Below are 72,089 nucleotides of genomic sequence, written 5' to 3' on the forward strand. Positions count from 1 at the left end.
CCTCATTTCCCATAGTATTTTCCTAAATTATATATAATATTTCATGATAATATTTTTTATTTACTTGCCAAACACCAAAAAATAAGCAAGAAAATTATTTAGTTTTCAGAAAAATATTTTTCTTCGTACCAAACATATCCTAAATAATTTACTCTTTTATTTGGTTGTCTCTATGCCCGGTGGTTAGACCATTTGTGTTGACTACCTTAGTTTGTAACATTTCCACAATTCTGGAAGATTTCCCGGGGGGGGGGAGTCAGAATAAGAAGAAAATAAATGTTTTCCATAATTGGGTTGCTTCAAGCATTACCAAACCACATATATTAATCACATATGATAGGGTCGAACTAATCCTTGCAAATTCCTTTGCTGAGCAATCACACCTATATGAACCACTTCCACTTCCCCCTAAAATTTGTTTTTGGATTCTTTCAAACGTCCATCTATGACTAAAAGTTATGTTAGATAAATGGTCAGAAATATCGACGACCCTTTATATACATTTAGCACCATTTTGCATTTACACACCTAATTTTTAGCACGGCCTATTAAACACATGAAATGTAAAATATGAAACTACAAAATCCTTACTACTGATATTATGACTGATCGCATGTTTCCCACCCGAAATTGAGTGCGTTAAATAGCTTTAGATTATCGTACAACAAAAGACCATTAGAAATTATGCACACCGAAAAAATTAATTTTCGATCATCTCTGATGAGCCTCTAGTGACCCTTTGCGCCTATTTTCTTTCGTTTTCCAAATTTATTTTGAAAATGAAAAAATGCGTGAGCAAAGATTAATTTTGAATCTAGAAAAATGCTGAGATATATATTTTGAATTAGGAAAGTGAGTGAGGAGAAGAAGTGCAACGTGTGTTTTCTTTTTCTCTTATGTCCTTTTTAGCGTTGGTGATATGTCTTGTATTTTCATTATCATTTCACCTGCATATGAACTCCATGTTTTTTTTTAGCTAGCTATTAATAAAGAGTTTAATAGCACAAACCTGCCAACTTTAGTTATTCAATAGGTCAGACTTTTAAGATAAGATATCTAAATATAAAAATGGTCTGAGGTTCAATTAAGAGGTTGCTCATGAATTTGGCTTACAGCTTGTTTGGATGATTGTTACATGTCGTTTCATAATATATCGTATTATATTGTATTGTTTGATGAATAAAATGTTTGGATAGATTGTATCATTTATCGTCGTTTGATGATGTCACGCACCAACAATATAAAAAATAAACTTGCAATATTACTAAGAAAAAGTATGATACAAGGTAGAATTATTATATAAAAAAGTAGGGTAAAAGATAAAATACGATTATTTAATAATAAGGAAAGGAAAGATGAGAGGAAAAAGCAAGGTAACGACGTCACCACACCAAATCCGTCGTTACATAATATGTCATTTTTCGTCGTTATGTAACGACGGATTTAACAATACGATACGATAAAATTAAAGTAACAACCAAAACAAACATTATATTTAAAGTAACAATACGATACAATATACAATAGGTAACAACCATCCAAACAAGCTGTTAGAAAAACTAATTCACTAAGTACTAGAAAACATCATAACACAGAGAAACCAAAGAAACCCATCATAAATTCGGGCATGGGTTCAACCTTTAAGATTTTTAGTATTGAAATTTCAAAAGTTTAATTAATCCGTTATATATTTAAACTTAAGGATTCATATTTACTAATTGTTACAATTTTATTATATATTTATATATGAAATTATGCTCCGCGTTAAAAGTATTGGGTTCAGAAAACCCACTAACGTTAAGCAGCATCCATGCCTGAATGGATTAAGTACGTCGTTCCCATACATGAATTGGATCCATACATATAAGAAATGGTGAGAATATGCATACAAGTAATTTTATTGGAACAATAAATATAACTAGTAGAATACTTAAATATTTCCTTTTGAAGAATCCAGATTTCAAATAAACAAATTCAAACTTGAAAATGATTTTCCTTATTCTAAAGAATGAGGGGCAAAGGATCGAGATGAAGTTGAGACTTAAAAGATCGAATGAAACAATATATAAACAAAAGAAAGAGAGGCAAAGAATCGAGATGAAGTTGAGACTTAAAAGATCGAATGAAACAATATATATAAACAAGGAAATTCCTTATAGGTACGTGCACTTCAATAAAAGAAAAAAAATATTTGTTCAACAATATCACTACTTAGGAACTTTATCTTTTATCTGACCTTTAATTAATTGTGGAAAATAAATAAGGCAGCTAAGTTGCGGTGGGGTGGAATACTTGTTTAGCAACGAGCGATTGATCTGCAATGAAATTATTAAGAAGTTTGCTCTTACTTCCGTATGTGCTTTTATGTACAACTTTTAACTAATTAAGACTTCACTGTGGACGACACGGACACATTGGGGCCTCTACATCATATAGTAGTATCATAGGCGGACTGAATTCGGTTGGTCATGAGAAAAAACAACTCGTTCGATAGTGGGGCGGGCTGGTTAGTGAGCTGGAATTCCAGGTTGGTAGTGGGCTAAAAAATTCCGGGTTTAAGTGGGCCCGTTCAGGTTCGAACCTATCCGGTTTGAACCCGTCCGATTTTTTTAAAAATGTATTATGTTTTCTTATTCGATATAATTGATACTTTAGTGTTTACAAACTTTAAAATTATAAAATAAGTATTTTAAGACATAAAATTAAACTTTTAAATTTTTAAGTTTAAACTTTACACTTTAAAGTGCTAAATTTGAAAATTGAAATTAAGTGGTAATATTTAATTATTTAATAAGACCAATGTGTAAGGATAAAACTTCAAAAGCTTTCATTTCATTAACTTGCAAGTTCTATTTTGAATTTTTTATTTTTGAACTTGCAAATTAAAAGTTTACTATTTTTGAACTTGCATGTTTTGTAAGTTCTTCCATGTCAACATGAGGTTCTTGGTTTTCGGCATTGCTTGAATCGGAACCATAAACCATTATATCTTCAATTTCTTGGTCCTCCAGTTCATCTACCTCTTCACGCCATTGATTTCTCCGCTCTGATCTTATCCAATCTCTAAACCACACTAGAACATTCAAACTGTTGCTACTCAATGAGTGACGGGTATCTCATAGCTGCTGCATTGCTTGGCTAAATGCACTCTCTGATGAAACTGTTGAAATCGACACATTTAGTATGTCCCGAGCCATGGTCGAAAGAACGTAAATTGATTTGAATTGTTCTTCCACCAAGCCAGCGGTAGAAATACCTTTGTGCGGGGCTCTGTTGCCTTTTGCAAGTAGAATTGGAGCTCATCAATATTTCTGCTACTGGATTGTTGATGATCCCTACTGTAGCCCAAATTAAATAATCTTCAACACCATCATTATCCTTAGTAGCATCGGATGCGGATGTAGAACTGAACTTGAAGAAATATTAGCATTTGCATCTACCGCAGAAAAAGTATCAACAATGTTAGCATAATAATTATATAAAGCTTGTAAATATTTATGTAGATCAGAAATGCAAGTGTCACTATCAGGGATTTAAGTTGGTCCAATATCCATATAGGCATATAAAGCAGTGATTAATTGGCGACAAGTAGTCATCTTGACAGAAGGATGCCGCACTAAATTTGATATCATACTTCAGTTGACATTTGATGACACCACACTTCACTAGATAATTGTAATTTTGTAGTGGCCACCATAAATAATTGATAAAACTTAAAATAATAATTAATTGAGAACATGAGAGCAACAAGCAATACAATAATCAAAACGGAATTGAGAGAGAATTAGAGTAGAAGAAGAGAGCAAGTTGTGAGAAGAGGAGGGCTATTTATAATATTTAAAAGGTTAAAAATATAATTTATCAATTATTAGGGGTGGGAGCTATTTTATTAAGGGGTAGGCCGAAATAGCCTTTTTTGCAAAAACAAATAGTTGTTGGCCGACGGTCATCTCAGTTTTTGACCGTTGGCAACAGTCAGATATTTTTTATAAAACAATTCCTAACAGCTACCGGGCTAGAACCCGGTTAAAACTAGTTAAAGGGTTACCGGGCTAGCAAGCTTCCGCGGCACCCGTAGCCTAAAAGTGCTCGACCCCGTCCAGAACAACCCCCTACCCTTATCAATCCGTCCCACCCCTTACCGGATCGGACTGACCAAGGCTGTACCGAATCGAATCGGGTTGTTCGGGTTGTTAGTGGACCGGCCCGTTTCGATTAACACCTTTAGTATCATAATATATGAAAGGGGGAAGAGATCTTCCTCTTTGAACCCATGGTCCCAACAAATCTGCTCCAATGTACAAATTAGACAAGTAAAGAAAAAAATTAGACAAGTAAAGAAAAAAATGTGGGGAATATAGCTGAAAAAAGGACCACAGCTATAAAACTTAACTTTTACATGATTTAACAAAACAAAAATTGTAAACTATTTAATGATGATTTGATACAAACGGAATGACAAAGGTGAGCCGGTGACCAACTTTTCAGATTTTATATAAGCAACAAAGTTGGCTCAAAATTAGAGTTAAGAAGGTTTTTCAGAACGTTCAGTTTTACATAAAATACCAAAAGGCTCAATCCAACCTGAATAATTATTTAGAATGCGCCAAGCCTATCCCAATTAAAAGATGAATCTCTTTCTATTAGATGTTGACATAATAGGCATAAAGGCTTAAACTAGATTTCTTTCGTCATTCTACTTTAAGATGCATAAAATTGAAGTTTAATTTTATAAGCAAAAACATAGACTGAAAAAGCAGTTTTTGGGTAACAATTGCAATTCAAAATAAATTCACACCTGTTTATGGATTCAACTCCAAACTGAATCATACAACAGCTTTTTAATTAAAAAAACTGTTGGAAAGTCGCCATTCACAATTCTTAGACTTCAATTTCAACCAAAAGTCCCAAATAACCGCATAGGGAAATAACCCTAAAAGGAAAAAACAAAAAGAAAAAATTTATTTAGTGGCAAACTCCTTGTTTGACCACTCTAAAGTCCAATCAAATTTACTTGGCCATTCATAATCATTTGCCTGTAATTTCTATTTTCTTCTACTCATTCTCATTTCCCTAACAATACGACACATTTTCCTTACCATTTACCACAATGCAGCATATTCTGCTCCCAATTTTGTACAATCCTAACCATGGCTTACCCAAAAGCCCCAACTCCAACCACTCCAAAAAAAAAAAAAATATTTAAGATTATTCTGAAAACCAAGTTAATGAAAATTAACCAGCCGGCGAAACAGGTCCAAACCGGCTCCGAAATCCACCAGCGATCACCGGGTCATTAACGCAGTGATGAAACGTGGAGCTTTTTCCATTTCCATCATTGCCCCTACATTCCTCGCAAGTAGCTTTCTTCTCCCTTGAAGTTTTCGTCATCATTGGGAAAGTATCTTGGATCCTCGGGAACGAATTCGGGTTCGGGTACGGGTTACTCATATGCATCAGATTCGGATCCAATTGGGCCAAACCCATGGCGTAATTATTATCCTTCTGAATCTTCAAACTCTGTAACTGATCATTCAGATTCTCCAACTCCGCCTGCGAAATTTGATCATAAAACGGCGACCCGAACCCGAGATTCATTTCTGACTGGTTTCTCCGGAGAAGAATTGGCGGAGTTGAAACCGGAAATTCATTCTCCGTCATAAAGCCGCCGAACTCCGCCCTCGCCTTCCGGCTTCGCGACTTCCTGGAACGCTTTAAAACCACGAGGAAGAAACAATCCTTCTCAAGAGCAATCAAACCGAAATTCGCCTTACCGGTGATGGGAATTCGCCGGCGGTCCTCGAACTTGGAGCTCTTCCGGTCGCACAAGTAAATAGAAATCTGGTTCGGAGAAATCCCGATCCTCTGGCTGAGCATCAACTGAAACGCCTTGAATTCAAGCATAGGGTAGACACGTATACTCCCAATATTCATCTCCCTCTCTCCGTCAAAAAACACCACCGGAAACTCCGGTCCAGCACCGCCTTCCACCATATTTACTCCGGCAGATGACGTCAGTTGCCGGTGAACCAAACACATTAAAAATGGGAAAAGGAGAGTTGTGGAAAGGAAGTAGACAGGGGTTTATATATTCAGGGAAGAGAGGTGGGGTTTAAGGGAGGGGTCGATTAGTAAATAAGATAAGGCGGTGGGGGATAATTGTGGGAATAAAGTATTGGTATAGAAGAAGACAGACTAGCTTCCAGATGCTTTTATGGGAGGAAGAAAGGGGATTGGTTAGAGGGGTGGGGTGGGGTAGGGGGTAGGGTTAATTGAGTGTGGTGGTGGTTGCTTGCAGATCAAGTAATAGAATGTGAAGTGTGTCAATACTCTTCCAACTGTTCTAACAAATATCCTTTTTTATGTTCTCTTCTTAAATGCCGATTTTTATCGCCACGCCATTTGTTTTATTTATTAGGTGATGATATGGTTCGTTTAATATTTTCTTTAAACGCCAATTTCGTGGAATAAATTTTCATATTCGATAATTTAAAAGCTTTAAAAAATCATAATTTTGAGGTACTTTCTCCGTCCATTTTAATTGATTTTTAATTTTTTTTTATGATTCATAATATTTAATTTTTTAAGATATTATAAAAGAATTAACTTATTTTTTCTGAAGTTGTCTTTGATTAAAGATTTTTGGAGTATCTGTTATATTTTTAATGAATAAATTAAACAGATAGTAAAGATTAATATAATTAATTTTATTGTTAATTAGTGTTAAACGATAAATTCTTTAATATGTGCTAAAATAACTAAAAAATTAATTAAAATAGAACGAACAGAGTATCAATTTTTATGTATTGTTCTTATTGTTAAAATGATCAACTTATAGCTTTCTGTGTAGTGCGTGAAGTAAACTAATACGTTTTAAATTAATTAAAGTAACGTTCTACAAGTAAAATAAGACTATTGAATTGAAATCTATTTATATAGAATATGAGAAGCAAATCAATGTGATGATGGCAAGTGTCATAATAAAAATTCAACAAGTGTCTAAATTTAGGATAAAATTAGTTAGGTCAGTTAATAATTAGTTACTCTTTTTGAATTTGAATAAAAATAATTAAATATCCATATATTTAAGGGAACTATTTTAAAAATAAAAAAAAATAACTTCAATGTAGAGATATATAAAATAATAAAATTCTGTCAAATTATTCATTTAGAAAAATAATACAATAGTATTTATATTATATATAAATAATAAATAAAAAAATTAAAATATTGTAGAACAAAAACTAATGTATAAAGAGGAGAATAGATAAGGTGATTCTATCCGCACTTTAAATTTATTTGATAAAACTAAGTAAATAAATAATACTCAAAAATATTATGATAAATTTGAATATCAAAATAATTATGAGAAAGTCATACATGCTAAAGTCAAGTTATATTCATTGTATTATATTAAACTGATAATTTATTAAAAATTTGTATGTCAATTTAATAATATTAAGTAATGGATAATTTAATTAGATAAGCAAGGAACAAAAAAATAAATAAAATATAAATTTGTGTAAAAATATAAAAATATATGACTTATTATTAGAATTATGATGAGAAAAATCGTACATATACACATAACTAAAATCATAATAAACAAATATTCATAAAGGAAGAATACTAAAAAAGGATAAAAGAATTTCACGCGATAGCGTAAAAATATATATAGTAATTAAATTTTTCATATAGAAAATTTTAGTTAATAAATAGAAATCATAATTTCATAATAAAAAATATAAACATATAAAGATACTGTTAGGATATTATACAAAAGATAAGTATTATATATATTTAACACAAATTAATAATAATTATAAATATTGATAGGTTTTTAATAAAAATAATAAAGGCTTATCTCTTTATACTTTTGATGAATTAAAATTATAATTTAGTAATAAAAATATTATATTATTTAAATTTTCAGTAAAATACAAAATGAAAAAACTAATCAAATATTACAGTAAAGAATAATGTACAAAAAGAGTAGGATAAAGATAATTTTATAATATATATTTTGAATTAATTAATAAATAACACTCAAGAAAATTATTGGTAAATTTAGACAATTGAAGAATTTTGAACAGTATAACATAAGTTAAAAAATAAAAATATTTTCAGAGTAAGAAAATATATATCTATATTATATTAAAAGAGAAGTAGTATCAAAATATTAAGCCAAGTGACAAGTTAATAAAAAGTCATATTAGTAAATGTATAGTCTAAGTACTTGCTAATTTAATAATAATAATAAAGAATATAAATAAGGATCAAACAATTAAGTTGATTACTATATAATATGTATCCTTTGATTTTGTATAAATTTTGTTATATTTCTATACACTATATTAAATAATAAAATAATAACTAATATTTATTAAAATAATATTATGATATATTAAATTATAATTTTATAAGATGAATATTGATGGCAGGTTAGAATTGCGTGTTTTAGTCGCCTATTTTCACTCTAATTCACTGTATTTTACTTGTGTTGAGCTATAATTTGTAGTATTTTGTACTTATTGCGTGTTTTATGCCTTGTAGGAGCGATCCCGAATTATGCAGATGTTGTGGAGCTAATTCTAGTAACTCGGGGGTCAACGGACGAGTAGTGCACTTAATGGGAGAAAAGAGTTGAGCAAGAGCGAATTTCAGATGCGCGGCCGCGCATGAGGGCGCGCAAGTGATACAGTACTCTGCCAGACATGCGCTCCATTCTGGGAACTTTACCCACGCCTATTTTGGTAAATTCGGAGGTAACTCTTTTTGACCTATATGAAGCCTAGCTCGTCTCAAAACAAGGCATCAGAGATTTTGGGAGCAACTTTTGGAGAGAAGAAGGCAAGGAAACAACAGAAGTTCTAATCACTTCATTCAATACGAAAGTTTGTTTGATTTTGTGAATCGTATGTCTTCTTGTTCTTCTAATACTCTTGTGATGAGTAAATCCGCCACTATGGAGTAATTTTTCTTAGGGTTACTGACGTATATTGTGATTTGACTATTATTTTGGGTTTTTACTCTCTGTTAATTGCCTGAATTTATTGAATGAGTTATTAATTGAATTGCAAGGCCAATTGTAGTTTTACTTTAATTAAAAGAGGAGTGTTGCTACAATTCGCATTGTGTCATATTATTTGGGTTGATTTTACGCTTCTCATAGGTAATCGAAAGAGCTTAATGTCACGACCCAGAATTCCCACCGTCGGGACCGTAACATTTCACTTGCTAGGCAAGCCGACGTTAGAGAATTATTAAGCCAATCCTAATTCAATTCAGTAAATAACAACAAATAAGCTAAAATAAAATAGAACGAGTGCAGAATAATATAAAACTTTATTAATTACTACCACCCGGATCTGGAATCACAATTCACGAACTTTTAGGATTTACTACAAGTAAAAGTCTGATTGAAATACAACTGTTTGAACGAAAGAAACAGTAAAAGAAAAGAACCGAAAAGATAGACGGGGACATCAAGGTCTGCGAACGTCAACAGATCTACCTTGAGTCTCCGATGAACCAGTCCGAGTTGCTACGCCTCTCGATCAGCTGGGACCAATACAAAAATCTGCACAGGAAGTGCAGAGTGTAGTATCAGTACAACTGACCCCATGTACTAGTAAGTGTCGAGCCTAACCTCGACGAAGTAGTGACAAGGTTATGACAAGACACCTACATAACAAACCTGTGTAATTTAACAGTATATGTACAAATAACAATTAAACATGTACTATTGGGAAGGGGGACATGCTGAGGAAAATACGAGATAAAGAACTACAGCAGAATGTAACTTGAACAGCCAATATACTATGAACCAATAAGAACAAGTAAACACAGTAAAGGAAAAAATGCACGGCATCACCCTTCGTGCTTTTACTCTCAACCTCACCATAAAATCAATAGAAATGGCACGACAACACCCTTCGTGCATTAACTCTCATAACATGGCACGACATCACCCTTCGTGCATTAACACTCACAATATGGCACGGCATCACCCTTCGTGCATTAACACTCACAATATAACACGACATCACCCTTCGTGCATTAACACTCTCCCTTACCATAATGCAATAAACAAATAACAACAGGGAGATAAAATAACAAGTACAAGCCTTACTTCAATATTTGGTTCCACAATATCAACTTCAACTTCAGAATTAATACTCAATTATCATCAGAAGATCCATAAACATGATAAGAATGATCAATTTAACAATACTAGTCTAAACATGGATAACATGAACAAAGGAAGCTATAATGGCAAGAAATCAAACCCCACCCCGCATGCTTTAACCCGACAACAATGCATAAGTACTCGTCACCTCACATATACGTTGTTCCCCAATATTTAAACATATAGCAAATAGACAAACAAGTCTTATTCCCTCAAGTCAAGGTTAACCATGATATTTACCTCGCTCCGAAGACCAAACTCAAAGCTCAACCACGGCTTTTCCTTTCAAACAAGCCTGCGAACCAATAAAATCTAGCAATTTACCAACCAAACGATTCAAATTAAGCCTTAGAAATTACCCATAATTGTAAAGAATTCAATTTAGGCAATTATTAAAAAAGTCAACAAAAGTCAACACCCGGGCCCGCTTGGTCCAAACCCGAAATTCGGACCAAAACCCAATTACACATTCATTCCGAGCCTGGTTATATGATTTGTTTTGGAATTCGACCTCAATTTGAGGTCTAAATTCCTAATTTACCAAATCCCTAATTTCTACCCAAAAACTCCCAATTTCCACCATGAAAACTTTATATTTTAGGTTGAAAACTTGTGAAATGTAGTGAAAGATTGAAAGAAAATAGGTTAGAATCACTTACCAACGAATTGGGGAAGAAGAAGTCTTGGAAAAAATGCCTCTAATGTTTTAGGTTTTGAAAATTTGAGAAATGAACCAAAAATCCCGTCTAAGTCATAGTTGTTCAGCTGCAGATGTTGCATTTGCGAACTGGGCGAAGCCCGCAAATGCGAATATTTCATCGCAAATGCGAGAAACATCACACCTCTGAATTCTTCGCAAATGCGAAGAATAGTTCGCAAATGCAAACTCAGGCTTGATCGCAAATGCGACCCAGTGATCGCAAATGCGAAGAATGGCTATGTCTGCTGCCTTCGCAAATGCGAATCAGTGTTCGCAAATGCGGACTGCCAGGATCGCAAATGCGATCAAAACTTCGCAATTGCGAAGGTCTTCCCCCAGCCCACTGCTCGCAAATGCGATGGTCTCTTCGCAAATACGAGGCTCGCATTTGCGAGCCACACCTCGCAAATGCAAAGTCTGCAGATCAGTTGCAGCAACTGTTATGTTTTCTAAGTTCAAAACACGCCGTAGCCTATCCGAAACTCACCCGAGCCCTCAGGGCTCCAAACCAAACATGCACACAAGTCCTAAAATATCATACGAACTTGCTCGCGCGATCAAATCACCAAAATAACACCTAGAACTACAAATTGAATACCAAATCAAATGTAATTTTCAAGAAAACTTTAAAACTTCTATTTTCACAACCGAACATCCGAATCACGTCAAAACTAACTTCGTTTCTCACCTAATTTTACAGGCAAGTCATAAATATAATAATGGACCTGTACTGAGTTTCGGAACCAAAATACGAACCCGGTATCAACAAGACCAAACATCAGTCAATTCTTAAAACCATTAAACTTTCAAACTTTTAATTTTTCATCAAAATTCCATATCTCGAGTTAGGGACCTCAGAATTCGATTTCGGACATACGCGCAGGTCCTAAATTACGATACGGACCTACCGAGACCGTCAAAAATACGAATCCGGGTCTGTTTGCTCAAAATGTTGACCGAAGTCAACTTAAATAAATTTCTAAGGCAAAATTCTTATTTTATCACTCTTCAACATATAAGCCTTCCGGAAGAACACCCGGACTGTGCACGCAAATCGAGTAAGGCTAAAATGAGGTTTTTGAGATCTCGAAACACAGAATTAGGCTAAAAAGAGAATTTAATCAAATTTAAGTAATCTCTCGGTTCCAATTTAAATAACACACTTTTTTTATTAGTCCATTAAAAAAAATGACACATTTCTATATTAAGAAATAATTTAACTTTAAATTTTTTATTTTATCAAATTTATAGCCATATAAATATTATGGCCCCATAAAATGTTTTAAGCTTTTAGGACCACATATTTCAAAAATCTTTTTTTTTTTTAAACTTTGTATCAAATCAAACTAAATTATTTAAAGTTGAAACGAAGAGAGTAACATTTTTTTTAGGAGACATGCAAAAAGCCAAACATGACAAGCAATTGGAAGTAGTATTTTCTTGGGAGAGTGTCTTATTCTTTTTTCTTTTTCCATAGTACGTTGTTGAGTTCTTTGCATTTTGCGCCCCTAATGTAAATACCATTTTTTTTTTTTTTACATCCTATCCTCTTATTTTTTTACAATTTGCCCCTTAATTTATTTATTTTCTTGCAGAACTAAATTAGAGCTTATTTTATTAGGAATTACATAGTAAATAAGAAAGAAAAGGAGAAAGGAGAGGAGTTGGAATGAAAGACCCCATTGAAGCGGCTAATCCCATGCATATTGTATGGACATCTGGTCGTACAAATTGCATAGTATCATAAATAGCCAACCCAGGTATTACCTAACCCAAGGAGAGTTTATAAACAAATACAGATCTTTGGTCTCATTCTCGATACTGTGATATACCATAAGACCAATAAGTTGATTCGAAATCTCGCTATCAACCTCTTGGCCTAAAAAAAGTAATCTTTCTCGACAAAGTCGATTGATTAGGGTAAAATTTGTATCCCTTAGGAACCGTACATGCGCCTTTTGATGCATACTATCACATATACATATCTTTCTTCCATAACGTAAACCAAGCATTCATTTTAGATTCATTCATATTCGAGAATCAAGCGTCGAAGCATCTAGAAGGGTTGGCTTATAGTTATTCAATTACATATACCTCCCCCTCCTAACCGGCCCTTTCTAAAATACTCAAAAAAAATTCCTTTTTTGTAAATTCTTTTGAACCTTACCTTTTCTTATTATTCCACCTAGATAAATCTAAATGGACAAATTGATTAGGCCGAATAATTCCATATTTCTAACCCTTTTAGTCGATGAAATCGTAAAACTATACGATTCCTCAGAAAAGGGCATAATAGTTACTTTTTTTTGTATAACAGGATTATTAGTTACTCGTTAGATTTCTTCGAGACATTTCCCACGAAGCGATTTATATGAATCATTAATTTTTCTTTCATGGAGTTTCTCCCTTATTCATATAATTCTGTATTTCAAAAAGAATATTTTAATTTTAAGTAAAATAACTGGCCCTAGTGCTATTTTTACCCAAGGCTTTGCTACGCCAGGTATTTTAACTGGAATATACCAATCTGTAATATTAGTACCTGCTCTTCAATCCGAGTGGTTAATAATGCACGTAAGTATGATGATATTGGGTTATGCAGCCCTTTTATGTGGATCATTATTATTAGTAACACTTCTAGTGATTACATTTCGAAAAAACAGATAACTTTTTTTATAAGAGCAATGATTTTTTAAACGAGTCATTTTTTTTGGGTGAAAATATTTTACAAAATACTTTTGTTTCTGCTAAAACTTATTACAGGTCCCAATTGATTCACCAATTGGATTATTGGAGTTATCGGGTTATTAATTTAGGATTTACTTTTTTAACCATAGAAATCCTTTCGGGAGCGGTATGGGCTAATGAAGTGTGGGGGTCGTATTGGAATTGAGACCCAAAAGAAACTTGGGCATTTATTACTTGGATCGTATTTGCTATTTATTTACAGGGCGCCTCTAAAGCTTTGGGCAGTGAGGCCGTTGCCTTAGGCCTCCAAAATTTGAAGGCCTCAAATTATTATTATTTTTTTTTATTTATTATTATTATTATTATTATTATTATTATTATTATTATTATTATTATTACTAAATACTATGTAATTTATATAAATAATTAGTATAAAGAAAAGTATTATAATATATTTTTTGTTACTTGATTGAGGTTATTTTACGCAATAAATTTATAAATTATGATGATTTTCTTTCCTCATTAAATAATATATTTGTTTCACTCTTCAATTTTAATTTTATCCTTTTTATATAGGAATTAAGTTATATATATCGACAACATAATGAATTTCTTTTATAATGTTCTCTGAAACTGCATGAACACAAAATCATTCATGCACCGGTTTTCTTTTAGTGTAATTTGATATATTATATCAGGTTATTTATAATTTATTGTAGATATTCACCAATAAGTGCTACTTAATAGAATGAACTACAATCATCGTTTAAATTGATCAGAAGGAGTAAATATTTTTGACACCGTCAATGCTCAAAACTTAAACTATTTATGTACGTTTATTTCTTTTTCTTGTTTGTGATGATAGTCAAATCAAAATTTTCACTTTGAGTTCTGGACGTAACCATACGATAGTCCATCACTTTATTCTTGTGCTCTTCTTCCTATTTTTTTGTTTGTTTGTTGAAATTCGTTTTTTTGGTCTTAAATGATTAATTTGTTATTTAAAAAGCAAAAATTATTGTTAGTGTAAATATTTTATAAAATAAGCCTCTCAATATGGTTTCATCTTAGGCGACGAGATCCATTGAGCCGCCCCTGTATATTTACATACTCACAAATAGAAATTTGGAGGGTGCAAATTCTGCAATTTTAGCGTATGAAGGAGAAGAAGAAGAAGAAGCGAAGGTAAAACAAAGAGAGAGGAACAACTACTACCGAGTTCATTGTACCATCAGCTTGCAAAATTTGATCACCATATCGATATGTATACTCGCTTTACAAGCCAAACTAAACATAAGAATGTTCCTTTAATGCGCGCAGATCAGATTTTTTATCCAAGGTTGATGAGTTGAGATCAATAGCAACAATGTATGTGCAAAGAAGTTTCTAATTTAAGTACTTGCTGAAAAATCTATAATTTGCTTCTTAAAATCTGCAAAAAATGTAAGCTAATGATTCCTGTACACAATGGGTTCTTCCAGAGAAAACATAGTTCACGTACTAACTATAAGAATATCTCGTGCTCTTCATAATTTTGTATAGCTTATTAAACAACAAAGACGACACTGTACAGAGAAGTGATTTCAAGGCCAAACAGCCTCTCTGCAGAGCTGTTCATATATATATATATATATATATATATATATATATATATATATATATATATAAAATACAAAGGGTAAGGGAAGTAGGTAATGTAGTACAATACAAATCGAACTCTTGAGTCCTACAAATATATGGACTAGGAGTCCTAATACGCCCCCTCAATCTGGACGTATTGAAATAACGGATAGATTGTCACGCAAAAGACAAAAACGGGATGAGGATAAACCTTTGTAAAGATATCAGCAAGTTGGGAGTGAGAAGGCACATATTGGACAATAAGATCCCCTTGAGCAACTTTATCACGAACATAATGAAAATCAACATCAATATGTTTAGAACGATCATGAAATACGGGGTTACGAGACATGTATGTTGAGCTGACATTGTTACACAATACTCGAATCAGTTCACGAAGATAAAGACCAAGCTCATGAAGAACATGACGAATCCAAGAAGTTTCAGCTACAGTATAGGCAATAGCCCTATACTCGGCCTCTTTAGACGATCTTGAAACTGTCGGTTGTTTCTTCGCACGCCAAGAGATAAGATTGGAACCCAAGAAAATTGCAAACCAAGTAGTAGAACGCCTGCTATCAGGGCATCCAGCCCAATTAGCATCCGAATAAGCAATCACCAATGAATTGGATGAAGAAGCACGCAAAAACAGTCCATACGAAATAGTACCCTGTAAGTACCTAAAAATACGCTTCACACACTGCAAATGAGTAGTACGAGGTTCATGCATAAACTGAGAAATAGCATTCACAACATAGGCAATATCAGGACGAGTCAAAGTCAAGTATTGAAGAGCACCCACCATGCTCCTATATTCACTAGGTTCTGAAAGTAACTCACCATCCATAAGAGAAATAGAAGTACGAGAAGCTAGAGGTGTGAGAACTGGCTTACAAGTATGCATGTGAAACTTAAGGAGCATGTCTGAAATATATTTCTGTTGAGATAAATGAAGACCACCAGATGAGCGAACAACTTGAACACCAAGAAAATAATGAAGATCGCCTAAGTCTTTCATGGCAAACTGAAGGGTAAGAAGACTAATGAACTGATCAAGGATAGATGAACAACTACCCGTTAGAATAATATCATCAACATAAAGCAGTAGGATAAGAATACCTGATGATGAACGACGAACAAACATAGAGGTATCAGATTTGCTACAAATAAAACCTTGAGAAAGAAGAAATGTACTAAAGCGATGAAACCATGCACGCGTGGCCTGTTTTAAACCATAAATGGCTTTGGTCAATTTGCAAACACGGTGAGGAATTTCAGGATGAATAAAACCAGGAGGTTGTTTCATAAATACTTCCTCGGTAAGAACACCATGTAAAAAAATATTTTTAACATCTAATTGACTAATAGGCCAAGAAAAAGAAACAACAAGAGAAAGTACAATACGAATAGTAGTAGCTCGAACAACATGACTAAAAGTCTCATGGTAATCAACACTAGGTTGCTGTGCTACAAGACGAGCTTTGTACCGCTCAATAGACCCATCCGAATTATATTTAATACGATAAACCCACTTACAACCGATCAAATTCATGTGAGGTTGAAAAGGAACAAGTACCCAAATTTTATTTGCCAAAAGCGCATTAAACTCATCTGCCATAGCTTGTTGCCACTTAGGATTTTTCACAGCTTGAGAGAAACAAGAGGGCTCAATATCACGAAGAGTAGCACTCAATGAAAATACCTTCTTAGGTTTAGAAATTTCAGATTTAAAACGAGTTTGCATTGTATGAAATGTAATGGTGGATATGGAAGCGGAAGAAGTAGTAGTGTGAGACAAGATAGGTAAAGATGAGGAAAGATCAGTAGAGTGTGACTCACTAGATGGATCAGTAAGTGATGCCGCAGTGATTGTGGTAGAACAAGGAGAAGGAGAAGGAGAAGGAGAATTTGAGGAATGAGGGTCAGAGGAAGCCACAAAAGAGTTATGCGGGACAGAAAGTTGTGTAGGTAATAAGGGTGATGTAACCACAAGAGGATATAGAGAGTGGGATGAGGAAGAGACATGTGAAGGACAAGACAAGGTAGCGTATGGGAACACTGACTCATGATATATAACATGACGACTAATATACACACGACCTGATTTAGGATCTAGACAACGATATCCTTTAGAGTTAGATGCATAACCAAGAAAGATACAGTGAACAGAAAGGGGTGTGAGCTTGTGAGGTGCTCGGGTAGAAAGGTTAGGGAAGCATTCACAACCAAAGACTCTAAGAAAATTATAGTCTGGAGGTCTATGAAAAAGCCTTTCAAAAGGAGAGAGTCCTTGCAAATTAGGCGTTGGCAATCTATTAATTGTATAAACAGCATAATAAGCAGCATCAACCCAAAATTGAGATGGTAAAGTAGCCTCTGCAAGAATGGTACGCACTATTTTAATAATGTATCTATGCTTCCGTTCAGCAACCCCATTTTATTGAGGAGAGTCCGAACACGACTTACGAAAGAGAATACCCGAGTTGGAAAAATGTGAGAGCATAGCTTTGTTATCAAATTCACCTCCTCCATCACTTTGAAAAGTCTTTATTTTAGAGTTAAATACGTTTTCTATTAGTTTTTGAAAAGCACAAAAATGTGTAAAAACTTCTGATTTACTCTTCATAGGGTATAACCATGTAAAACGAGAGAAATCAAAAATAAAAATAACATAATATTTAAATCCCAAGTTTGATAAAATTGGCGACTGCCAAACATGAGTGAAAAATATCTAATGGAAAACAACTACAGCGATCCACTAAACTAAATGGTAAACGTTGAGATTTTCCTAATCGACAAGGGACACAATCATTATTATAACAATTAATCAAACTAATGTAATTATTTTTTCTAAGACGATCTAAAGTATAAGCTCCATTGTGACCTAAACGACGATGCCAAATATCTCCAGACTGACGTAGAAAAATACATGCTTGAGGATGAGAAGACACTAATGAAGATGCTAGCGGATAAACATCACCCTTACTGGAAGTTTGCAGGAGAGTTTGACCCGAGGCTTTGTCCTTAACAGAAGCAGAACAATAATCAAAATTAACAGCACAATTGTTATCCTTACACAACTTCTTTACGGAAATTAAATTATGGTGAAGTCGAGGAACATGAAATATGGAGCACAAGTGTAATGAACGAGATACAAAGGGTAACTGAGTATATCCAATGTTTTTAATATTAAGCAAAGTGCCATTTCTGACCAACACACGATCAGAGCCAGTATAAGGTGATTTATGTAGAAAATTACCTTCAGATGGGGTCATATGAGCGGACGCAGCAGAGTCAAAGTACCAAGTAGCATCATTTGTTTCACCAAATGACATAGTAGCAAAAGACTTAGGAAGATCATTAGCAACAAAAGCATGATTAAATCGATTGGTACACTGTAATGCAGAGTGACCGGGAGACCCACAAATTTGACAAATGGTAGAAGAAGGATGTGCTCCTAAGACTTCTGCAGATGGTGATGTTGAACTAGTAGATTGTGAATGATAGGAAACATGGGAATTACTACCAATACCTGATGAAGACTGTCCATGAAAACCGTTGCGTGAAAAATTATTAGGTGAAGAAACTTGTTTTGATTGACCGCGACCACCAAAGAAGCCTCGACCTCTTCCTCCACGACCCCTTCCTCTAGATGAGTAAGACCGACCTCTGCCACGACCCCCTTGAGATATTGATTGATTACCAGAGACAAAAGAGGAGTTAGGAGATACATTCTGGGCAGCAAAGGCTTGATGGGAGACAACAAGGTCTAGTTCTTTGAGGCGTTGCAACCGTTGCTCATGAAGCAAGAGTTTGGTACGAAGTTCTTCAAGAGATAGTTGGCCTGAATAATGTGTAATGATGCCAACTAGTGTGTCATACTCTCTTCCCAACCCAATCTGTCCTATAGATGGGAAAGAAGGCAGACCAATCTGTCCTATAGATGAATCTAGTCGAATACTAGGAGCAACAGAGTGAAGGGGGAAAAAGTATTGTAATGGAGACAAAGGGGGAATTGAATCAGATGACGAAATATCCGATATTGATTGGGTAGTTGCAACAGTTGTTGTAGGAAAAGGAAGCGAGACATCTGAAGAAAGGGGAGTAAACGACTGGGAAGCCATAGTAGCGTGAAAGAGGTAAAAGAAAGTGGTAGGACAGTTGGATTGTACTGGACGTCTGATACCATGTACAGAGAAGTGATTTCAAGGCCAAACAGCCTCTCTGCAGAGCTGTTCATATATATATATATATATTGAATATAAAGGGTAAGGGAAGTAGGTAATGTAGTACAATACAAATCAAACTCTCGAGTCCTACAAGTATATGGACTAGGAGTCCTAATAGACACAGTTTCTTAAACAGGTTTACAAATTCGAATGGCAATATCTAAATTGGATAATTTTTTAGACTCTCCTTTAACAATGTAAGACAAATATAGAATGAACTGTACCTTCTTTTGTTCCTTTTCCTCTCAATCTAACAATTCTCCATCCCAGACGGGGAAACGAACTATGTGTCAACACTTAGTGATGATATTTGAACGTATATATATAGGCAAATCGTCAGATATTCTTATCCCTCCGCTCTCATTTTCTTTCTATCTTATTATGTAATTCCTATTTTATTCCTCATAAAATGAACTCTAATTTAGTTTAAGGGGCAAATCACAAAAAAATAAGAGGATAGGATGTAAATAAAAAAATAGTACATACATTAGGTGTGCAAAATGCAAAGAAGCCTACGATCTTCTCTTGTTTTAGTAGGAAAGAGAAGTTACTAATAAATGATTCTAAAAAGTCATTAATTACTGAATGATTGTATTCATTTATTAGGGGAATCCAGTCATTATTGATTGAGAAAATGACAGCATATTGTCATCTCCTGTACTCAATATAATCCAAATTTCTTTTTAATATTCCCTAAATCCTTTTGTTTACACTGTTGCCGAACTTTTTGAAACCCCCTCATCCTTGCTTTTCACTACCCACTTTATTTAGGATCTCTTAGGGGTTGCTTCAGTGGTGAGCACCCTCCACTTCCAATTAATAGGTTGTGAGTTCGAGTCACCCCAAGAGTAAGGTGGGGAGTTCTTGGACGGAGGGAGCCGAGAGTCTATCGGAAACAGCCTCTCTACCCAGAGTAGGGGTAAGGTCTGCGTATACACTACCCTCCCCAGACCCCACTAGTGAAATTATACTGGATTGTTGTTGTTGTTGTTACAGATAACTAAACAAAGTTAGTTAGCAACTTTTAGAATAAATAATTCTGATATGATGATGAAGTTAAATAAAGTAACTATTGTGGTTTCCTTGACTTACTCTTACTATCTATTACTAATAATCTTAGAAATAGGTATTTAAAAATGGCTAATAATCTATCCCAATTTGTGGTACCTGATGAATTACATTGTTCCAGATTCATTTAACATAAAAAGAATAATATCTGTCATAATCAAAAGTTTGTTGGAATCTCTATTCAAATTTCATCTTTATAAAAAGTCGATCAATTTAGATATCAGTGTACTGCTTTTTAACGTTTCTTGAGTTGCCGATATCAAACTTTTAGAAGAAACCAACGCTACCGAAAAAATGCAGCTACTTATATAACTTACAATCTGTTCCATCCATTGAATTAGCACTTGGATGATAAAACTTTCTAAATTACTCCCTCCGATTCATAATAAGTGACTTTTTTACCTTTTTATTTTGGTTCAAAATAAGTGTCCTTTTATATAATCAAGTTAACAATACATAAATTTTAGGGATTGTTACACAAATAACTCGTCAGATTTAATGTTTACTTTTTCTAACTGGTATTCATAGATTATACATTGATTATACATACTTATGCATATATTATACATAAATTGTTTCGCCGGCTATTTATAATTTAATTATAATTTACTCAAAGCACCTTTTTTAGGAATTAATATTTTTTTCAAGGGGCATGCCAAGATCAAAAACTCTAGTAACATTTCACTTCTATTCCAATTTCCAAGGCGGACAGGGAAGAGATTAGGAAATAGTGCCAGCCCCCCCCCCCCCCCCCCCCCAAAAAAAAACCCCATCCCCCAATTCGTATAGCAAACTTCTAAAATTATTAGGCTCTATTTGGGTCCCATTTCTAACTAATTAGAAGTTAAATTTTGTCCAATCGTATTATTAAAGAAACATGTGAATGTTTTCCATATTTAGGATTAGGAGAGTTTTCTCTTTTCATATTTTGTTAGGACTAGTTTTTTCATATTTGTTAGGACTACTTTATATATATATATATATATATATATATATATATATATATATATATATATATATATATATATATATTCTTGTTAATCAATAGAAGAAGGCAAGACTTTCTCTTTTACACTTAGTAAAAGACGCCACCGCACCGGCGGGAGCGGTGGTGACGAAACAAACTACGAAAGACCATCTCTCAGTACGATATAACGTCTAATGACAATCCTGAGATTTTAATAACATATGTGGATTTGAAGGGAGAAAACTATGATGAATGGTCAAGGTCTATGAGGACCGTCTTGAGGGCGAGGAAGAAATTTGGATTTATTGACGAAACAATCAGGAGACCGGATGAGAAGTCTCCAGATCTTGAAGATTGGTGCACCATCAACTCGTTGTTAGTTTCTTAGATTTAGAATGCTATTGAGCCTACTTTGCGTTCGTCTATACCACACATAGAAGTAGCTAAAAATTTATGGAGTAGTATTAAAGACTATTTCTCGGTCTCTAACGGTCCAAGATATAGTAGTTGAAGGCTGAATTTGCAGAGTGCAAACAAAAGTGCATGACCATAGTTAATTACTATGGAAAATTAATAAAACTTTAGGAAGACTCGCTAATTTTAATCAAACACCGACTTGCGCATGTGGTAAGTGCACATGCGATCTTGGTTCAATCTTGTAAAAGAAAAGGAAAGAGGAGAAGGTACACCTTTTTCTTATGGGATTAGACAAAATAATGTATGGAACAGCAAGGTCGAACTTGCTCGCTCAAGATCCGTTGCCAACTTTGAATCGAGTTTATTTGAAATTGGTACAAGATCGAACGTGTGAAGACGATGGCTCGAGGGATAGATGAACATAGCGATGTTATGGCTTTTGTTGTACAAGGGACACCCCCTATAGAGGTCAGAATGAAGTGAAGGACAAAAATATGTGTTCCTACTGAAAACGAACTGGATATGATTCAGAAAGTTGCTTCCAGCTTATTGGATATCCAGAATGGTTAGGAGACAGACCTCGTGGTGATGGTAAATCAAGTGGAAGCGGTAGAGAAAAATAACAACGTCAGAGGGGTGCAATGAATGGAGGTCACGGACGTGTCGCGGCGTATCGGGCGAATGTTGCACAGATCACGGGAGGTGGCATCTCCATAGCTGTGATGGGGCAGAAAAGGCTTTGCCTCCGAGGTTGAGCAATGTGCAGTGGCCGACGTTGATTGCTATGTTGAATAACCAACGGATAAGTTCGAATGAGAAGAGGACTAGTAAGAAAAATTATGTATCTCATATTATCGATACATGAGTGACGAATCATATGACAAGATGTTTAAAATTATTGTATAATGTGTGAAAAATTGCATGATGTCCTGTGAGTTTTCCTGATGGGAGTATTGTTGTAGCAACCAACGAGGGTTCAATAAACTTGAAGGAAATTTGGTCCTAAAAATATTTTTTATGTGCCCGGCTTAACATGCAATTTGATTTTTATATCTCAATTAATCGACTACTCAGATTATTTGGTCCTTTTCAATAAACTTTTATGTATTATACATGATCGCACCTCGAGGATGCTGATTGGAGCGGGTGAGAAAAATGATCGACTCTACTATTTCTAGAACAAATAGAGGGTATGTGCTTTAAAGGTTGGTGGTGTAGGCTTGCTAGATCTTTGGCACAGACGTTTGGGTCATCTCTCTTTACAAGTGACCAAATTAATTCATGTAGTAGATCTCAGAAAAAATAGTGATGTTTTGGATAAAATTTGTGAGGTATGTCATCGGGCTTAATAAACAAGAGACAAATTTTCTTTTCGTAATAATAGAGCTTCTAGCATTTTTGAGTTGATTAATTGTGATTCGTGGGAACCTTATCGAACAACTTCGTCTTATGGTGCATCATAGTTTTTGACCATTGCAGATGATTACTCGCGTGCTGTATGGATTTTTTAATTAATTAATAAGAAAGAAGTAGTGCAAACTGTGAAGAATTTCTTTGTTATGATAGACAGACAACTCAATAAGTGAGTTAAAACCTTTAGGAGCGATAATTGAACAGAGTTTACATGTATGAGAAATTATTTTTTTGAATGTGGGATTTTTTTTCAAACTTTGTATATAGGAACACACCAACAAAATGGGAGAGTGGAAAGGAAGCATCATCATATTTTTTTATGTACCCCGAGCCTTGCGATTTCAAGGTAACTTGCCAATTAATTTTTGGGAAAATGTGTATTGACTGCTTGTCACTTGATTAATCGAAATTCATCTTCAATATTGAATGGAAAGACATCTTATGATTATTATATGGTCGAGTACCTGAATATGGACATCTTCGAGTATTTGGCTCGCTATGTTATGCTCGAAGCTAAGGGAGGAAGGGTGATAAATTTTCGAGTAGAAGTCGTAGGTGTGTCTTCATGGATATCCCTATAGAAAGAAAGGTTGGAAGGTGTATGATTTAGAGATAAAAAATATCTTATTTCACGAGATGTTGGTTTCTATGAGACTGAATTCCCTTTTGCTTCATAAACATATAACACCAGCAGGGATGAAAATAAAGAAATGTATGTCGAGGAACTAGAGAGGATGAGGAGTCTGATGCGAGGGGAGGAAGTGAATCGATCGAAGCTTGTGAAGACGAGCTTGGAGTGGAAGATCACCACGAATCCGAGATAGAGGTAAATGTTCACCAGGAGATAGGGGCCTAAATTGAGGAAGATGAAATAATAGAGGAGGAGCAGTTGGGATACAGACACCGCCAAAAACACACATTGGTCCGATTACGTGATTATGTTACTAATGTTGTCCATAAATTGAGTTGATTTTATCCTTCATCCACTTCATAACATCACTCAGGTAGGCCTTATCCTTTAACACAATTTGTGAATTGTGATCAATTCTCTGTACAACAAAGGGCTTTCAGTACATGAACATGCTCATTTTTGAGGCTGGATAAGATGGCAAGTGGAAAGAAGCAATGAGAATAGAAATATAGGCACTAAAGAATAACAGAATATGGGTAATAGAGGATCTGCCTCCTAACAAAAAGGCTCTCGATTGCAGGTGGGTTTAAGAGATAAAGTACAACTCTAATGGAATAATTGAGCGATACAAGGCCAGACTAGTTATTCTTGGGAATCATCAAGTATAGGGATCGACTATAATGAAATATTTTCCCCAATGGCAAAGATGGTGGTCGTACGCACATTTTTTGCGATAGCAGTAGCAAAGAATTGGGAGTTACATCAAATGGATGCACATAATGCCTTCCTGTATGGAGATCTTCAGGAGGAGGTGTACATGAAATTGCCTCCTGGATTTCGAGTTACAAGTCCATGAAAAGTGTGAAGACTTCGAAAGTCCCTTTATGGGTTAAAGCAAGCGCCGAGCTGCTAGTTTGCTAAGTTGTCGGCTGCCTCAGAGGACTACAGGTTTAAGCATTCATACCCTGATTACTCTTTTTTCACTCTGAAAAGGGTGAAGTTCGAGTAAAAGTCCCTGTGTATGTTAATGATCTGATTATCTCTAAAAATGATCCTGAGGCTATCGAGTTCAAAATATATCTTGGCAAATGCTTTCATAGGAAGGATTTGGGTAGATTGAAATAATTTTGGGTGTGGAAGTCTCCAGAAATTCGGAAGGCATCTTCTTGAGGCAACGAAAATATGACTTGGATATTATCTTAGAGGTTGGGTTATTAGGTGCTAAGCCTGTGGGAATTCCTTTGGAATAGAATCATCAGCTAGCATTGGTAGGTGGATGAGCCCTTGATGACCCTAAGCGCTATCGTCGTTTGATAGGTCGACTTATTTATCCGTCCAGAATTGTCCTACAATATTCATATTTTATCTCAGTTCATGCAGCAAACCAAAATAAGAGCATTGGGATGTAGTTTTACGAGTTGTTCGCTACTTGAAAGGGAATCCAAGGTATTTTATTAAAAAGCAAATGTGATCTACGTTTCTATGGGTGGTGTGACTCTGATTGGGCTGGTTGTCCCTTGACTCGACGCTTGCTCACAAGTTTGTTTGTCTCGTTGGGTGACTTACCCATATCTTGGAATACTAAGAAGCAACATACCGTCTCTCGATATCTGTAGAGGCTGGATATCGTTCTCTGGTAATGACAATCTGTGAAGTAAAATGGTTGAAGGAAATTTTATCTTGTAATGACCCGATCGGTCGTTTTGGGTAATTGCGTCGCTTTTCTCCTTTTATTGCTTCACACATATGTGTTTATGCTTTTATGACATGCGGGGTTGATTAGATTCATTCCGGAAAGCTTTCGGGTTGATTTGGACCCTTGATTCCTGACTTAGAAGTTTAAATTTGAAAATGTTGATCAACCTTTGACTTTTGTAAAAACGACCCCGAAACTGTGTTTTTATGACTCCAATAGCTTCGTATCGTGATTTAGGACTTGAGCGTATACTCAAAATTTATTTTGGAAGTCCGTAGGTTGATTTGTTTTGATTTGCCAAAATTTGGCAATTTAAAGTTGAAAAGCTTGACCGTAGGTTGACTTTTAGCTATCGATCTCGGAATTTGAAATGCTCATTGTTTGAAGTTATTGTTCGTGTTATCTCTTTCCTTATTGGTTTTCATTACTTGAAGTAAGTGTTCATGTTATTCCTTTACTTGTTGATTTCCATTATTTAAGACTCATTGTTGAATATTATCTCTTTTATTGTGAGTTAGTCTTGTCTAATATTGTGGATATACGTTAGTTCTCTCATTGTTGAGTTATTTGGTGTTGAAATTGTGAAAGTCGTTGATACGTTGAGGCGATGTTGGTTATTGTTGAAACATCTATCTTAATGAGCATTTTTCATCCATTGTTATTGTTGATATTCTTGTATATGTTGTGGTGGAGCACGGGCTATTGTTGTGGAACATTGATATTATTATTGTTGGCAAGTTGTGATATATGGGCACTTGTGTGAATTGTCATTGTAATATGATATTGACGCGCATGCAGCGGTATAAGGCTTGGGGTTGATGTGCATGCGGCAATATAAGGCGGGACTTATGTGCGTGTTGCTTGTAGAGGAACTACGTGAAGCCATGCGGCATCATAAGGAGGGCTAAAGTGCGTGTAGCTATTTCGGAAAAACTGTTTTCAAAACTTATTTTCAAATATAAGGCTCACGCAGCGGTATAAGAAAAGATTGTGATTGAAATTGAGAAAAGTGAATACAAGATGGTACCTCGGTTGTGATTCTTGATTATACGAGGCGGTACCTCGGTTTTGATCTCATTATACACGAGGAAGTACCTCGATGTGATTCTTGCTATTCGTTTCATGTTGCAAGGTGTTTTGGTGAAAAATATATCTTGTTGTGTCATTCCTTATTTGTTCTAGCAGTTGTTGTCCGTACATGATCATTGTAGTACTTTAGTTGCTTCTTTTATATTATTTTCATTGTTGATTTTCGGTACTAGTTCTTGCTATTAGCTTTCCGTATTAGTTATTTATTCACTTTCCATTATATATCCGTATTACAATTTCATACTATCTATTTTATATCCTAGTAGGTGTCCTGACCTAGCCTCGTCACTACTCTACTGAGGTTAGGTTCGATACTTATTGGGTACCATTGTGGTGTACTCATACTACGCTTATGCACATCTTTTTGTACAGATCCAGGTATGTGTCACAACCCAAAATTCATTAAAGGTCATGATGACGCCTAACACCGCTGTCAGGCAAGCCAACCATAAATAAATTAACTTAATTACCCATTTTAGTATTTTTAAAATAAAAATTTGTTCAATTAAATAGTAGAGATAGAACTCATAGAGTAAGTGATAAATATTTTAGCAACTAAATTTCTAAACAACCCATAATCACTCCCAAAACCCGGCGTCACAAGTGCATGAGCATTTACTAGGGAGTTAAAATAAAATACAGCATCTGTCAGGAATACAAATTAGACAGGAAAAATATAAATAACTCCGAAGGAGACTCTGTTGGCTGCGGATCGTAATATAGAATGCAACTCACCTAATTCCCCACATTTTAACCACACCTCTGCGTCCATAAGGCTGCTAGACATATCTATACATGCACAATAAAAATGTGCAATAAGTGTAGCATGAGTACGAAAAACAACGTGTACCTAGTAAGTATCAATCATAACCTCGAAGAAGTAGTGACGAGAGATTGACTTTGACACTCACTAAGGGTCAATAATATTAAAATAGAGATAGTTAAATCAACATGATTTATAGCAATAACAATAATTTTGTTTAACCAGTAGAAATAATTAACTCTTTCGATTCCAATAAATTTTCAATTAGCTTCACAAGCTGTAATAAAATATTAAGGTATTGTGTAATTATTATTATTAGGCACGATTTCTGCCGAGATCGTACGGCCCGATCCAGAGTGTCGTGTACACTGTCGAGGGACGTGCAGCACGATCCATATATGCATCTATATTGCCGAGGCATTCGACCCTCTCCACAAGAAAGGAGGACATTTTCTTAGGTACCTCCGGAATGAGGATATATATATATATATATATATATATATATATATATATATATATATATATATATATATATATAAGACGATGTACAAATTCTTTTAATAATTAATTAATTTATATGAAAATTCAAGTATGTGAGATTTCAATCTTTTACTATCTTCCCTAGCTATTCACAATATAGTTCAAATACATTAATTAAATAAAGAATACAATTAACACACGTAATTCATGATTTATGTCCTAAACTACCCGGACTTTAGCATAAATAGTCATCTCGTGCGTACGTAGCCCCCACAATTAGCAACAATTATTAATTTAAATCACCTATGGGGTAATTCCCCCTTACAAGGTTAGACAAGAGACTTACCTTGTCTCAAAGCTCACTTCCCAATCACAAACGTCGCGTTAAAGTCTCAATTCAATGCCGAAAATTCCGAAACTATCCAAATACTATGAAAATAATTAATACATGCTCAATAATTCGAAATTGGGCTATTAAATTAATTACCCAACCCAAAATGGTAATATTCCTAAAATTCACCCCGGGCCCACGTCCCCGAATTTCGGAAATTTTCGTAGAAAAACGTTACCCATAATCTCAAGAATTCAAATATATAATTTTCATCCAATTCCATGTCCAATTTCGTGGTCAAAATCCAAAAGTACCAATTTTTAGGTTTTTCTTCAAAATCCCAAATTTCTACATATTTTCATGCCTAAATCCATGTATAAACCTTATATGTAACTCACAACTAGTAGAAATCACTTACCTCATGCTTGATGATGAAATCCCCTCTTCAAAAGCTCCAAACATCGCCCAAGCCGTGTGAAAAATGGATGAAATAAACTCAAACCCCGCTTTTAAAACATTATGCACAGCCAAGGTCCGCCCTTCTTCGCGATTGCGGGAGTGCCTTCGCGATCGCGAAGGCTAAGCACACTGCCTCCGCATTTTCCTCTACACGACCGCACACAAGCCCACGTGAATGCGACATTCTGTAACTCAACACTTCGCGATCGCACTCCTCCTTATGCGATCGCGATGAGCAAACACGTGGCATCAGACCATCCCTCATTCCTTCTTCGCGAATGCGTTACCGCAGCCGCGTTTGCATAGCAAAACTACCCACAGCACCGCGATCGCAGGTCCATCATCGTGAACGCATAGAACATTTCACAGTCTCCCCAAACAACTCTACGCGATCGCGGACTTCCACTCGCGATCGCGTATAAGGAAACCAACAACAGTCATGACATCAACTTCAGCAAATCCCCCAAGTCGAATTTCAATCCGTTAACCATCCAAATTCCACCCAAGGCCCTCGGGACCTCCATCAATCATACCAACCCGTCCCAAAACACATTACAAACTTAGTCGAGCCTTCACATCACATAAAACAATGCTAAAACCATGAATCGCACTCCAATTCAATCTTAATGAGCGTTAGAACTTCAAACTTCTATATTCGATGTCGAAACCTATCAAATCATGTCCGATTGACCTTAAATTTTTCACACAAGTCATGTTCGATATTACGGACCTACTCCAACTTCCAGAATCGGAATCCGACCCCGATATCAAAAAGTTCACTTCCGGTCAAACTTCTCAAAAATCTTCAAATTGCTAACTTTCGCCAAGTGACCCCAAAATGACATACGGACCTCCGAATCCACTTTTGGACGCGCTCCCAATACCAGAATCACCATACGGAGCTATTCCCAGACTCGGAATCCCAAACAGACATCAATAACACTGAAATGTACTTTAACGCAAATTTATGCAATTCTTCCAAAATGCTAACTTTCACAATAGGCGCCGAAATGCTCCCGGGTCATCCAAATCCCGATCCAGACATACGTCCAAGTCTAAAATCATCATACGAACCTATTGGAACCTTCAAATCCCGATTTCGAGGTTGTTTACTCAAAATTCCAACCTTAGTCAATTCCTCAAACTTAAGGCTTCTGAAATGAGAATTTTCTTTCCAAATCAACTCCGAACTTCCCGAATTTCAATTCCGACCACACGTATAAGTCATAATCCTGAAGTAAAGCTACTCAAGGCCTCGAACTACCGAATGACATGCCAGGACTCAAAACGACTGATCGGGTCGTTACATTCTCTCCCACTTAAACATACGTTCGTCCTCAAATGTGCTAAGGACTGTTCTAGAGTTGTCCAAAATCACTATTTAACACCTCGTGCACCTACCCGTGCCACCACCACTTAGTTGAGCACATTAGCTCGAGACACACTGAAGATCCTTCATGCTAACTTAGCTAACAAGCTTAAGAACCAAATTCCAACATTCAAAATTCTCCACGATACCAGATTCTAACACACGAACACCGTACCAATCACCATGCACTGTACCAAAACATGATTGTGCACTTGTGCTGAAATCACCTCATGCACCACTTAAGTCGGTTGCCCATAATAACATCCTCCGACCCCAATTGCTTTAAATTTCACGAATCTGTAGCGTATAATACACCCCATAACATATATAAGCCCTACACCAATACTCGTAATACTGCCACGACAAAAGAGATGCGTAGAAACTCTTAACCACTTGCCGAATTAACAAATCATGGAGTCTCTCCTCATGACAAGGACTATCACCTCATTCTGAACTGAATAGCGATATTTGTTTTTTTATATACCTTATATGAATTTGATTGAACTGAATTTAGGTCTAATAGTCTCGTCTCACCCAGTATAAGCTACACAAGAAATAAGACACCTCAAACATTGACCAAGATCTCGTATGACGCCAACAATGCGCAACAGGCAACAAACTCAAATGTGATACATAAGGAAAAATGAACTTTGGAAAGAACTATTCAACCCGCGTAATTAATGTAACAACTGAAAAGATGTCATGAACCTTTATCAGAAACTACAGGATAAAACACACATGAATAGATATAGGGAACTGTGCTCAACATCACACTATTGCGGTGTGCAACCCAATTCACACATAATTCCGTTGCGGCGTGCAACCCGATCCAAACAACATACCCGTGGCGGCGTGCCACCCGATCCACACATGACAATAAATAGGGAAGTACCCATCAAGCCAAAATGCTTATACCTACAAAATACACGAATGTCAACCACAAGTACACCAAGTGCACAATACCATCAGATAGCGCCATATGCTACAAAACTCAAACACGACTAAGGTGCAATAAATGACCTGCATCTCGAGAGCCATCCTGCTCATATAACACCGCAAACTATATAGGATTTCATTACGAGTGTGAATAATCAAACCGCCGCACAACCCACATGGCACAATAGAGACTACGCAAAATAACTAACGGCGAAAATAACATCCAATGCCCGATGTTTGCTTAGTAAGTAATATTATGACGAATGAATATATTCGACCTTACATAGAGCACACATTCACATTAGTCCCACCAACGGACCTCAAACCGATTATGATAATACCATATTGGGCTAATAACCTTTTAACGATTCACAATGGCCCTATTCACGGCACACATGAGCAGTTGTCCCAATCCGAAACAAACTCTCACATCAACTATTGTACCCAAAAATCTCCATACTTAGTTTTTAAATCTTTAATACTCAAGTGACCAACATATCACACTTATACAAATTTCCCCGTGGAATACACTCCCACAACCTTCCGCAACAAACAGCCAAATCTAAACATCAATGGCCATCAACTATGCTATTTCTACATAACTTGCCAGGCATTAACATTTTAATACCCTAACACTACTAACACAACATATACCATCCTCCGACTACCCGTCAATAGTGCCACCATACACTGGACATCTAAAATCCTCCCCCGCTCCTCCGAGCTTGTGATATTCTTATCAAAACCAAATCGCAACCTTGATCTTCAACTTCCAATTTCCATACCACTCACCGCACTTATCATGCCACTACGCGATAATACACATATTCACCATAACCCTTGAACTACTAGTAGAATTAAACACTTCACTGGCTAGAAACCTTCCACTTAGCATCATTTCATAAGGACCAATGCAACACGCAACCGAATTCCCAAATTGTAGAAAAACACAACCTCAAACCACGATCTAAACCGTCACAACTCTTCTAGAATCCATTTACCCAACAAAGCCATTTGAATAAACTACCTCCTAAATCAATCAGTTATTGGTGGCTGTCAAGCCTGCACGTATAACCACAAATTATATGTTATATCTTTACACACCGAATGAACCGACCATTGCCACAATTACACTAATTCAGTCATTACAACCGACCCAACTTCTTTAAATTTACCCTTGATATGCCTTAGAAATAACGTTAGCTCCATTCACAACATATCGAACTCAATACACACTCATCCCGAGTGACCCAGATCACAAGACTACATTATCTCAATACCCATGAATCACCTCATACCTTTATCCAGCGCATGATAGCATCTCCGTCTGGTATACACATTATGCAGAACCTCCCGTAATTCCGAAGCCATTTCTTCCTTTCCTCCATTACTGCACCGCTTACCCGATAATAACATAGAATACTCCAAGTCCCATTATAAATCCACTGCAGAACTCGATCCTTAACCATACCACTGTAACACCCCAAAATTGTTTTGAAGTGTTTTAAGACCATTAAGAAGATTGGCGGGTGCTAATTATATTAATTTGGGTATGAACAAGACTGGTATATTGAGTGATATCAATTGATGATGATAATATATGTATGAGCTGCATTAAGAATGGTTTATGATCTAAGAAGAGCCCTAAGGCTAAGTCAAGTTGAAAATTATATCATGGGATACAATTTCAAGTGAGTTTGCACAAGATCTAATTTCAAACGTGCATAACTATCAATATAGGAAGAGTTGTATAGTGTATAACCTATCAAATTAAGTCCCTTTGAATCTAGTTTCCAACGCATTAAATCGTTTGTCATTTGGATATGTATTCAACACGTTACGGCCATTTTACTGGACATGTGTCATATGCGCGGCCAGATGCGCGGCCAAATCCGCGGCTGCGCATATTTGAGAGTTTCTGCCTCAAATCCGCGGCCAATCCATGGCCAAATCCGTAGCCGCGGATGTGGGAACTCATTAAATAACCCCAAGTCCAGGAATAGAGAGGTGTTAAGTCATTTTGGCCAAAAATCTGATATTTTTTGAGTGAGAGAGTGTGTCCTAGAGTGAGAAGGTGTTCTTCAATAATTGTTCTTCAATTCTTGCTCAAATCTTTGGAGATTAACAAGGAAAAATTACTCGATCTTCATCCTAGAGGTAAGATTCTACACCCTAACCCTTAATTTCGAAATTTTCTTAAAATGGTTAATTAGCAAGACAATTCTTGGGTATGAGAGTTGTTTATTTTCTTGCATGTGTTATCAAAGAGTGTAGGAAGATTGTTGAGCTAAAAATGGTAAAGATTGGTTTGTGGGATGATGGAATCCTCCATTAAAGGACCTTGAAACCTTAATGCACACCTAGTATTTGATAAAATTCTTAAATGAGCTAAAACCATGTGCATCTTCCTAATTTTGGTTCAATTTGTTATATTTCTACAATAGATTAAAGTTGCTAAGAATTCCGAAATATTTTAGAGTTTAAGGAAGCTCGAGTGAGGTATGTTGGCTAAACTCTTCTTTAAGAATTGGAATTTCCATTATCCTTGTAAGCTCCAAGATGTTGATTACAAATCGAGTATTCCGATAAGTTTTGTGATAAAGATATATGTTCAATTCGTATTTCAAATGCTCTTATCATATTGCATTATAAATTGAGGATGTGTTCCAAACTATGGATTGTGTGTAACCATATGTTATAATTTCAAGTCGTGATTTATGTGAAAGTTATTATGTCAAGTTGTGTAGAGATTGTGATTTTGATACACCTCCATCCGCATATATTGGGGTGAGGCGGCATGACCGCTTTGTGTGGGGATTATGGTACAGAGATTGTGATTGTGATATACCTCCATCCGCATATATTGGGGTGAGGCGGCATGACCGCTTTGTGTGGGGATTATGGTACAGAGATTGTGATTGTGATACACCTCCACCCACATATATATTGGGGTGAGGCGGCATGACCGCTTTGTGTAGAGATTATGGTATTGTGGGACTGCACCTCCACCCGCATACATTGGGGTGAGGCTTTACGGCCGCTTTGTGTATAGTTTTGGTATTGTTGTGGCACCACCACCCACATATGTATATGGGGGTGAGTCAACATAGACGCTTTGTATTGGTATTGGTATCGTTGATGCATTTCCACCCGGATACATTGGGGTGAGGCGGTATAGCCACTTTGTGTAGGTTCTTGGTACTGTGGTTATACATCCACCCATATACATTGGGGTGAGGCGGCAGGGCCGCTTGGGTAGAGTTGTGGTATTGTACTTACACCTCCACCTGCATACATTGGGTGAGGCAGCGGGGCCGCTTAGGCGGCAGGGCCGCTTGGGTAGAGTTGTGGTATTGTACTTACACCTCCACCTGCATACATCGGGTGAGGCAGCGGGGCCGCTTTGTGTGAAGATGGTTACAGAGAATCTCATCTTAAATCCTATAAATGACATTGATAGATCTTAATAATCTTGCTTTGGTTTAAATGGTTAGCTATATCATGCTATTGTCTCCCCGATTCATCATATTCATATTGTATTTCTAAATTCTTAAATTTGTGTTTGTTTTTCATACTAGTACTATCCGACAGTACTAACGTCCCTTTTGTCAGGGGCGCTGCATCTTTAAATGGATGCAGGTAGTTCCACAACAGGAGGTATTGATCAGTGATAGCAGAACACCTTCTTCCCAGCTGACTTGGTGAGCCCCACTTCATTCTGGGGTCATGTATCTTTTGTCCTTTATGTATTCTGTTTGAGGTATAGCCGGGGCCTTGTTGCCGGCATTATCATTGTACTCTTGCTTATCTATAGAGGCTCCGTAGACATAGTGTGGGTTGTGTATTGGTGTTGGGAAAGTCAAAATATGTTATGTTGTAGTTGTATTATTTGTCCATTTGAGACTTTAATAATGATGAACTATTGGTAATGAATGGGTATTGTAGACATGAACACCTTTTTGTCCAGTTAATGAAAATATGTATTATCTCCATTCGTGGATGAATTTGGGTAGAATTAAATCTAATAGGTTTGCTCGGTCGGGTTCACTCGGTTGAGCGCCGGTCGCCCTCCTCGGTTTTGGGGCGTGACAAGCTTGGTATCAGAGCCTAAGGTATTAAAGTGTCCTAAGATATCTCGGAGCCGTGTCTAGTAAAGTCCTTATTATCGGTGTGTTGTCGACCACATCTATAATTAGGATTCTACATGGGAATTTAGGAATAATACCCTTCTCTCATGTTCTTAATCGTGCGATAAAGCTTGTTGTAGGATTGTTCCTCCTTTAACTCCTGCGTTCTAATTTTCAGTACATGGCACCTAAGAAGAAGGTAAGAACTGGCCAAAGAGCCAATATCACCCCAGGAGTGACAGTTGACTCTATAATTGATGATGCGGGTGAGCACCCGAGGAGTGAGAATATTCCTCCAGTTACTATACTGCCTAACTTTACTACAACTGATTAGACCGCACCTGTCCCTACACCTACAGAAGGTGCGACAGTTCCTCCAACTGGTATTCCAGTTCCAGCTCCATCTCTAGCTTCCGATTCTGGTGTATCTGATATTGATATTAGGGGAGCCATACAAATGTTGACACAGTTAGTGGCTTCTCAGGCCCAAAGATCGAGTTTTGGGCCTACTTCTTCCAGTCATCCAGGAGAATCTGCTAGTTCTAGGGTGAACAAGTTTCTTCAATTAGATCCTCTAGTGTTTACAGGTACTAATCCCGAGGAGGACCCCCAGGACTTCATTGATGATATGCACAAAACTCTCTGGGTTATGCATGCTATAGAGACAGAGGGAGTAGAATTGGCCTCCTACCGCCTGAAAGGGGTGGCCTACTCTTGGTTTGAGTTGTGGGAGGAACCCCGTGGGGAGGGAAGCCCTCCGGCAAGGTGGGGTGAGTTCACAGATGCCTTTATGGATCATTTCTTGCCTGCCGAAACTAAGGTAGCTCATGCCGCTGAGTTTGAAAGCTTGAAGCAGGGTAGTATGAATGTGTGGGAGTACCATATGGAGTTTGCGCACCTGTCCAAGTATGTTATTCACATGTTGCCCACTATGGAGGCTAGAGTGAGCCGGTTTGTACAGGGCCTTAGCCCCTTGGTTATCAATGAGGCCTCTACAGTTGCCTTAAATTACGATATGAACTATGGTAAGATGGTGGCATTTGCTCAAGCCACAGAGACCTGTAAATTGAAGAATAGAATAGAGCATCAGAGTAACAACAAGGCCCGGTCCGCAGGCAACTTTGGTGGTTCTTCCGGTGGTGGTAGGTCAGCATTCAGGGGAGCGTCATCAGGAGCTTCCCAATCATTCACCCAATCTTTGATGGGTGCACAGTCATCTGGACCCAGTCAGGGCAACAGGGGACCCCACCAGCAGGGTCGGCCCGACAGAAGGTTTCAACAGCGGAGGCTCCCATGCCCTAAGTGTGGGAGGATGCACTTTGGGTCATGTTTCATGGACCTACTAGTATGCTATGGGCATGGTTTGCGGGGTCACATTCAGAGAGATTGCCGCTCGTCCCGCAGAAATATGGGCAGAGGCACAGCACAACCAGCTAATTCTATAGCTACTACATCCACAACACCTCCAGCTCGAGGTACCCCAGCGCCTGCGGGGCGTGGTGCAGCTAGGGGTGGTGCACAGAATTCGGGAGGACCCAACAGATTTTATGCTATGCGGAGACGTCGAAAATCAGAGGCTTCTCCAGATGTTGTCACAGGTATATTGACTGTCCAATCTCAAGATGTATATGCTCTTATTGATCCCGGTTCCATTTTGTCATATGTCACACCTCATGTTGCTATGGAATTTGGGATAGAACCAGAACAGCTTTATGAGACGTTCTCTGTATCTACTCCGGTTGGTGAGTCTATTTTGGTCGCACGGGTTTATAGGGATTGTGTAGTCACATTGCGTGGTCGGGGCACCGTGGCCGATCTTATTGAATTGAGAATGGTCGATTTGGATGTGATAATGGGGATGGATTGGCTTTACTCTTGTTTTGCCAAGCTTGATTGCCGAACCAGATCTATTAGGTTTGAATTTCCAAATGAGCCAGTTATTGAGAGGAAGGGTGATGATGTAGTGCCAAAGGGTAGGTTTATTTCTTACCTTAAGGCCACGAAAATGATCAATAAGGGATGTATTTACCATTTGGTCGGAGTTACGGACTCCGATGCTAAGGCACCTACACTTGAGTTCGTGCCTGTTGTGAATGAATTTCCGGGAGTATTTCCGGATGAACTCCCTGGGATCCCACCAGATAGGGAGATTGATTTTGGGATTGATGTGATGCCAGACACGTATCCTATATCTATTCCACCCTACAGAATGGCACCGACAGAATTGAAAGAGCTAAAGGAGCAATTGAGAGATTTGTTAGAAAAGGTTTTTAACCGGCCAAGTGTGTCGCCTTAGGGTGCACCGGTCCTTTTTGTAAGAAAGAAAGATGGGTCACTACGTATGTGTATTGACTATCGGCAGCTTAATAAGTTAACAATAAAAATAAGTACCCACTGCCAAGGATAGATGACTTGTTTGACCAATTGCAAAGTGCTAAGTACTTCTCCAAAATTGATTTACGATCCGGGTATCACTAATTGAAGATCAGGGAGCGGGATATTTCGAAAACAACTTTTAGGACCCGGTATGGGCATTTTGAATTTCTGGTGATGTCTTTTGGGCTAACAAATGCCCCAGCAGCCTTCATGGATCTTATGAATTGAGTTTTTAAGCCATTCCTCGACTCCTTTGTGATAGTGTTCATTGACGATATTCTTGTATATTCACAAAGTCAAGAGGACTATGCCGATCATCTCAGGGTAGTTCTACAAACCCTGCATCAGCACCAGTTATATGTAAAGTTTTCAAAATGTGAATTTTGGCTTGAATCAGTCATATTCTTGGGTCATGTAGTTTCTAGTGAGGGAATTAAGGTTGATCCTCAGAAAATTTCAGCTGTGAAGAATTGGCCGAGGCCTACAACTCCAACAGAGATTCACAGTTTCTTAGGCTTAGCTGGGTATTACAGAAAGTTTGTGGAGGGGTTTTCTACTCTTGCCTCTCCATTGACTAAATTGACGCAGAAGGCAATTAAGTTCCAATGGTCAGATGCTTGTGAAAGGAGTTTCCAGCAAATGAAAGCAAGATTGACTACGATGCCGGTGTTGACTCTACCAGAGGGTATAGATGTATTTGTGGTATATTGTGATGCTTCAATAATCGGGCTTGGGTGTGTATTAATGCAACATGGGATGGTGATAGCTTATGCTTCTAGGCAACTAAATAATCATGAAAAGAACTATCCAACACATGATTTAAAACTTGCGGCAGTGGTATTTGCATTGAAACTTTGGCATCATTATTTATATGGGGTCCATGTGGATATATTCACGGACCAAAAGAGCCTTCAATATATTTTCAAATAGAAGGAATTGAATCTGAGGCAGAGAAGATGGCTTGAATTACTCAAGGATTATGACATTGATATTTTATACCATCCAGGGAAGGCTAATGTTGTGGCGGATGCTCTTAGCAGAAAATGTATGGGTAGCTTAGCACACTTGGAGGCATATCAAAGGCCATTGGCAAAAGAAGTTCACTGATTGGCTAGTTTGGGAGTTCGTCTTACGGACTCTAGTGAAGGAGGGGTAATTGTGCAAAATTGGGCTGAATCATCGCTTGTTGTGGAAGTCAAAGAGAAGCAATACAACGATCCATTGTTGGTGCAATTGAAAGAGGGGATTCATAAACATAAGACCACAACCTTTTCTCTTGCCATGGATGATAGTACACTAAGGTACCAAGGGCAACTATGCGTTCCAAATGTGGATGGTATCCGTGAAAGAATTTTAACTGAAGCTCACACTTCTAGGTATTTTGTGCACCCGGGTTCTACAAAAATGTATCATGATCTTAAGGAAGTCTATTGGTGGAATGATATGAAGTGGAATGTGGCGGACTTTGTAGCAAGATGTTCGAACTATCAGCAAGTGAAGACCGAACACCAAAGGCCCGGTAGGTTGGCACAAAACATAGAAATTCCAATATGGAAATGAGAAATGATTAATATGGACTTTGTGGTAGGATTACCACGCACTCCACGCAAGTTTGAATCAATTTGGGTGATTGTGGATCGACTCACGAAGTCAGCACACTTTTTGCCGGTTAAGTCTACCAACACAGCGGAGCAGTATGCTTAGTTGTATATCAAAGAAATAGTCAGGTTGCATGGCACCCCAGTTTCCCTCATTTCTGATCGGGGATCACAATTCACTGCTAATTTTTGGAAGAAAGTTCAGCAAGGTTTGGGTACTCAGGTGAATCTCAGTACAACCTTTCACCCGCAGACTGACGGGCAGGCAGATCAGACTATTCAGACGCTTGAGGATATGTTGCGCGCTTGTGTTATAGACTTCAAAGGTAGCTGGGATGATCATTTACCACTCATAGAATTTGCATATAACAATAGTTATCATGCTAGCATTCAAATGGCACCGTTCGAGGCTTTATATGGTAGGAGATGTAGATCTCCCATTGGGTGGTTCGAAATTGGGGAAGCAGAGTTGATAGGGCCAGACCTTGTGCATCAGGCTATGGAAAAAGTTAAAATCATTAAGGAGCGGTTGAAGACTGCTCAGAGTCGACAAAAATCCTATTCAGATGTTCGTTGTAGAGATTTGGAATTCAAAGAAAATGATTGGGTATTTTTGAAAGTTTCCCCTATGAAGGGTGTAATGCGATTTGGTAAGAAAGGGAAATTGAGTACGAGGTATGTCGTACCGTACAAAATCATTCAGAGGATCGTAGAGGTAGCATACAAGCTTGAGCTACCACATGAGATGTCATTAGTACACCCGGTATTTCATGTGTCTATGTTAAAGAAAGTAGTTGGAGATCCGACGATCACTGTTCCGGTTGAGACTATTGAGGTAAATGAAAAATTTACTTATGAAGAGATTCCAGTTTCTATTATTGATCGGCAAGTCCGAAAGTTGAGAAACAAAGAAATTGCATCCTTGAAAGTGCTATGGCGAAACCAATGGGTTGAAAAGGCTACTTGGGAGGCCGAGGAAGATATGAAGAAAAAGTACCCTTATTTGTTTGAATAGCTATATAATCATTCTATGAAATTGTTCCCTATGAATTACGTATCATTTGTACAGCTTATGTTAAGGGTGTTCCTTTTTGGTAGTATACTGCTCGTGAAGCCACGGTTGGCATTGTTTTAATGTTATGTTGCCTCATTGGTTAATGTATATGTTGTTAGGACTAGTTTTGGTAATTCTCTGGCAGGTGGTTAGGCCCAATTGAAGAGGATACTCTGCCGAAATTTCTGAAAGTTTTGGGAGTTAGCCAAATTTTGGGGCCTTAAGGAAGATGAAATGTAGGATGAATATCTAAGATCTATATGAAGTCAAGAACGATTAAAGATACTGGTTAAAGTGAAAGGAGGATAATACTGAGCCTAATAATGACTTGTAAAACATTCGAGGACGAATGTTCTTAAGTGGGGGAGAGTGTAACACCCCGAAATTTTTTTGAAGTGTTTTAAGACCATTAAGAAGATTGGTTGGTGCTAATTATATTAATTTGGGTATGAACAAGACTGATATATTGAGTGATATCAATTGATGATGATAATATATGTATGAGGTGCATTAAGAATGGTTTATGGTCTAATAAGAGCCCTAAGGCTAAGTCAAGTTGAAAATTATATGATAGGATACAATTTCAAGTGAGTTTGCACAAGATCTAACTGCAAACGAGCATAACTATCAAGATAAGAAGAGTTATATGGTGTATAACCTATCACATTAAGGCCCTTTGAATCTAGTTTCCAGCTCATCAAATTGTTTGTCATTTGGATATGTATTCAACAAGTTACGACCATTTTACTGAACATGTGTCATATGCGCGGCCAGATGTGCGGCCAAATCCGCGGCCGCGCATATTTGAGAGTTTCTGCCTCAAATCCGCGGCCAAATCCGCGGCCGAGGACATGGGAACTCATTAAATAACCCCAAGTCCGGGAATAGAGAGGGGTTAAGTCATTTTGGCCAAAAATCCGATATTTTTAGAGTGAGAGAGTGTGTCCTAGAGTGCAATTCTTGGGTATGAGAGTTGTTTATTTTCTTGCATGTGTTATCAAAGAGTGTAGGAAGATTATTGAGCTAAATATGGTAAATATTGGGTTGTGGGATGATGGAATCCTCCATTAAAGGACCTTGAAACCTTAATGCACACCTAGTGTTTGATAAAATGCTCAAATGAGCTAAAACCATGTGCATCTTCCTAATTTTGGTTCAATTTATTATATTTCTACAATAGATTGAAGTTGCTAAGAATTCAGGAACATTTTAGAGTTTAAGGAAGCTCGAGTGAGATATGTTGGTTAACTCTTCTTTAAGAATTGGAATTTTCATTATCCTTTTAAGCTCCAAGATGTTGATTACAAATCGAGTATTCCGATAAGTTTTGTGATAAATATATATGTTCAATTCGTATTTCAAATGCTCTTATCATATTGCATTATAAATTGAGGATGTGTTCCAAACTATGGATTGTGTGTAACCATATGTTATAAATTCAAGTCGTGATTTATGTGAAAGTTATTATGCCAAGTTGTGTAGAGATTGTGATTTTGATACACCTCCATCCGTATATATTGGGGTGAGGTGGCATGACCGCTTTGTGTGGGGATTATGGTACAGAGATTGTGATTGTGATATACCTCCATCCGCATATATTGGGGTAAGGTGGCATGACCTCTTTGTGTGGGGATTATGGTACAGATATTGTGATACACCTCCACCCGTATATATATTGGGGTGAGGCAGCATGACCACTTTGTGTAGAAATTATGGTATTCTGGGGCTGCACCTCCACCCGCATACATTGGGGTGAGGCTGTACGGTCGCTTTGTGTATAGTTTTGGTATTGTTGAGGCACCACCACCCACATATGTATATGGGGGTGAGGCAACATAGACGCTTTGTATTGGTATTGGTATCGTTGATGCATTTCCACCCGCATACATTGGGGTGAGGCGGTATAGTCACTTTGTGTAAGTTCTTCATACTGTGGTTATACATCCACCCGCATACATTAGGGTGAGGCAGTGGGGCCGCTTGGGTAGAGTTGTGGTATTGTACTTACACCTCCACCTGCATACATCGGGTGAGGCAGCATGGCCGCTTTGTGTGAAGATGGTTACAGAGGATCTCATCTGAAATCCTATAAATGATATTGATAGCTCTTAATAAGCTTGCTTCTGTTTAAACGGTTAGCTATATCATGCTATTGTCTCACTGATTCATCATATTCATATTGTATTTCTAAATTCTTAAATTGGTGTTTGGTTTTCATACTAGTACTATTCGACGGTACTAACGTCCCTTTTGTCGGGGGCGCTGCATCTTTAAATTGATGTAGGTGGTTCCACAGCAGGAGGTATTGATCAGTGATAGCAACACACCTTCTTCCCAGCTGACTTGGTGAGCCCCACTTCATTTCGGGGTCATATATCTTTTGTCCTTTGTGTATTCTGTTTGAGGTATAGCCGAGGACTTGTTGCCGGCATTATCATTGTACTCTTCCTTATCTATAGAGGCTCCGTAGACATAGTGTGGGTTGTGTATTGGTGTTGGGAAAATCAAAATATGTTATGTTGTGGTTGTATTATTTGTCCATTTGAGACTTTAAAAATGAAAAACTATTGGTAATGAATGGGTATTGTAGACATGAACACCTTTTTGTCCAATTATTGAAAATATGTATTATCTCCATTCGTGGATGAATTTGGGTAGAATGAAATCTAACAGGCTTGCTCGGTCGGGTTCACTCGGTTGAGCGCCGATCGCGCTCCTCTGTTTTGGGGCGTGACAACCACGAACCCGAAATCTTTAAGCACTGTACTCCCACTCTGACTTGTTCCCAAATATGATCAACTCCAAGGCTCTGCTAGCACGTGAACGCCATCTCAAAGAAGCACCCGGCTGAATCACCTTCCTTGTACACCACATCTACACGAAGCATAAATCTTGAGTCTTCTCAATCCTGAACATGAATCGATAAGGCCAATTGTAGCACACGTTGCTCAAATCCTTGGCTCAAATCACCACTGATGTTCTTTTTCCTTAGTCATAATAACCCACCAATATTCCTATAACCAGAAACCTCATAAGTACACAATCATGCAATCCAATCGTAGACGATGGAGATCTCCCACTTAGGTCGTAGCTACAATTTCATAACCCTAGAACCTACCAAGATTCCTTCTTCTTCATTGACATGACCTCGCACAATCGACCAGCCAAATTCCTCGAAATCTTCCTGTTAACCATTTCATGAACACTCTGAATCACTAGCCACATATACATGCTCGACCTCTTACTGGATAGTCAGTAAAATTCTTCGTAGAAGCTTCATCAATACCACACAACCACTAACCTGCTCACATGAGATATCCCATATGTGGAAATTCCATGTCGACATTCTCCAACCACGCTGCACCGAGTACAATTACCACGAAACCAATAAACCATCCTCAGCCCCTGCTCGTTCACCAGCTGTACAAGTCCGTTCACTCCTCATGGACATCAACGAAAGGTGCGACAATACATTCCAATCCAAAGTCATGTTGTATCCTGCTTCATTTTAAGCAACTCCCTCCTATCACATCCAATCTTCCTCAATATAGCAGCCAATATTCCAAATTAAGCTCGTAGACCTAGTCACTATCCACCACAAATCCCAAATCACTCTAATTTCCCCAAGGCGTGTGGCTATCCTACCACAGAACCCGTATGCCACTCTGCCACTCTCCTACTTTGGTCAAATCCTCCTTTAAGCAACTACTCAACTCTTGTTTCTCACACTCGGCCTTTTAGAAGTTTAACCACCGTGAGACACCTCCCACATGTCCTTCCTCATCCTTCGCTGCCCAATTGTTGCCTTAAATCAATATCTATCTCTGTAGCACTTGAATCAATAGATCGCCACCAACTTTAAACCTTTCCGAGGATCCTCTTTCTCGAGCCATCAATACTAGGAACACCGGTTCGATCTTGAACCACTGCATACCGCGATCTATAACAGCCACTTTCCCGGCATCATTTCACAATACCCTATCCCAAAGGGGAATTAAAGAGGGCCACAACACTAGCGAGCTTAACACCTTCCATTAAGGACGATGTCACCACATCACAGATGAAGATTTCACCACACTCAAAAATACCAAGTCTCGTTACCCCATCGATCTAAACCTGAGCATCCGCAGTCCAATTTCCTTTCCTCCACTAGAAATACAATACCGACTCTCTGAATCATGCACGGAGCAAAACCTCCTTTCAAGTCATTCACTGCCCCGATGCATAGACAAACATCCTACCATTACACAACACTATGCGATAGCAATGCATGAGTCCCCAAAACAATCAATTCCCAATCTCAAAACCTTAAGTAATACTGATACTGAGCTGAAACGACAGAGCGACCTTCCGCAAGGCGACGACAATAGCCCAATCAAATACGTAGGGAGAAACATCCTGCACCACATCTGTAGTACCACTAAACTTCCTCGATTCCCAATTTATGACAAGCGCTTCACGTCACATAAGATTTAATAGGAAGGAAATAAGGGCATAAGCCTCAAAGGAATCAAATCACACGATGAGGACTCAAGAAAAGGAAATGCTCCTAACAACCCTGTAGCATCTCGAAGATAAGTACATACGTCCCTATACCAATCCGCAAGACTCTACTAGACTTGCTCATGACTCGTGAGACCTAAGTGAACATAGGGATCTGATACCATGTTGTTACGACCCAAAATCCATTAAAGGTCGTGATGGCACCTAACACCGTTGTCAGGCAAGCCAACTATAAATAAATTAAATTAATTACCCATTTTAGTATTTTTGAAATAAAAATTTGTTCAATTACATAGTAGAGATAGAACTCATAGAGTAAGTGATAAATATTTTAGCAACTAAATTTCTAAACAACCCATAATCACTCCCAAAATGCGGTGTCACAAGTGCATGGGCATTTACTAGGGAATTAAAATAAAATACAGCATCTGTCCGGAATACAAATTAGATAGGAAAAATGTAAATAACTCTGAAGGAGACTCTGTTGGCTGTGGATCGTAATATTGAATGCAGCTCACCTAAGTCCCGCATTTTAACCACACCTCTGCGCCCACAAGGCCGCTAGACATATCTATACCTGCACAATAAAAATGTGCAGTAAGTGTAGCATGAGTACGGAAAACAACGTGTACCCAGTAAGTATCAAGCCTAACCTCGAATAAGTAGTGATGAGAGGTCGACTTTGACACTCACTAAGGGTGAATAATATTAAAATAGAGATAGTTAAATCAACGTGATTTATAGGAATAACAATAATTTTCTTTAACCAACAAAAATAATTAACTCTTTCGATTCTAATAAATTTTTAATTTATCAATTAGCTTCACAAGCTGCAATAAAATATCAAGGTATCGTTAATTATTATTAGGCACGATTTCTGTCGAGGTCGTACAGCCCGATCCAGAGTGTCGTATACACTGCCGAGGGACGTGTGGCGCGATCCATAGATGCATCTATACTGCCGAGGCGTTCGGCCCTCTCCACAAGAAAGGAGGACATTTTCTTATGAGGATATATATATTATTATATACAAGACGATGTAAAAATTCTTTTAACAATTAATTAATTTATACAAGAATTCAAGTATATGAGATTTTAATATTTTACTTTCTTCCCTAGCAATTCACAATATAGTTCAAATACATTAATTAAATAAAGAATACAACTAACACGCGTAATTCATGATTTGAGTCCTAAACTACCCGAACTTTAGGATAAATAGTAGCTAGGCACGGACTCCCGTCACCTCGTACGTACGTAGCCACCACAATTAGCAACAATTATTAATTTAAATTACCTAAGAGGTAATTCCCCCTTACAAGGTTAGACAAGAGACTTATCTTGTCTCAAAACTCACTTCCCAATCACAAATGCCGAAAATTCCGAACCTATCCAAATGTTATGAAAAATAATTAAGACATGCTCAATAATTCAAAATTGGGCTATTAAATTAATTACCCAACCCAAAATGGTAATATTCCTAAAATTCACCCCGGGTCCACGTGCCCGGATTCCTGAATTTTTCAGAGAAAAACGTCACCCATAATCTCAAAAATTAAAATATATAATTTCCATCCAATTCCATGTCCAATTTCGTGGTCAAAATCAAAATATACTAATTTCTAGGTTTTTCTTCAAAATCCCAAATTTCTACAAATTTTCATGCCTAAATCCATGTATAAACCTTGTATGTAACTCACAACTAGTATAAATCACTTACCTCATGCTTGATGGTGAAATCCCCTCTTCAAAATCTCCAAATATCGCCCAAGCCGTGTGAAAAATGGGTGAAATAAACTCAAACCCCGCTTTTAAAACATTCTGCCTAGCCCAGGTCCGCCCTTCTTCGCGATCGCGAAGACTAAGCACACTGCCTCTGCATTTTCCTCTATGCGACCACAGACAAGCCCACGTGAAGGAGACATTCTGTAACCCAACACTTCACGATCACACTCCTCCTCACGCGATCGCGATGAGCAAACGTGTGGCATCAGGCCATCCCTCATTCCTTCTTCAAGAACGCGTTACCAGAGCCGCGTTCGCATAGAACAACTACCCACAGCACCACGATCGCAGGTCCATCATCGTGACCGCATAGAACATTTCACAGTCACCCCAAATAACTCTACGCATTCGCGGACTTCCACTCGCGATCGCGTATAAGGAATTTCAGCAGATCCCCCAAGTCGAATTTCAAGCCGTTAACTATCAAAATTCCACTCGAAGACCTCGGGACCTCCACCAATCTTACCAACACATCCCAAAACATATTACGAACTTAGTCGAGCCTTCAAATCACATCAAACAATTCTAAAACCTTGAATCACACTCCAATTCAAACTAAATGAGCTTTAGAACTTCAAACTTCTATATTCGATGCCAAAACCTATAAAATCACGTCCGTTTGACATAAAATTCTGCACACAAGCCACGTTCAACATTACGGGCCTACTCCTACTTTCGGAATCAGAATCCGACCCCGATATCAAAAATTCCACTTCCGGTCAAACTTCTCAAAAATCTTCAAATTTCTAACTTTCGCCAAGTGACTCCAAAATGACCTACGGACCTCTGAATCTACTTCCGGACACGCTCCCAATACCAGAATCACCATAAGGATTTATTCCCAAATTCAAAATCCTAAATGGACATCGATAATGTAACATCCCAGAAAATTTCAAAGTGCAGCTAGGGGTGGTGCACAGAATTCGGGAGGACCCAACAGATTTTATGCTATGAGGAGACGTCGGGAATTAGAGGCTTCTCTAGATGTTGTCACAGGTATATTGACTGTCCAATATCATGATGTATATGCTCTTATTGATCCCGGTTCTACTTTGTCATATGTCACACCTTATGTTGCTATGGAATATGGGATAGAACCAGAATAACTTCATGAGCCGTTCTCTGTATCTACTTCGATTGGTGAGTCTATTTTGGCCGCGCGGGTTTATAGGGATTGTGTTGTCATGTTGTGTGGTCGGGACACCGTGGCCGATCTTATTGAATTGATAATGGTCGTTTTTGATGTGATAATGGGGATGGATTGGCTTTATTCATGTTTTTCCAAGCTCGATTGCCGAACCAGAACTGTTAGGTTCGAATTTCCAAATGAGCCGGTTATTGAGTGGAAGGGTGATGATATGGTGCTAAAGGGTAGGTTTATTTCCTACCTTAAGGCCACAAAGATGATCAACAAGGGGTGCATTTACCATTTCGTCCAAGTTACGGACACTGATGCTGAGGCACCTACACTTGAGTCTGTGCCTGTTGTTAATGAATTTTCGGGAGTCTTTCCGGATGAACTCCCTAGTATCCCACTAGACAGGGAGATTGATTTTGGTATTGATGTGATACCAGATACACATCCTATATCTATTCCACCCTACAGAATGGCACCGGCAGAATTGAAGGAGCTAAAGGAACAATTAAGAGATTTGTTAGAAAAGGGATTTTATCCGGCTAAGTGTGTCACTTTGGGGCACATCGGTCCTTTTTGTAAGAAAGAAAGATGGGTAACTGAGAATGTATATTGACTATCGGCAACTTAATAATGTCACAATCAAGAATAAGTACCCACTGCCAAGGATAGATGATTTGTTTGATCAATTGCAAGGTGCCAGGTACTTCTCCAAAATTGATTTAAGATCCGGATATCACCAATTGAAGATTAGGGAGCGGGATATTCTAAAAACAAGTTTTAGGACCCGGTATGGGCATTTTGAATTTAGGGTGATGTCGTTTGGGCTAACAAATGCCCAGCAGCCTTCATGGATCTTATGAATCGAGTTTTTAAGCCATTCCTCGACTCCTTTGTGATAGTGTTCATTGATGATATTCTTGTATATTCACGAAGTCAGGAGGACCATGCTGATCATCTCAAGGTAGTTCTGCAAACCCTGCATCAACACCAGTTATATGTAAAGTTTTCAAAGTGTGAATTTTGGCTTGAATCAGTCATATTCTTGGGTCATGTAGTTTCTAGTGAGGTAATTAAGGTTGATCCTCAGAAAATTTCAGCTGTGAAGAATTGGCCGAGGCCTACGTCTCCAACAGAGATTCGCAGTTTCTTAGCTTTAGCTGGGTATTACAGAAAGTTTGTGGACAGGTTTTCTACTCTTGCCTCTCCATTGACTAAATTGACGGAGAAGGCAATTAAGTTCCAATGGTCAGATGCTTGTGAAAGGAGTTTCCAGGAATTGAAAGCAAGATTGACTACGACGCCGGTGTTGACTCTACCGGAGGGTATAGATGGATTTGTGGTATATTGTGATGCTTCAAGAATCGGGCTTGGGTGTGTATTAATGCAACATGGGAAGGTGATAGCTTATGCCTCTAGGCAACTAAAGAATCATAAAAAGAACTATCCAACACATGATTTAGAACTTGCAGCAGTGATATCTGCATTGAAAATTTAGCGTCATTATTTATATGGGGTCTATGTGGATATATTCACGGACCATAAGAGCCTTCAATATATTTTCAAACAGAAGGAATTGAATTTGAGGTAGAGAATATGGCTTGAATTACTCAAGGATTATGACATTGTTATTTTATACCATCCGGGGAAGGCTAATGTTGTGGCGGATGCTCTTAGCCTAAAATCTATGGGTAGCTTAGCTCACTTGAAGGCATATCAAAGGCCATTGGCCAAAGAAGTTCACTGATTGGCTAGTTTTGGAGTTCGTCTTGCGGACTCTAGCGAAGGAGGGGTAATTGTGCAAAATAAGACTGAATCATCACTTATAGTGGAAGTCAAAGAAAAACAATACAACGATCCATTGTTGGTGCAATTGAAAGAGGGAATTCATAAACATAAGACCATGGCCTTTTCTCTTGGCATGGATGATGTTACACTAAGGCACCAAGGCCGACTATGTGTTCCAAATGTGGATGGTCTCCGTGAAAGAATTTTGATTGAAGCTCACACTATTAGGTATTCCGTGCACCAGGTTCTACAAAAATGTATCATGATCTTAAGGAAGTCTATTGGTGGAATGATATGAAGAGGAATGTGGCAGACTTTATGGCAAGATGTCCGAATTGTCAGCAAGTGAAGGCCGAACACCAAAGGCCCGGTGGGTTGGCACAAAACATAGAAATTCCAATGTGGAAATGGGAAATGATTAATATGGACTTTGTGGTAGGATTACCACTCACTCCGTACAAGTGTGACTCAATTTGGGTGATTGTGGATCGACTCACGAAGTCTGCACACTTTTTTCCGGTTAGGTCTACCAACACAGCGGAGCAGTATGCTCAGTTGTATATCAAAGAAATAGTCAGGTTGCATGGCACCCCAGTTTCCATCATTTCTGATCGGGGAGTACAATTCACTGCTAACGTTTGGAAGACATTTCAGTAAGGTTTAGGGTACTCAGGTGAATCTCAGTACAACCTTTTATCCGCAAACTGACGGGCAGGCAGAGCGGACTATTCAAACGCTTGAGGATATGTCGCGCGCTTGTGTTCTGGACTTCAAAGGTAGCTGGGATGATAATTTACCACTCATAGAATTTGCATACAACAATAACTATCATGCTAGCATTCAGATGGCACCATTCAAGGCTTTATATGGTAGGAGATGTAGATCTCCCATTGGGTGGTTCGAAATTGGGGAAGCAGAGTTGATAGGGCTAGACCTCATGCATCAGGCTATGGAAAATGTTAAAATCATTAAGGAGTGGTTGAAGACTGCTCAGAGTCGTCAAAAATCCTATTCGGATGTTCGTCGTAGGGATTTGGAGTTCAAAGGAGATGATTGGGTATTCTTGAAAGTTTTCCCCATGAAGGGCATAATGCGATTTGGTAAGAAAGGGAAATTAGGTCTGAGGTATGTCGGACCATACAAAATCATTCAGAGGATCGGTGAGTTGGCATACAAGCTTGAGCTACCACCTGAGATGTCATTAGTACACCTGGTGTTTCATGTGTCTATGTTGAAGAAAGTAGTTGGAGATCCGACAGTCATTATTCTAGTTGACTATTGAGGTAAATAAAGAATTGACTTATGAAGAGATTCCAGTTACTATTATTTATCGGCAAGTCCGAAAGTTGAGAAACAAAGAAATTACATCTGTGAAAGTGTTGTGGCGAAACCAACAGGTTGAAGAGGCTACTTGGGAGGCCGAAGAAGAAATGAAGAAAAAGTATCCTTATTTATTTGAATAACCATGTAATTATGAGTTGTGCCTTATGAAAATGCTAAGGGATATCCCTATGAAATATGTATGACTTGTACATTTGGTGTTAAGGGCGTTCCGTTCTGGTAATATAATTGCTTGTGAGGCCACAGTTGGTGTTGTTTTGTATTATGTTATGTTGTTGGATTATGTATATGTTGTTAGGATGTGTTTCTAGGGCTCTCTGACAGGTGGATAGGCCTAGTTACAAAGGAAACTCTGGCGAAATTTTTGAAAATTTAGGGAGTTAGTCTAATTTGGAGTTGCTGGTGTGTGGTATGAAAATAACACCGAGTTGCATAAGATGCTAATAAGAGAATTTGACCCTCATTCGAGGACAAATGATCCTAAGCAGGGGAGAATGTAACACCCCGAAAAATTTCAAAGTACTTAAGTATAAGGCCTGGTAAAATTTGCAAAGAAAATAATGTTTCATGGTGCCGGACTACGCTTACGTGTTTGAGGATTATAGAGCTCAGACTTTTTGGGTTGAACAATGCACGGGAAAGCAAAGGAATATTTTTGGCAGAAAAATATAATTCTGTGGTCCATTATGCAACCGCAGAATCACTCTGTGGGCCGCATAATGGCCGCAGAAGTGAGCAGGAGAAGGGCCAGTCCGGGGAAATTATGTGGTCGATTATGATACCGCATAACTGTTATGCGGTGCATTATGAGATCACATAACAATTATGCGGACCGCATAGTGACCGCATACACAGACAGATTTTGGCCAACTTTAGACACCAATATGCGACCGATATGCGGTCCGCATAACCATTATACGGTCGCATATGCGACCGCAGAACCTGTTCCGGAGCTTCATTTTTGGGTTTTTAAAACCCGACCCTATTTCGTTAAATACACTCTTTGGGTCATTTTTGAGCTATTATCAGACATCTAGTGTTTGATAAAATTCTCAAATGTGCTAGAACCATGATCATCTTTCTAATTTTGGTTTAATTTGTTATATTTCTAAAATAGATTGAAGTTGCCAAAAATTTCGGAACATTTAGAGTGTAAGGAAGCTCAAGTGAGGTATGTTGGCTAAACTCTTCTTTAAGAGTTGGAATTCTCATTATCCTTGTGAGTTTCGAGATGTTGATTATAAATCGAGTATTCCGATAAGTTTTGTGATGAAGATATATGTTTAATTCGTATTTCAAATGCTCTTATCATATTGCATTATAAATTGAGGATGCGTCCCAATCTATGGATTATGTATCCACATGTTATAATTTCTAGTTGTGATTTATGTGAAAGGTATTATGCCAAGTTGTGTAGAGATTGTGATTGTGATACACCTCCACCCACATATATTGGGGAGAGGCGGCATGACCGCTTTATGTGGGGATTATGATATAGAGATTGTGATTGTGATACTCCTCCACCCGCATATATATATATTGGGGTGAGGCGGCATGACCTCTTTGTGTAGGGATTATGATATTGTGGGACTGCACCTCCACCCGCTTATATTGGGGTGAGGCAGTACGACCGCTTTGTGTATAGTTTTGGTATTGTTGTGTCACCACCACCCGCATACATTGGAGTGAGGCGGCATAGCCGCTTTGTGTAAGTTCTTAGTACTGTCATTATGTATCCACCCGCAAGCATTGCGGTGAGGCAGCAGGGCTGCTTGATTAGAGTTGTGGTATTGTACGTACACCTCCACCTGCATACATCGGGTAAGGCGGCGGGGCTGCTTTGCGTGAAGATGGTTACATAGTATCTCATCTTACATCCTATAAATATTGTTGATAGCTTTTAATAAGCTTGCTTTGGTTATACAATTATCTTTATTATTCTATTGCCGCACTGGTTCATCATAATTATCTTGTATTTCTAAATTATTAAATTGGTGTTTAGTTTTCATACTAGTACTATTCGACGGTACTAACATCCCTTTTTCCAGGGGCACTGCATCTTTAAATAGATGCAGGTGGTTCCACAGTAGGAGAGATTGATCAGTGATAGCAGTACACCTTCTTCCCAGCTGATTTGGTGAGCCCCACTTCATCCCGGAGTCATGTATCTTTTGTTCTTTGTATATTCTATTTGAGGTATAGCCGGGGCCTTGTTGCCGGCATTATCATTGTACTCTTCCTTATCTATAGAGGCTCCATAGACATAAGTGTGGGTTGTGTATTAGTACTGGGGAAAGACAAACTATGTTGTGTTGTGGTTGTATTACTTGTCACATTTGAGACTTTAAAAATGATGAAAACTATTGGTAATGAACTGGTATTATAGACATGATCACGTTTTGTCTAATTATTAAAAATAATGTATTATCTCCATGGTGGATGAGTTGGGTAGAATGATGTTTTTAATAGGCTTAGTCGGTCGGGTTCACTCAGTTGAGTGCCGGTCGCGCTCCTCGCTTTTGGGGCATGACAGATAATATTGAAATGCACTTCAACCCAAATTTATAAAATTCTTCCAAAATGCCAACTTCCACAATAGGCAACGAAACACTCTCGGGTCATCCAAAACCCAATCCGGACATACGTCCAAGTTTAGAATTATCATACGAAGCTATTGGAATCTTCAAATCCCGATTCAGAAGTCGTTTACTCAGAAAGCCAACCTTAGTCAATTCCTCCAACTTAAAGCTTCTGAAATGAGAATTTTCTTTCCAAATCAACTCTGAACTTCCCGAATTTCAATTCCGACCACACGTACAGGTCATAATACCTGAAGTGAAGCTACTCAAGGCCTCGAATCACCGAATGACGTGCCAGGGCTCAAAACGATCAGTCGGGTCGTTATAGTACGTCTGCTCATGCCGGTCACTAGAGGTTGTTGTAGTTGCTGCTTGGGAGATTTCAAAGTATACCTGCTCCACATTCGCAAGCCTTAGAGTCACCTTCCCTATTTTACTTCATGTTGCATTTTCTTTCAGACAGTGATGTAGTAGTACTCTAGTTATATTCTGTAGAGCTTATGACTCAGTTACACCAGTTTTGGGTTGTGTATTGTGAGATTCTTCTTTCGGAGAATTTTTATATATTATTCAGTTATTTTTAGTAACTTGTTGATTTATATCTGTTCAGTTATTATTATTGTTAGGCTTACCTAGTCGTATAGACTAGGTGCCATCACGACATCCTACGGAGGAAAATTGGGGTCGTGACATATTTAGTTTGAGAATGACTTGCACTTCCCCTATTTATCTTTATTGTGACAGTCAAGCAGCATTGCATATAGCAAAGAATCCAGTCTTTCATGAAAGAACTAAACACATTAAAGTGGATTATTATTTTATTCATGACGACATTGATAGTGGGAATATCGTACTAGCTTTGTGCCTTCACAGGAGCAATTGACAGATATATTTATGAAGGCATTAGAAGAATTTTCGTATATTTCTCTCGTGTGCAAGTTGGTCATTTGTAATCCGTATGCGCCAACTTGAGAGGTGGTATTAAAGAAACATGTGTATGGTTTCCATATTTTGGACTAGGAAAGTTTTCCTTTCTGATATTTGTTAGGACTAGTTTTTTGTATTATTTAGGACCAGTTTTCTATATTTTTTAGGACTAAGGTTTACTACTTGAGTTGTATATACAGTCTTGTTAGTCAATAGAAGAAGTCAAGCCTTTCTCTTCCACACTTGGCCACCATGTTGTCTTATGAATTTACAAAATTCAAAGATCACTGGGCTCTGATACCCTACGTACTCTTAAATAAAAGTAAATATTTTGGTATTAGAGCCAGTGATCCTTGCATGTGCGGTTGAGTTTGGTTCCGGAAGATTCAGAATTAAATTGAAAGAACAATTCTTATTTTTGAAGCTTAAGTGAAAAGAGTTGATCGGAGTTTGACTTTTGAGCAAATGACTCTGGAATTGGACCTTTATGGTGTCAATAGTTTCGTATGATGATTTTAGACTTAGGCATATGTCCGGATTTAAATTTGGAAGTCCGTAGGACAATTTGACGCATTTTGACGAAAGTTGAAAAATGGAAGATTTTAAGAAAAAACAATGTTGAGCGGAAGTTGAACTTGATGTATCGAGCTTGGACTTCGATTCCAAAAATTTGAATATTTTCGTTATGTCATTTACGACTTGTGTGCAAAAACAGAGGTCATTCCGGATTGTTTGTTATGTTTCGGCACAAGACCTAACTTAGGATGATATATATATATATATATATATATATATATATATATATATATATATATATATATATATATATATATATATATATAGTTATGTCAGATAAAATCTATCAAATGAAAGATCTTCAAGTCTAGTTTCTAACGCTTCAAACCGTTCGTCATTTGGATATTTCTACATGACGTTATGACCAAATTACCAAAGGCTGCGGATGCGAAGCATCCGGGGCTGCATCCGAAAGAAGGGCTGGTAGTGAAGTGCTGCCATAGCATCCAGGGCAGCATCCGAAACCAAAATATCTGGGCCTATAGATATAATTTCGGGGTTCATTTTCCACACTTTATTTAGACGAAATTTGGAGCTCTTCTCCACTCACTCAAGACCACCAACTCCTCTCTTCTTCAAGGTGAGCAATCTCCATTATCTTGGTATGAAATTCCATCATTTCTACACTAGTATTGATAAAATATACACATAAAATACTTAGATCTTCAAGAAATTTCTTCAAGAACTCGAAGGAGGATTTTGCAAGATTTCTTCCAAAAAGGTAATCCTTCACCCTTAGACTTACATGTATGGATTTATTATGAGTATGTGAGCAAGAAATAAGTATTAAAACTTATTGGATGGTGCTTGGAAGCCATAAATACTTAAACTAGATTATTGGGTGTTGTAGAGATTTTGTAATGAATTAATTAGTAACAATTGGGTGTATCTGAGTTCATTGATGATTTTAATGGTGCTAAATAAGGTTATTTGTAGACAAAGGATGGTTTAGTATATCTTGTTAGTAGGAAGGAGGGATTGTTGGATGAAGAAACATCATTACTAGAGGTAGTAAAATGCTATGTACTCTAGGTGTTTGATAAAATGCCTAAATAGCCAAAAATATGGAAATTTGTTACTAATATTGGTGCAATTGTGTTGCATTATTGTAGATTGAAATTTGTTTAGTGTGGTTGACCATCGTAGTATTATTAAGGGGCGAATTTCAGATTTGAGCCGGCCAGAGGTGGCTTCACTCGCGAAGATCATTTAAAGCATTGACTTAGTTTTGTCGAGGTAAGTATCTTGCCTAACCTTGAGTGAGGGAATTACCCCTTAGGCATTGAGTCTTATGTGAAAATTATATAATTGAAACTACGTACACTAGGTGACGAGTACATACTTGGTTTATATGTGCAAATTACATTAGTTGAAATTCGTAGATGCCCTTATGTATTAAATTGGAAAATTATTGGAACATAGTAAATCCTTTATTTGTCATGCATAAATCCTTGTTTGTTGAATTTATTTTTATATGATAATTTGGTGTGATTGCCACTTTAATTTTTATGTGAATACCGTATTTTTGTTGAGTTGATATTTCCTGGAGATAATTTTATTATGGATTTTTTATTTGCAAATAATTTATTATGTAAGTTTAAAAGGAGACATTAATCTATTTGCCAAAACTTTGGATTAAAAAAGGCGTTGTTCCTTGATGAATTACTTTCCAGTTCATGTTGTTGCAATTGGTATTGAGTTATAAAGGCCGTAAATGATATTTGAGGCAAAGTGTTAAATTGTAAAATATTAATTTATTGAGTTGTTCGCTTCCGGATATTTTTGTTAAGATTTTTGTTCACATTATGGTCGAGCCATGGGCTCTTTATTGTGAAAAATAATGTATTGTTGATTTCTGTGGCAAGTTGAATTATTTGAGCACTTGAGGTGCAATTTGCGATATGTTTTAATATTTGAGCACTCGATGTGCAATTTGTGATATGTTGTAATATTTGAGAACTTGAGGTGCAATTTATGAGATGTTGTGATATTGGCACATGATATTGTTCGGAGGATTGTTCGGGGGTTTGCACGAGGTTTCTGTCGTGCTATTGTTAATATTGATATATGCACATGCGGCGTGACAAGGTGGGCTATATATGTGGGTTTGCGCATGTAGCGAGACAAGATGAGAATATTATTATGCGTGTGTGGCGAGACAAGGAGGGCATTTATTTTATTATTGCGCACATGGCGAGACAAGGCAGGTTATGTCGGGGATTGATTTGTGAAGGCCTGGGGACCTTGTTGTTGATATTTGTGTTGGGACTACGAGGCGGTACCTCGGGACTGCCCTTTTTTTGATATTTCTCTATGGCTGCACTTGCCTTTGTTTATTTTGTTTTTCCGCAATATGTAAATTCTTGGCTTTGGATTTTTCGTACGAGACTCTTAAGATTTGTATTTCTGGTTTTTACCGATTTTCGAGATTTGATTTGTTTTGAATAAAAGAAATTTCTATTATGTTTTAATTTAATAAATTTTATATCCAAATAAGTAGCTATCAGATGCTTCATTTTAATTGAAATTTCATTTTTTCACCCAAACGAGTTCAAAAATAAACTCATTTCTTTATTGATCTTTTACTTGGTTTAAAAATTATAAGCTTACTTTATTGAAAATAAATTGATCATGCAGATCTTATATACATTGATATTTTGGTACGTGAGTTGTCCGTGCGATTATAATAGAGATATGGGCACGAGGTGCCGTAAAAATATAAAAGTGGGATGAACCCGTATTTAATAATTAAGTAATGAGGTGTCACATAGTGACTTTTATTTGAAAGAATTATACTCGAAGGATATTTATTTGACTGAATTATATTCGAAATATTTTTATTTGAAAAACTTATATGTGAAAGATTTATATTTGAATGACTTAATTAATTGGATGTATTATATTTATTATTCGTTTGAGCAATATTTATGGTGTTCTTGTTACCTTGTTGTTTATGTCACAAGTTGATTATTGTTGCCATCGCTGCTATTTGCTTTTTATTATTTTTGTATGCTATGTTGCACAAGTTATTTGACTAGTGAGTGTCTTGACTGTACCTCGTTACTACTCCACCGAGGTTAGTCTTGATAATTACTGGGTCCCTTTCTATGGTGTACTCATACTACACTTCTGCACATTTTTGTGCAAAGCCAGGTATTGGAGATATCAGATTCGGACAAATATTAGAGTGTGATTGCAAGGATTTAAGGTAGGGATGCTTGGTCGTCGCAGTCCTGTGGAGTCTTTCCATTTTTATTGTATTATCCAGTCTTATTCGAACAGTATTGTATATTCGATCCTTGGGACCACTGCATGTACTCAGTTAGAGTTTGTGACTCAGTATTACTAGTCTTGGGAGGTTGTTTGAATATTTCCGCTGTTAGTTTCGACATTTGTATTAAATTATATATGTTAAAAAAAATAGCTCGAAATGTATTTGTAATCGACTTACCTAGTCTTACAGACAGAGTGCCATCACGACGCCTGTGGTGGGATTTCGGGTCGTGACAAGTTGGTATCAGAGCTCTTGGTTCATAGGTTCTACCTGTCACGAACTAGTTTAGTAGAGTCTTGCGGATCGGTACGGAGGCGTTTGTACTTATCTTCGAGAGGCTACAGAACCGTTAGGAAATTTCCACTCCTTTCATTCCTATCGTGCGAAATTTATTGATTTTGGAGTTTGAGCCTTTGTACATATATTCTCTCACGGATGGTGAGGAGACGCGCTACCGGGTTAGCTGAGCAGACACCGACGCATTTTGCTAGGGCCGCAAGAGGTCGGGGTTGAGGTAGAGGCTGAGGAATGGAACGTGTCGCAGTTAAAGCACATGTCAGGGTAGCAGTTCAGGATCCTCCAGTAGCTCCACTTGGGGGACAAGTACCAGAGACACTTGTTGTTACCCCCGGACTTCCGGAGACTTTAGCACAGTTCCTGAACATGTTTGGTACATTAACTCAGGTAGGATTGATCTCCGTTGCACCAAATAGTTTACAGATTGGGGAAGGAGCTCAGACTCCTACCGCTCATACTCCGGAGCAGCAGGTTCACATTGGTCAGGTTTCGGGTGTAGTGCCGGTACAACCTGTTATTCCGATTCAGCCTGAGATTAGGCCACAAGCATCAGAAGAAGAACAAAAGAGACTTGAGAGGTTTAAGAGGTATAGTCCACCTGCTATAGTGGCACAACTGCCTAGGATGCCAGGGATTTCTAGAAAAGTGTCGCAGTATTCTCCGCACCATGGGAATTGTGGAAGTGAGTGGAGTTGCCTTTACTACATTTCAGCTGTCAGGAGCATCGTATCAGATATGGCACGTTTATGAATGAGGTAGACTGTCATAACCCAAAACCAACCGTCGTGATGGCGCCTATCGTGGTACTAGGCAAGCCACTACTCAACTAACTTAACATAGTAAAAGCTTTGAAATTTTAGACGGAAGCAATTAATATTTAAGAAAAACCTTTTAGGAACATAAATATACCCGCTACATAATACAATCTATCACAAAATCGGGGAGTCATCAAGTACATGAGCATCTATGCCAGAATACAGTCTACTACAATGTCTAAGGAGTAAAAACTGAAATACAGATAAAGATAATGAAGGAGAGTCAAGGCCTGCGAACACCATACAGCTACCTCGATAGCCTCAGATATCCTACCTCCTCAATCGGCAACCGCCGTCACCAAAAGCACCTGGATCTGCACACGAGGTGCAGGGTGTAATGTGAGTACAACCAACTCAGTAAGTAACAAATCCAACCTTTGGACTGAAAGGTAGTGACGAACTCATCCGGCGCAGTATAATATAGAAATAACAGTGCAGAAACTTAGGCATGCTTTCAAGTTAAATAGAAAACTCAAAACAATAAAATAGATCAAATCTGAACGATATGAAGCATAAAATTCATCTACTTCTACAGGTCAATGGACATGTTGATGTGATGCACCATGCCGACAACCTCATGTGCTCACGCTCTCAAATGCTCAACCACTCGGTACTGTATATGGCCTAAACGGCCCAGGGAAGATCCATTCCGGAATATATACATCACTGGCCATCAGTCACCCAGTACCGAGTAGGGAAACTCTAGCCCATGGAGAAGATCCATCTCCAGGTATATATAGTGCTTCGGATAAGATCCATGTCCAGGAAAGATCCATCCCTCAATAATATCAACCGTGCTCACTAGGGGTGTGTGCAGACTCCAGAGGTTCTCCTTCAGCCCAAGCGCTATCATAAATCAGTATAACCACTGCGGCATGCAGCCCGATCCCATAACTAACACTCATAATCAGGCTCTCGGCCTCACTCAGTCATCAATCTATCTAGTCTCACTCACGGGCTCACAATATCATGAAAACTAGCACGAAATAATGATTTGATGTATCAATAAATAACAACTGAGACTGGGATATGATATGAAATGAATGAATATGACTGAGTACGAAATATCAATGAAATCAGTAGGATGACAGCAAGAAACGACCATTATGGATCCCAACAGTACCGGCATAAAGTCTAACCATGATATATAGTATGATCGACAACTCAATTACTTTATCACATGATGAAACACACAGATATCAACAAGATAGAACCACTATAAAGTGCCATGGAGTCAACCAGGTCACAATTCTCACGGTGCACGCCCGCACGCCCGTCATTTCGCATGTGCATCACCTCAATACTAATCACATAACACATAATTCGGGGTTTCGAACCCTCAGATCCAAGTTTGAAATTGTTATTTACCTCATTCTGGGCAAAACTCTACTCCAAAATGTCCTTGCCTCTCAATTCGGTCTCCAAACATCCCGAATCTAGCCACAAACAGTACAATACAATCAATATAGGCTAAAGGAATCAATTATACAATAAAAATACGAAATTATAGCCAAAATCCGAGTCCAAACCTGGCCCCGGGACCACGTCTCGAAATCCAAAAAAAGTCACAAAATCCAAAAGCCCATTCACTCACGAGTCTTACAATACCAAATTTACCAAAATCCGACACCAAAGGGTGATTCAAATCCCCAAAGTTCACTCTCTAAATCCCTAGCCTCAAATCCCCAAATTACACCTCAAAAATACACCATCTAGGTGGAAAATCAGTGGGGACACATAATTATTGAATACAAATGAACACAAGGAACTTACCTCCAGAATACCCTTGAAAATCCTCTCAAAATCCTCCAACATCTAAGCTCAAAATGTTGGAAAATGAGGAAAATCGCGAACCCTTATGTTTAAATGTTCTGCCCAGTCAAACCGCACTTGCGATCCAAAATCTGCTTTTGCGGTGAAAACTCTGCATCTACGTAAGTCACTTAACCCAGATTCCTCTGCTTTTGCGAACCCTGGACCGCATCTGCGCCATCGCAGGTGCAGAAAATTCCATCGCACTTGGGCACCAGCCCGCACCTGCGCCTGTCATCCCGCTTCTGCGCAAGCGCTTCTATGCCCAAACATCCGCATCTGTGGCCTCTGCCCAAATCCTTCTTGGCTACTTCTGCGGTCCCTTTTCTCGATTCTGCGAGCTCGCATCTGCAGTTCCCAATCCGCAGGTGCGATTACACCAGTAGTCCTCAAACTTCAGCACCTCTTCAACTTCAAACCTTGATCCGTTAACCGCCCGAAATCAACCTGAGTCTCCCGGGACCTCAACCAAATATACCAACACGTCTTAAAATATCATGCAAACTTAGTCAAATCCAATAATCACCTCAAACAACATCAAAAACATGAATTCCACATGGATTCAAGCCTAATGAACTTTGAAATTTTCAAATTCTACAAATGATGTCGAAACCTATCGAATCACATCTGATTGACCTCAAATTTTTCACACAAGTCATAAATGACACCAAGAACCTACTCCAACTTCCGAAAATCCAATCCGACTCCGATATCAAAATGTCCACTCCCGATCAAACTTTCTAAAAATTCAACTTTCGCCATTTCAAGCCTAATTCAACTACAAACCTCCAAATCTCAATCCGGACACGCTCCTAAATCTAAAATCACCTAACGGAGATAACGAAACCATCAAAATTCAAATTGAAGGTCGTTTACATATAAGTCAACATCCGGTCAACATTTCTAACTTAAGCTTTCCATTGTGAGACTGTCTCAATTCATTTCGAAATCTCTCCAGACCCGAACCAATTAACCCAATAAGTCATATAATAGCTATAACGCACGAATGGAGCAGTAAATGAGGGAACGAGGCCAAAACTCTCGAAATGACCAGTCGGGTCATTACATAGACCAACCGGTGCAATGCCACCAACTCGGGCTCAATTTTCAGATATGTTTTTGAAAGAGTGTGTTCTCTAGACTCTACGGGATGCATAGCGCACATGGTTTGAATAGGTGTGTTAGGGAACTATGACGGTGTCAAAATATGCTATTAGGTTAAGTGAGTTAGCCCGTCATGCACCTATCTTGGTTCCTACAGTTAGAGGGCGAGTCCACAGATTCAATAAAAGGCTCGATTAAGATTTTAAAATATGTATGGCTCAAGAGTTGTAGACCGAAATTTCCATTTCAGCAAGTAGTAGATATTTCCAGGATGTTAGAACGTGTTCGAAGTGAGAAAAAGGAGTCTAAGGAGGCCAAAAGGTCTCGAAACTCTGGAGAATTTAGTGGATTCTAATCTGCAGCTATGACTCATCATGGTAGAAGCTCAGGCAGTCGGTCAGCGCAGTCCGCAATTTAGAGTACTCGTAGTGCTCCAATTAATACTTTTAATGCACCACCGGCACACGGTTCTTACAATAGTTATTTCAGTTATCCGGCACATACTCATTACGAGCAGTTGCGCCATTAGAAGGGTTGTTATGAGTGTAGTGATACAAGGCACATCATGAGAAATTGTCCTAGACTTGGGAGGGGTGGACTTCATCAGTACACTCAGGCTGCAAGCTTTGTTCCAGTTAATACTCCACGTGCACAGCCAGTTAGAGGTAGAGGATAGGTGGATGGAGGGCGCCCAAGAGGGGGAGGCCCGACCCGTTGATATGATTGATATGACTTGGCTGAGTCCAATACATTAGATGGTGTTGTTACATGTATGATTTAATTTATAATAAAAGGAGAACCATTCTTATTTTGATTCAATTCTAATTATCTAGGTGAGACCTCCTATTGTGCTCCATATAGGGCAAGTTTGTAATCTGTAACCACTCACGTGTTTATCCCTGTTGGGAGATTTGATGGTGTTAGCCCGTATCTATCATTTTGTTTTGCACACTATTGAGGGCTATGAGTCCAGAAGTGACTTTCTGTTACTCACTACAATGGGTTTTGATGTAATTTCAGGATAATTTATTACAATTTTATGAATTATATGCCCTACCGATATGGGGTTTCATTATGTGTTGTGAAATTGTTTCATGGAATTTATCAAAAAAAAAGAAGGAAAAATTCAGTTGGCACAATATGCAAAGTACTTGTGATTCAGAGTTGAGGATGGGATCCTCGCGGTTTAATATGATTTGATATGTTTAACCCGGGCTACGTTCCGCGGTGGAAGTTATATCAGGATGAGATCCTTGTGGTTAAATTCATGTGTTTTAAATTCTCCCTTTGTGAAATTTAATTTGTACTATAGTACTAATAGGGAGTCATGCATGTTAAGCTTATATGATAATTCCTTTGTGTTTCTGTGCATATTTAGTCATATTCGTGCTGTAATTATTGAGTTTTAGCCTACGAGGTGAGTGTCCAGGTGGCGTTATGCCTCGCGTGTTGCTGTCAGTGTTGTGAAAATTTTGAAACGGGGTTTTGGATAATGTGAGGTTAATTGACGATGCTAGAATTAATTATGAACAATTATTATGACACGAGATATGATTATGGGAATACGCATGACATGTGCGTAGGCACGAGCTGCTACAGCCGGTTGAGACTAATACCGTGTGTTGATGTGAAAATCAGGTCTTTTGAAAATATTTGGAGTGTAAGAAATTGGTTTGAAAGTGTATAAATGTGTATAAAAGAAATAGTTTCAACTGAGATGGTGTTGTCAGGCCCATGTTAAATTTGTGGTGACGTAGAATCACTCGCGGGTATGTGTGTAAGAATACACACAATAATTTAATCTCCTCAGAATAATTCTTGGCACATTCGAGGACGAACATATGTTTAAGAGGGGGAGAATGTAACGACCCAACTTGTCATTTTGAGAATTAACGTTTCATTCAGCGACTTAAGGTCCCGAGCAACTTCGCAATATGTATTATGACTTGCATGTGTGGTCGAGTTTGGTTCCGAAAGATTCAGAATTTAATTGAAAGAACAATTCTTATTTTTGAAGCTTAAATGAAAAGAGTTGTCCGGAGTTTGACTTTTGAGAAAACGACTCCGGAATGGGACTTTTATGGTGTCAATAGCTTCATATGGTGATTTTGGACTTAGGCGTATGTCCGGATTTGGATTTGGAAGTCCGTAGGACAATTCGACGCATTTTGGCGAAAGTTGAAAAATGGAAGATTTTAAGAAAAAAATGTTGACAGGACGTTGACCTTGATGTATCGTGATTGGACTTCGATTACGAAAATTTGAATAGCTTCGTTATGTCATTTACGACTTGTGTGCAAATATTGAGGTCATTCCAGATCTATTTGTTATGTTTCGGCACAAGACATAACTTAGGATGAGAGTATCTATATATATAAGGTGTTATGTGATGTACAACCTATAAAATGAAAGATCTCCGAGTCTAGTTTCTAACGCTTCAAACCGTTTGTCATTTGAATATTTCTACAAGACGTTATGACCAAATTACCAAAGGGTGGCGGAGGAGACTTCGGATGCGAAGCATCCGGGGCCGCATCCGAAAGAAGAGTTGGCAGTGAAGTGCTGCCATAGCATCTGGGGCAGCATCCGAAACCCAGAAATCTGGGCCTATAGATACAATTTCGGGGTTCATTTTTCCCACTTCATTTGGACGAAATTTGGGGCTCTTCTCCACTCACTCAAGACCACCAACTCCTCTATTCTTCAAGGTAAGCAATCCCCATTATCTTGGTATGAAATTCCATCATTTCTACACTAGTATTGATAAAATATACACATAAAATACTTAGATCTTCAAAATATTTCTTCAAGAACTCGAAGGAGGGTTTTGCAAAAACTTTTCTAAAAAGGTAATCCTTCACCCTTAGACTTACATGTATGGATTTATTATGAGTATGTGAGCAAGAAATAAGTATTAACACTTATTGGATGGTTCTTGGAAGCCATAAATACTTAAACTAGATTATTGGGTATTGTAAAAATTTTGTAATGAATTAATTAGCAACAATTGGGTGGATGTGGGTTCATTGATGATTTTAATGGTGCTAAAGAAGGTTGTTTGTAGACAAAGGATGGTTTAGTATCTCTTGATAGTGGGAAGAAGGGATTGTTGGATGAAGAAACATCATTACTAGAGGTAGTAAAATGCTATATACTCTAGGTGTTTGATAAAATACCTAAATAATCAAAAATCTGGAAATTTGTTACTAATATTGGTACAATTGTGTTGCATTGTTATAGATTGAAATTAGTTTAGTGTGGTGGACCATCGTAATATTATTAAGGGAAAAATTTCAGATTTAAGCCGTCCGGGCTTCACTCGCGAAGATCATTTAAAGTATAGATTTAGTTTTGTCGAGGTAAGTATCTTGCCTAACCTTGAGTGGGGGACTGACCCCTTAGGCATTGAGTCTTATGTGGAAATTATGTAATTGAAATCATGTATGCGAGGTGACGAGTACGTACTTGGTTTATATGTGCAAATTACATTGGTTGAAATTCGTAGACACCCTTATGTATTAAATTTAAAAATTGTTGGAACATAGTAAATCCTTTATTTGTCATGTATAAATCCTTGTTTGTTGAATTTATTTTTATATGATAATTTTTATGTGAATCCCATTTTTTTTTTGAGTTGATATTTCCTGGAGATAATTTCATTATGGATTATTCATCTGCAAATAATTTATTATGTAAGTTTAAAAGGAGACATTAATATATTTGCCAAAAATTTGGATTAAAGAAGGCGTTGTTCCTTGATGAATTACTTTTCAGTTCATGTTGTTGTAATGGGTATTGAGTTATAAAGGCCGTAAATGATATTTGAGTAAAGTGTTAAATTATAAAATATTATTTTATTGAGTTGTTCGCTCCCGAATATTTTTGTGCACGTTATGGTCGAGCCATGGGCTCCTTATTGTGGAAAATAAAGTATTGTTGATTTCTGTGGCAAGTTGAAATATTTGAGCACTTGAGGTGCAATTTTTCATATGTTTTGATATTTGAGCACTCGATGTGCAATTTGTGATATGTTGTAATATTTGAGCACTTGAGGTGCAATTTATAAGATGTTGTGATATTGGCACATGATATTGTTGGGAGGATTGTTCGGGTGTTTGTACGAGGTTTCTGTCGTGCTATTGTTATTATTGATATATGCACATGCGGCGTAACAAAGCGGGATATATATTTGGGTTTGCACATGTGGCGAGACAAGGTGGGAATATTATTATGCATGTGTGGCGAGACAAGGCAGGCATTTATTTTATTATTGCGCACGTGGCGAGACAAGGCGGGGCTATGTCGGGGATTGATTTGTGATGGCCTGAGGGCCTTGTTGTTGATATTTGTGTTGGGACTACGAGACGGTACCTCGGGAGTGCCCTTTTTTTTGATATTTCTCTATGGCTGCACTTGCCTTTGGTTAATTTGTTTTTCCGCAATATGTAAATTCTTGGCTTTGGATTTTTCGTACGAGACTCTGAGGATTTGTGTTTCTGGTTTTTACCGGTTTTCAATATTTGATTTGTTTTGAATGAAAGAAATTGCTATTATATTTTAATTTAATAAATTTTATATCCAAATAAGTAGCTATCATATGCTTCAATTTAATTGAAATGTCATTTTTTTACCCAAACGAGTTCAAAAATAAACTCATTTCTTTATTGATCTCTTACTTGATTTAAAAATTGTATGCTTACTTTATTGAAAATAAATTGATCTCGCGGATCTTATATACATTGATATTTTGGTACGTGAGTTGTCCGTGCGGTTGTAATAGAGATATGGGCACGAGGTGCGGTAAAAATATAAAAGTGGAATAGGACCCGTATTTTATGATTATGTAATGAGGTGTCACAGAGTGACTTTTATTTGAAAGAATTATACTCGAAGGATATTTATTTGAATGAATTATATTCGAAAGATTTTTATTTGAAAAACTTATATGTGAAAGATTTATATTTGAATGACTTAATTAATTGGCTATACCTGTATTTATTATTTATTTGAGCAATATTTATGGTGTTTCTGTTGCCTTGCTGTTTATGTCACAAGTTGATTATTGGTGCCATCACTGCTATTTGCTTTTTATTATTTTTGTATGCTATATTGCACAAGTTATTTGACTAGTGAGTGTCTTGACTGTACCTCGTTACTACTCTACCGAGGTTAGTCTTGATAATTACTGGGTACCAATTATGGCATACTCATTACTATACTTCTGCACATTTTTGTGCAGAGCCAGGTATTGGAGATATCATATTCGGACAAATATTAGAGTGTGATCGCAAGGATTCAAGGTAGGGATGCTTGGTCGTCGCAGTGGAGTCTTTCCATTTTTATTGTATTGTCCAGTCTTATTCGAACAGTATTGTATATTCGATCCTTGGGACCACTGCATGTACTCAGTTAGAGTTCGTGACTGAGTATTACCAGTCTTGGGAGGTTGTTTGAATATTTCCGATGTTAGTTTCGACATTTGTATTAAATTATATATGTTCAAAAAAATATAGCTCGAAATGTAATTGTAATCGTCTTACCTAGTCTTAGAGACTAAGTGCCATCACGTCACCTGTGGTGGAATTTTGAGCCGTGACAACTCATGAGCTACCCACAAAAGTAGCTTCATTAGAAAATATTGCCTTAGGAAGCTTTACTATTCCTTTGCCTTTGTATATTTGGGTGGAAGGGTGGAATTACTTGATGTACCTTATGCTGGCTAAAAAAATTATTATAGTTACTTTTAGCCTTTTATTGGAGACCATTTGCTTAGTTGATAAATCAGTTAGTTAGTTAGTTAGTTGAAATAGTGACTGTGAACGTGTAATGTGCGTGTATATATGTGCCAGCGCATTTGTACTGAAATGAATGAGAATCAGAAAATTCTTTCTCTATTCTTCTCTTCCTCTCTCTCTGGTTTTTCACATCTCTAGCAAAGACACTCGATCATCTTCGCTTCTAGAAGCTACATAAGCTAGATACAACATTCTAACATGGTATCAAAGTAGTGATTAGGGCTCTGAATTTGCTTCTCCTTTGCCCAGATAATTCCCTATCATCAGTCCTAGGATAGTCTGCCATGGGAGAAACTACAACATCTCAAATTGATCATCGTCATCCACTCTATCCGATACGCTTGGAGCAGTTTTGATAGACATTAAGCTCGCAGGCCCAGAGAATTACGGATTGTGGAGTAGATCAATGCGTTTGGCTCTATTGAGGAAGAACAAGCTAGGTTTTGTAGAAGGAACATGTGTGAAAAGCTTATACAAAGGGGAGTTAGCAGATTTGTGGGAACAATGCAATGCTATAGTTTTTTCATGGATTGGAAGAAGTGTATCGCAGGAACTACTTCCAAGTATTATCTATGCTTCAAATGTAGAGAACTTTTGGGTCAAATTCAAGGAAAATGTTGGTAAATTGAATTTGACTAGATTTATCACATTTGAACTCAAATTGGAATCTTAAATCAAGGTACATGGTCTTTTACAACATATTTCACTAAGATGAAAGGCTTAAGCGATGAACAAGATACTTGGCGAGGGTGTAATTGCAAGGAATCAAAACCTATTTTGAGATATTTTATCAGCAACGCTTAGTGCAATTCCTAGTAGGATTAAATGAAACCTATGGCCATGTTCTTTGCCAAATTATGTTGAAAACCACTGACTATGCTGGCTGGAAGAGGACAAATGATGAAAGGGAAAAAGACTTGTTTTAATTTGTGAGAACTGTGGGTATAAGGGTTGGCCTTTATCAAAAGAAGAATTGCTACAAAATTGTAGGATATCCACTAGATTTCAAGAGTAAAAAGAAACCAGTGCAGGGAACTAGTTTCAAACCTTATGCTAACATGAAATAATTGAAGGAAATAGTTTTGTTGAAGGCCAGTCTCAAGGTCAATCACAAGGCCATTTCTTCATAGGGGAGGAGTACAAGCAGTTGGTGAACCTATTGAACAAATCATCAGCTAGTGACTATAAAGTTAACATGGCATGTATTGTTTCCATATTGTCCAATACCTGTGTTTTTGAGTGGATAATTGACTTAGGAGCATCTCATCAAATTACCTCTTGTAAAGAGAAGCTAGTTAATATTAAAAAAACACAAGAAAATTAGGAGGGCAGCAAGGTGCAAGTACCAACTCACAACAAGTCAAAAATAACATATGTAGGAAATGCAACAATTCTAGAAGGCCAAAGGATAAAACAATGTTCTACATGTTCCAGACTTCAAGTTTAATCTACTTTCAGAATCAAAATTAACCAGGGATCTTGTTTATTCTGTTAAGTTTTTCCCTGACTTTTGTCTTCTACAGGGTCTCTATAATGGCAAAGTGATGGGGATTGGTAAGGAACCAGATGGTCTTACATTCTACAAGAAGAAATAAGAAACTAGTATGAGCAACAGTGACAAAGGAGAAGTGGGACAAAAAATTATGGCATTCAAGATGAGGACATCCCTCCATGAAGTCAATACAATATATACCTTATTTAAGGAATCTTGTAGATGAGAAGATTCAACAGGAATGTCGAATATGTCTAATGGAAAAACAACATAGATCAATTTTTTCAATTAGTACAAGTAAATCAGAATGTATTTTTCAGCTTGTACATTTTGATGTTTGGTGTCCCTATAAGAAACCTACATATGATAGGAAGTATTACTTTGTCACTATTATTGATGACTATAGTAGATATACTTGGGGTCTGTTTGATACAGTCCAAGTGTGAAGTACTGGTTGTATTGACAAACGTTTTTTCAATGTTAAAAAATCAGTTTAGAATGACTGTCAAAGTGCAGAGATTTGACAATGGCACATAATTGTTTAATTCTAAATGCAATGATTTACTTTCTACTCTTGAAGCAATTCATCAAAGTAGGTGTCCATATACCCCACAACAAAATGGAACTATGGAGAGGAAATACAGACACATTTTAAAAGTTGCAAGAGCTTTGAGAATTCAGAGCTCAGTCCCAAACAGATTCTGGGGTGAGTATGTTAGGACTGTAGTTTACCTGATTAATAAACTTCCAACTGTAGTACTTAAAGAAAAGTCACCCTATGAGATGTTTCATGGAAGGGCACCCAAACTTGACCACCTAAGGGTATTTTGTTATTTATGCTATGCCAGTATCTTGCCAAGGGAGGACAAATTTGCTGCAAGAGCAAATAAAACAACCCTTATCGGGTACTCAGAAACACAAAAGGGGTATAGGCTGTATGATTTGGAGTCAAAGATGTTTTTGGTAAGTAGAGATGTTTCCTTTAGGGAGGATATTTTTCCTTTCAAAGGAAGGAAATATGAGGACAATAGAGATGCAGACCATTTTTTGATGGAACCAATGCCAAATGAGAGCATGAAATTCATTAATTCAGAAGCATAATTCCAAGCCAGACGAGTTGCTGATACACACTCAATATAGGAGGATGCAACCTCTGAAAGTTCTTCAGAAACAAGTCACTTGGAGGAAAGTTTTGATAACTCAGGCATAGATGATATCTTCTCATAGCCTGAAATGCTAGATGAGCAGTATCAACATAAGGCAATTGCAAATGAGCATGTCATAGGTGAGAAGCACTGGTCAGGAACAGAAAGGAGTAAAGCTAGTAGGGTCACTAAGCCTCCTACATGGCTAAAGGATTATGTCACTGGGAAGAAATCCTCAACATATTGGAAGCATCCTATCACCAACCATGTGTCTTACAACTATCTATCTGAGGCATATCAATCATATGTAGGACTTGTTTCAACTTCAACTGAGCCAAGAAACTTCAAAGAAGACATCTCAAGATGAAAGGTGGATAGAAACCACAAAGCAAGAAATAAATGCCTTGGAGGATAACCATACTTGAGAGATTTTTGATCTACTAGTAGGCAAGCAGATTGTGGGATCTAAGTAGGTGTACAAGATTAAGTACAAAGAAAATAGAGAAATAAATAAATACAAAGGAAGACTAGTGGAAAACGAGTATACACAACAAGAAGGTTTAGACTATCATGAGATATTCACACCAGTTGCCAAAATGGTAACTGTAAGAACAGTAATAGGTATAGCAACTTCAAGAGATTGGGAACTATCTCAAATGGACATGAACAATACCTTTTTGCAAGGAGACCTATTTGAAGAAGTGTACATGGATCTACTTCAAGGTTTTCATAGACAGGGGGAGTATAAGTTGTGCAAATTACTCAAATTCATGTATGGTTTAAAATAAGCTTCACGATAATGGAACATCAAACTCACTAATGCCTTGATAGAAGATGGTCATATTCAGAGTTCCTATGACCACTCTCTATTCACCAAAAGGGCTAGAGAAGATATAGTCATTATGCTAGTATATGTAGATGACATTCTCATCACAAGGAGCAGCAGGAAGTTAATTGAAGAGGCTAAAGACACACTTCATAGCAGATTCAAATAGAAGGATTTAGGAAAGTTGAGATATTTTCTGGGAATTGAGGTTTTAGGATCACAGTTTGGGATCTTGCTCAATCAAAGAAAATATGCTCTAGAACTTCTAGCAGATGTTGGAATGAGTGGACCCAAGCCTACTAATACACCCTTAGAGATCAACCTTAAACTCACAACTATTGAATCTGATACTCATATGGGAAGAACTGATGATGAGCAGTTAACAGATGTTACTAGTTATCAGAAACTAACAAGCAGGTTATTATATTTAACTATAACTAGACCAGATATCGGTTTTACAGTGCAAGTGTTGTGTCAATTCATGCTATAGCCAAAACTGTCACATTGGAATGCAACCTTGAGATTGGCAAGGTACATAAAGGGGTCACCTGGAAAGAGAACACTTTAGAAGAGAGATTTAGATGTAGGATAGTTGGTAACATTTTGTGATTCAGATTGGGCTGCCTTTCCAAATACAAGGAGATCACTAGGTTATGAAATCAAGCTAGGGGATTGTTTAATATCCTAGAAGTCTA

General features: G+C 37.6%; 3 protein-coding genes across 3 annotated transcripts; 2 read left to right on the forward strand and 1 right to left on the reverse strand.

The window, feature by feature from the left end:
* Positions 1-9,369: 9,369 nt before the first annotated feature.
* Positions 9,370-19,437, reverse strand: LOC138896510 (uncharacterized). The gene is made up of 3 exons (XM_070181626.1): positions 18,457-19,437; positions 10,430-10,484; positions 9,370-9,580 (listed from the first exon to the last, which is right to left on the reverse strand). The coding sequence occupies exons 1-2, from the start codon at positions 19,319-19,321 to the stop codon at positions 10,456-10,458; spliced, it is 894 nt and encodes a 297-aa protein (XP_070037727.1). The 5' UTR covers positions 19,322-19,437; the 3' UTR covers positions 9,370-9,580; positions 10,430-10,455.
* Positions 19,438-22,277: 2,840 nt separating this feature from the next.
* Positions 22,278-38,655, forward strand: LOC138895698 (uncharacterized). Its single transcript, XM_070180418.1, has 3 exons — positions 22,278-22,346; positions 35,507-35,942; positions 38,555-38,655. Exons 1-3 carry the CDS (start codon positions 22,278-22,280, stop codon positions 38,653-38,655), a joined length of 606 nt encoding a protein of 201 aa, XP_070036519.1.
* Positions 38,656-47,738: 9,083 nt separating this feature from the next.
* Positions 47,739-48,239, forward strand: LOC138895699 (uncharacterized). Its single transcript, XM_070180419.1, has one exon. The coding sequence runs from the start codon at positions 47,739-47,741 to the stop codon at positions 48,237-48,239; it is 501 nt and encodes a 166-aa protein (XP_070036520.1).
* Positions 48,240-72,089: the final 23,850 nt, after the last annotated feature.

The sequence above is a fragment of the Nicotiana tomentosiformis genome, chromosome 7 (assembly GCF_000390325.3).
Source record: "Nicotiana tomentosiformis chromosome 7, ASM39032v3, whole genome shotgun sequence".
Taxonomy (NCBI): Eukaryota; Viridiplantae; Streptophyta; class Magnoliopsida; order Solanales; family Solanaceae; genus Nicotiana; species Nicotiana tomentosiformis.

Excerpts from the sequence above, each read along its gene's own strand:
- LOC138895698 (XM_070180418.1), top strand. The coding sequence starts at position 22,278 with ATGGCTCGAGGGATAGATGAACATAGCGATGTTATGGCTTTTGTTGTA. Across the intron at positions 22,347-35,506 it reads AAGGGACACCCCCTATAGAG|ACCGCACCTGTCCCTACACC; the intron begins GTCAGAATGAAG and ends ACAACTGATTAG. Across the intron at positions 35,943-38,554 it reads AAGCCCTCCGGCAAGGTGGG|GGAAGGCTAATGTTGTGGCG; the intron begins GTGAGTTCACAG and ends TATACCATCCAG.
- LOC138896510 (XM_070181626.1), bottom strand. The coding sequence starts at position 19,321 with ATGGCTTCCCAGTCGTTTACTCCCCTTTCTTCAGATGTCTCGCTTCCT. Across the intron at positions 10,485-18,456 it reads TCATATGACCCCATCTGAAG|GCTTGTTTGAAAGGAAAAGC; the intron begins GTAATTTTCTAC and ends ATTGGTTCGCAG.
- LOC138895699 (XM_070180419.1), top strand. The coding sequence starts at position 47,739 with ATGGGGATGGATTGGCTTTATTCATGTTTTTCCAAGCTCGATTGCCGA.